The sequence below is a fragment of the Natrix helvetica genome (genome assembly GCF_964273705.1).
Source record: "Natrix helvetica genome assembly, chromosome: 4".
Lineage (NCBI taxonomy): Eukaryota > Metazoa > Chordata > Lepidosauria > Squamata > Natricidae > Natrix > Natrix helvetica.
The window spans coordinates 124028257-124100345 of NC_138550.1; positions in this window are offsets into that span (position 1 = coordinate 124028257).

A 72089-nucleotide genomic window follows, 5' to 3' on the forward strand; every position below is an offset into this window, starting at 1 on the left:
AGTATTGTACTGCTGTTCAACCTGACACAGAGACTTCTCCATTCCATTTATGCACATTTATCAAGGCATACATTTCCTTTGAGTCTTTTTTTTTAAAAAATGTATAATTTATTTTAATAATAACCCAAGTAGCACCTAGCATGAATATTATTGCCTTTTTTTTCATTTTGGGTTCTATTATGCCCTGTTTATGCCTTCTGCTCATCAAAGTTAGATTATTGGATGAAACTATATGACAGACGCTCTTGACAGTGTGATGAAATGTGCAATTATCTCATTGTAAATGTTCCAATATTATTACACAAATTCTCAAATTTCATGAGTTATGTAATCTATTCCAGATGAAATTTAATGGATCCTAATAAACAATACTTGGGGAATACATGATGACCAGCAAAGCAGTGGGAAATGACATAAACCTTCCAAATCTATAAGATTTCAAGTTTCTGGTTTACAGGTATAGGAAAAGGGAATTAGATTTGTGAATGAAAAGCCCCTTCTGGATAGGCATATTCTATCTCATTACATAACATTGGTGACTTATACTGAATTACTCTGAGAGCCATTTTATGTGGACAGTAGCCATTTAAACTGAAAAGGTCAAATATTTGGAGGGGAAATTTCCTGGCATACATGGACATGTGTGGAGATTTTAAATTATGTATAGCCATATATATGGATGAATAAAAATAAAGAATGATAAAAATAATAGCACAGATCCACTCAAGGGTATCATTTGGGAAAGGCATGTTGTCATTAGGAGCAGAATAATGCATTGATCTGTATTACCAATTGGCATAATGTGAACCTTAACAGATGGACTAGCCAGAGTCAGAGATATTTATAGCATAATTGATCAGTAGACATTTACAAAATCATGATGTGATAAAGCTTTTTATTCATCTCTGTTTTGTTTCTTTATGTGTTAAAATAGCAACTCTTATGAGAATGAACTTTGCAAACAAATAGAATTTTGATGGACTGCAGCAAATGCATTTTAAATGAATAGAGAAAGTATAAAACATGTAGATATATAAAGTACAAATTTGTATTTAGAATGGAATGTGGGGAAATTGGATATTTAATAATATAGGGTGTATCAGTGGACTAAAGATGTAGAACTTGAACTTTATTCAAATAAACAAAGTTTTTACGGTAGTTCCCAGAGACCTCCAAAGATTTTGTTATGGTTTCTAAATGGGAGGGAGAAAAAGTGTGCCTAATTTTTATTCCTAATGCTAGGGCATTTCTATCCCAATTCTAATTGCTCCCCACCCACTCCTGACCAGTGGCAGTTATCTAAAAAAGTCCAAGTTTTCATCTCCCCCCCCCCTCTTAGACTTGTGGTAGAGTAAACAAACCCAAAGCTATCCATTTGACCTGGGTCTTTTTTTTCTACTTTTTTTTCTTTTTCTACACTTTCTCTTTGATTTCTTCCTTTCTTTTCTTACTTCATATTAGTTTTAAATTTTAAAATATTTAATAAATGCATGTAAAGTAACTCTTAATATTTTTAAAAAAGAAATTTGAGGAATATTTTAGAGAAACTGAGTAATCCATGAAGTTTTAACCATGATTAATATGTAATTTTGGTCAAGCAGTCGCTAACAAAATATGAAAGTCATATCAGTTTATAGAGTTCATTTATTCCAACATTATCTCATGATTCAAGCTAGTTATAAATAAAACTATAAGACAAGATTTATTCAGAATAACATTAACTATCTCCTGAAAACATTTTATTTTACATCAGTCATTCGTTGTATTACCTTGGAATGTAATCAGACATGTTACTGCAGAAAGCTAGGATGATTATTAAATTTTAATCAAACTCTGTATATATGTGGCATATTAAAATCAGACATAGATCTATAAAGGAAACAGATATAAATGCAAACTCAGTAGTTATTGCTTAATCATTATTTTTTGTAGCTTGTATAATCCTAGAAATGACTATTAATTGTACATTCCCGCAAGAAGATGTGTGTGTGTTTGTGTGTGTGCGTGTGCACGTGTGTGTTTGTGTGTGTGTGTGTGTGTTTTGGTAGATTTTCACGGGTGTAGGTATTTTGGTCTTGTTGTATTCGGGTCTTTTCCCATCTAAGATTCACCAACCTAATCCAAAAGGAGACTCCCCCAAAAAACCAAGATACAGAACAGGACCATGGCATCGCCCTCCTCCCTTACATCAAAGGCACCACAGATAAAATCAGCAAAATTCTCCACAAGCACAATATAAGGACAGCCTTCACCACTGATCAAAAAATAGCCAACATCTTAAGAAACCCCAAAGACAAAATCCAGCTAGAAAACCAAGGAGTCTACAAAATACCATGCAAAATCTGCCCAGCAATATACATAGGACAAACAAACAGGAGAATAAATGCACGCATCACAGAACACAAAAATGCAGTAAGAAAAAAAGAAAAAACTTCTTCCCTTTTCCAGCACCTTAAAGCTACAGGACATGAAATCAACTTTGAAGGAGCCAGGTTAATCTCCAAAACAGAACACCTCCACAAGAGAATAATCATGGAAGCCATCGAAATAGAGAAACACCCCCACAGCATGAACAAACGTGATGATACCTCCCGCCTACCAAACATCTGGAAACCAGCCCTAGCCAACAAACGAACACCACCCACCACCCAAGCCGTTATAATACAAAACAACAATGCACACGCAGCCTGCACCAATCAGCACCAATCTACCAATCATGATACAACCAGACAACCAATCATTCCACTTACTGAAACAAAGCCAGCACCCCATCCACTCCCACCAAGACTTACAGAAAGACGGCAGCTCCGTTCCCATTTTAAGCCCACATTTTGAGCCCACGCTTGAAAATGGCAGGTGCGATCCTGCCGAAACGTTGCAAAGACAATCTCAACTTTACATGGGAAAAGACCCGAATACAACAAAACCAGCACACACACACACACACACACACACACACACACACACACACACACACACACATATATATATATATATATATATATATATATATATATATTGATTATATATATATATATATATATATATATATATATATATATATATATATATATATATATCTTGATTGTATATATGTGTGTGTGTGTGTGTGTGTATATGTGTGTGTGTGTGTATATATATATATATATGTGTGTGTGTGTGTGTGTGTGTGTGTGTGTATATATATATATATATATATATATATATATATATATATATATATATATATATATAGAGAGAGAGAGAGAGAGAGAGAGAGAGAGAGAGAGAGAGAGAGAGAGAGAGAATTTTAATCCATAGGTGTAAGCAAAAATGAAAAAAGAAGAAGAAAGGGTTAATCCATTCAGTTTAAAAAAATAGGGAGCCTTTGCAAAAGTTCCATCTGTGAAAAAAAAATTAGAAACAGGATAACACACTAAATTTAATGTAGATTAATTTCACCACTCACAGTCGTCTGTCTTCAATTTTAATTTTAACTTATTTTTTTTCTTTGAGTAGTCTCTTTTTCTAATAATAAAATTTCCTCACCAATTTGACACATCTATGTTTTTGTAGTTTTTCATGGATGTAGGTATGCTGGTCTTGTTGTATTCGGGTCTTTTCCTGTGTAAGATTGAGATTGTCTTGGCAATTTTTCGGCGAGGTCCCACTCGCCATCTTCAGGCTGGTGTTTTTGTGCAAGTAAGGCATGGTCGGAGCTGTCATCTTTCTATAAATCTTGATGGGGTGTGTTTGGAATGCTAGCTTTGTTGCTGTAAGTGGGTTGATTGGCTGTGTAGTTGCATCCTGATTGGTAGATGGAGTTGATGTTTGTAGATTGGTCAGCTGTTTTGTATTATCCTGTGTAGCTGAGGTGCTGGCTGTGTGTCCATTGTTCTTTTGTGTTGTAATGGCCTGGGTGATGGGTGGGGCTTGTTTGAGTTTGGTGAGTGTAGCTTTAACTGCTCATATGATGTCTTCAGTGGGGCTGTGTTTAGGGGTGACTGCAAAGTTGAATCCTTTGGAAAGGACATTGGTTTCAGCTGTGGTGAGGGTTCTGTCTGATAGGTTGTGTACTGTTTGTTTCATGAGTTGCTGTGGAGGGGGGTTGGGCTTCTGTTTTTTTTTCTAATCTGTGGAGTTTCTTGGTGTGTTTGTCTGTCTTGCAGGAGGTTTCTGTTCCGGCTCTCCAGAGGGCTAGTTGTTTGAATTTGTCCCAGAGTGCTGGATGGATTTTGTTGCTGAGTTTGAGGTGAAGACTGAGTAGGTCCCAGTTGGTTTGGTCTAGTAGGAATTTTAATAAATATAATAAATATTATTTTCCTGTGGAGTTTGTTTCTGATTAGGGCTAATTCAGTTCTTTTCAGGAGCCTTTCGGTGGCTGAGGTTTTAGAATGGAATTTTAGTTGGAAGCATGTGGGGATCAGGTTTTTGTCTTGGCAGTTGCGTAGGAATGTGAGGTCACATAAGATGGTGGCTCTTTGGACTTCAAGTTTCTCATAGGATCTGGTGAGCAAGAAGGTTTCCTCCCTGTAGAGGTAAGATATTTGTTTTCATAGATTTTCATGGGTATAGGTATGCTGGTCTTGTTTTATTCGGGTCTTTTCCTATGTAAGATTGAGATTGTCTTGGCAATGTTTCAGGGAGGTCTTACTCGCCATAGTCAGGCTGGTGTTTTGGGCTGAGAGCGTGATCGGAGCTGCCATCCCTCTACAAACCTTGGTGGGGGTGTGTGGAGTGCTGGCCCCGTTTCAGCAAATGGATTGATTAGATGTGTGGCTGTTTACCAGGGCTGGTTTCCAGATGTCTGGTAAGCGGGAGGTATCATCACATTTATTCATGTTGTGGGCGTGTTTCTCTATTTCAATAGCTTCCATAATTATTCTCTTTTTGGAGTGTTTAGTTTTGGAGATTAACCTGATTCCTTCAAAATTAATTTCATGTCCTGTAGCTTTAAGGTGCTTTAAGGAAGAAGTTTTTTTCCCCTTTTTTCTTACTGCGTTCTTGTGTTCTGTGATGTGTGCATTTATTCTCCTGTTTGTTTGTCCTATGTATGTTTCAGGGCAGATTTTGCATGGTTTTTCGTAGACTCCTTGGTTTTCTAGCTGGATTTTGTCTTTGGGGTTTCTTAAGATGTTGGCTATTTTTTGGTCAGTGTTGAAGGCTGTCTTGATATTGTGTCTGTGGAGAATTTTGCTGATTTTATCTGTGGTGCCTTTGATGTAAGGGAGGAGGGTGATGCTGTTGTCCTGTTCTGTGTCTCGGTTTTTTGGGGGATTCTCCCTTTGGATTAGGTTGGTAATTGTTTTTCTTTGGGATCCGTTGTAGATTAATACATTTATGAGACTGTGTTATTCAGTTTTCAGGTGGTCTTTATCGGCTAGGCGTTTGGTTCTGGAGATGAGGGTCTTGGCTACAGAGTTGATCTGTGCAGGGTGGTGATGGGATTGGGCATTTAAGTAGCAGTTAATGTGTGTGTTTTTTCCGGTAGATGGTGTGTCCTAGGAAGCCATTGGGTTTTTTGTAGATTAGGACATCCAGAAAGGGAAATTGGTTGTTAGCTTCTATTTCCACAGTGAATTGTATTTTGGGGTGTAGGCTGTTGAGATGTGGGAGGAAGTTGTCCAGTTTTTCTTTCCCATGTGGCCAAATCATGAAAGTGTCATCAACATATCTAAGCCAGAGTTTGGGTTTGTGTTCAGATTTATCTACGGTGTTAGTTTCAAAATATTCCATGTATAAGTTTACGATGACAGGCGAGAGGGGTGATCCCATGGGTGCTCCTTCTATCTGTTTGTATCTTTGTCTATTATGGATGAAGTATGTGTTGGTTAGGCAGTGGTTGGTCAGGTCCAGGATGTGTTTAGGGTGGTTGTGTTTGTTCTGGATAGCTGTCAAGGCTTCTTTTATAGGCATGTGGGTGAAGAGGGATATGACATTGAAGCTCACGAGTAGGTCACTGGGTTGTTTGTTTATTGTTTCTATGAAGTAGAATGAGTTTTGTACGTCTGAGGTGATGGATTCTGCGTAGGGTTGGAGTTGTTTAGCGAGGAATTTTGCAAGATTCTGTAGAGATGAACCTATGGAGCTGACCATAGGTCTGAGTTGTGTTCCTTCTTTGTGTATCTTGGGGAAGCATAGAGTTTGGGGCATCTGGAAGATTTCTCTCTGGGGATGATTCTTTGCTGGATCTCTTCACTGATGGGATAGGCTTTTATTTTGGATTTGGTGGTTTTTTCCAGGTAGGTGGTGGGGTCTGTGTTTAGAGGTTTGTAAGCAGGATCTTGGAGTAGGTTGAATAGTTTGGCTTAGTAGTCAGATGTGTTCATCACCACTGTGGTGTTACCTTTGTCTGCTGGGACATGTTGTTGTCTTTCCTCAGGTTGTTGAGTGCTTTTTCTTCTTGTTGTTGTAAATTGCTTCTGGGTGGATTGCTGAAGCAAAGGACATTGGTGACTGCAAGTCTGATTTTATTGGCTTCATCTGGCTAGATTTTGGTGAGTGTAGCTTCAACTCCGCATATAATGTCTTCAGTGGGGATGCGTTTAGGGGTGACTGTAAAGTTGAATCCTCTGGAAAGGACATTGGTTTCCTTTATATATAATATTTATTATATTTATTAAATATCGCAATAAAAGAAGCCAAAATCCTGTGAGGTAATTTAAACTGATTGAAAATGACTGGTTGAAGATTATTCATCCCTCATTCTCATTGAACTTTGTGGCTGAGCTTTGTTCATACAACATGTAAAAAGATCTAATTGCATTATACCAGCTTTCATCATTCTGTTGTTCTGTTTTAATTGGCTATATATTGTAATGTACTCTTACTCTGAAGAAAGCCCAAATTAAGCAATTGTATGCAGAAATACATCTGATTCCTACAGAGTTATTTTTTCCTACTCAGAATCTATCTCATTGAACGGCAAGATTTAAAAGACATACAAAGGATTGTTTTGCAGTTATATAAGTATAAAATATCATCTATCTGAAAAAAAAATGTTTTTCATGAAATGCATAGCATGAATACAGCATTTTTTGCCTGCAAAACCCCCGTCCCTTCACCAAAATGGCCATGCATAGCCTTTAGGAGCCTTGCGGAGTGCTCCTGGGGGCTGGGAAGGGCAGAAATGAGTGAAAAATGGGGTGTTTCTTGCTCAATTTCCCCCCCAGCCCTAGGAGCACTCTGCAAGGCTCCTAAAGGTTATGCATGGCCATTTTGGTGAAGGTGCGGGGTTTTTGTTATAAGCCTCCTAAAAGCTATGCATGCTGTTTGTTTTTTTTGAAAAAAAAAACAGGCCCATTTTGGCAAAAGACGGGACGTTGTTTTCTCATTCCCCCCCCCCCCGGCCCCCAAGAGCACTCTACAAGCCTCCTAAAGGCTATTCATGCCCTTTTTTTGAAAAACAAAATGGGCCTGTTTTTGCGAAAAAAGGGCTGTTTTTGGAAGGTCTGCAGAGTGCCAAAACTTTTTTAAAAAATTTGCCTCTTCAAAACCCTGGTAAGTCTTATACTCCAGTGCATCTTATACTCCAAAAAAATACAGTAATTTGCTTATTTGTATCTTATTCCTATAAAATATTTCAAGTCCATCATTATTAGTCAATTCTTCTTCTCATAAATATGAATTAACACCATTGTTATCTAACAGGTTAATAATTCAAATTCATTATTATTTTTCAACATTCATATGTAATAATATTTCATTGAAGAAAAAACAACTGTCAAGTAAGACTCCCAACAAAAGAAGACTCTGAGGCTTGAGTTTCCTCAAAGTTCCATTTTAATAGAGATGTCATATTGGTACATCTGGGAAAACCTGAATCTGAAAGTTTCTAGGTTTTCCCCACCCAAATGTAAGTTCACCCACATGTCCAGCAAATGATCCATTCAGGCACCATTATATCCCAGTCACACCATCACAGTTGCAGGGCAAGTTGTCCTTGACTCTCTGAGAAAAGAATGTTATTTTGACTATATATCTCCCGTGCTCCATATAATCCCCCCTCCCATTTTCCCACAGCAGAAAATGTAGCAAGCATGAAGGGTCAATGTAAAAGATGGCTTACAGCTCCAACTGTATTTAACTAATTAAATTTAGCCATCTTAAACCTCTTAAACCTCTCCACCTCAATAACAGCAAAGGGGTTTCATAATTCTTTGCATTTTTTACTCACAGAAATAAAGTGCCTTTAAATATATGATTTGTAAGATGTCCTCCTGACATCAATTAACATGAATAGCAATTGCATATCTAGTATTCTATATCCACAACAAGGTGCCAAAATTACTCCTAACTGGTAACAAATGGCAAATATTACTACTGAGAAGATTAAGCACATTGAGGGGAAAGACTGGTAAAAAAATAATAGTTAAAATGTACAAAACATTATTTTATTGTGCTGGGAATAGCAATTAAGCATCATTGGGATGATCTTTTCCCCGTAAAGTAGCCTAATTATCAGCTGAAAAAGACTTCAGGGAATAGTCTAGAATCTTCTGAATCAGAGAAAAAACTTAGGATCCTAATGAGAAGAAATGGGCTGAAGGAGCACAACTACGTAGGATTTCCCATTCTGTGAAATCTTTTCTACCTAAAAAGATTTCAAAATATCCGTAACAATTAGACAATTTTTAAGGTTCATTCATTACAGTACTATTAAGTATTACTATTCAGTATTAATATGTGTTTATATGAAGTAACATTAAAAAATTAAAAGATTTCCTATATCTTTAGGCAATTCTTTTATATAAAAGTTTAAACTTGATTTTTGAGTTTATATATCTTACTGTATGAAAATAGGTGAGCTGTAAAGTCAAGGCTGTTGTATGTATAAAATATGGCAAAACTGAACTTTGTCTTTGTGCCATGCAACAATCGTAAGCTTCAAAATGATAGGTGTTACAAAACAATCAAAGCCCTGCTTGTTTTTACATCTATTTTTAATGAGTCACATCCAATGCATGTGACATATACTAAAAGGTGGCTGAACTTCAATTACTTACTTGTGTCCACTGACTTGAAGCCTATAGATCTATTGTTGTGAAATGTTGTGCAGAGCCCCAGGAACTATAGCCAGTGATATCAGATCACCTCAGTGGATAGAACCAAAAAATTTCAGCCCATTTTTATATCGAAATAAGTGCTGTAACCTAAGGAAAATGGACCCAATTTTGCAGGTATTACATATTTAAATGATGCAATTTCGTCCCGTAACCTTAGCAACCTCAAATATACAGTACAGAAGGGTTCTAGAAGTCATACATGAGGTGATAGAATGGTCGTACATATACCCTGATCTAATGGATTAAATCAAGATTTGGGAACAATGGATCTGTTACAAATAGTCCATAATTTCTGTTGCTGAGCAAGACATTTGTTAAGTGAGTTTTGCCCCATTTTATGAGCCTCCTAGCCACAGTTGTTAAGATAATCACTGCAGTTGTTAACTTAGTAGCATGGTTGTTAAGTGAATTTCATTTCCCATGAAATCAGGACACTGCAACCATCATAAGTATGAGTCAGTTGCCAAACATCTGAATTTTGATCATATGACCTTGAGGATGCTACAATGGTCATAAGTGTGAAAAACAGTCATAAATCATTTTTTTCAATGCACGGTCACTAAATGAACTGTTGTAAGTTAAGGGCTACCTTTAAAATCATAACTAATACCTTAAGTCTTATTGACTTCTCAGTCTATATTCAAGCTATAGTAACTGAAATTGTTTGATTATATTGGAAATATTTTTCCCTAAACCGAAAAGAATAGACAAAATATTGCATACGCTACTTGACATAGTTTGTAATTAAAAGGTTGTATATAGATATTTAAGTATGTGTTTGTGTGCCCCATCTATAAACAACTATTTGTAATAATTGCATTATTCTTAAATAGATTATATAATCAATCTGAATCCTTCAACTGAAATTTATAGAAAATCCAAGTAGGCACGATCTTTACTTCTGATTAAGCAGGTATTCAAAAAAGAATTTCAAAAAACCTGTTTGTCTTATGATTTCATTAAAACCTATTTATAGCATTTTTGTTTTAAAGTTTGTCAGGTTGATTTATGCAGATAAGCTTACTTAATAACAACCTTCAACTTACAAAATGACCTTTCTTGATTGGCGATCATCTCTGCAACATCATTTAATCTTTGTTAATGATAAAGTTGATGTTATCCGATCCTTTTTTAATTTCAATAATTGCATACAGTTCTGGGTTAATTCTTAGTAAGAATAAATTGTTAAATTTAAAATTAAGTACTATGTTTTTTGAAACTCAAAAGGTAGCGGAATAATTCTGTCAGCAACATATGGCACCTCTGGCAGCAGAAACTCTGAAGAGTCTAAAGTATTGCCAACCTTGTGCTGCCTTGTGTTGCACTTGATTTGTAGTAACCAATCATCATTTCTTTGTTTTCAATCTCTGTATATTTGCTATAGATGAACAACTTTTCTTACTGTAGTAGCGGCTGGCCCTACTTGTTCAGTCAACAGTCCTGCATTCTCAAACCCATTTGCCACCAGATGTCTAAGAATTCCAATTCCTTCTTGTCCCAGGAAATGAGGGATCTAGTATGGATTTCTGTAAATTAAATCTTACTCTATTGCTTATGAGAGAGACGCTCTTCATTTGGATCTGATGAGACTGCCCAGTACAGTTAAGCCTCTGACATAGCTCTCATCTTTTTAGAGCACACAAACTCCACAACCACATCAAGGTAGTGACTATTATTAAAGGTAAAGTTTCCCCTTGTCCAGTATTCAATTCTCATCTCCGTTTCTTGGCTGAGGGAGCCAGTGTATTCCAAAGACTATATACCAAGATACATGGAATGCTGTCACCTTCCCACTGAAGTGGTACCTATTTGTCCATTTGTATTTATGTGCTTTCAAACTGCTAGGTGGGCAGGAGCTGAGCAAGTAACAGGAGTTCACTCCATCGTGTGGCACTTGGGTCTTGAACTTGGGCTGACCCTTGAACCTTGAGCCCCCTATGTAGTCAGGATCTGTCCCTCATAGTTACTTTCCTGGGCATAAATAAATGAGCCTTATTCAAAAAGAAAAAATAAACCCAGAGGAACATAAGAAGCAATACTATCTCATGAGCCTACAATTTATCACAACATCTTGTAAAACAGGAAAATAGACGAGAAACTTCTCATCTATATCTCTAACAACTCTACTATTATCATGGTGCTAAAGGCTGCTTAGAGTTGTTAATGCAGCTATCATCTACTGCTTGGAGATTCCTGATGTAGGGGGAAAATACACCTTTGATGTTTCATTTCTTCAATGTTTATTCAAAGAGATTTCTTCATGCTTGAAATATGGGGAAAAATACTTTTTAAAAATCTGAACAAACAAGAAATATTTATGGCTCCTGATAGGGAACCTGCTGGTTAATGCTTTCATCACAAGTTTCTTTTAAATGTCAGAAATCATGTTGTAATGTTTTCTGTCTAAAAGCATTAAAAAATCTGTCTTGTGACAACGGTAGTTACTTTTCAGTCTTGGTTTAGGATTATAGAATTATTACTTTAAGACATATAGTTACTTATCCTATACTATTCCATATAAACCAATTAATGTCACAACACCATATAGTACACATTTTAATTAATTGTGTCATTCAATAAGCAAGCTATGTATTCTTTAGGCTTTAGGGATGACAATGACACAAAGCAACAATACAGCCGGATCTGGATTTTCAACAATATTAACATTTCATCTTACAAATCAGGGATATCAAACTGGCAGCCTATGCACTGAGGCCACACCCACCCCAGCTCTGTGAATGGGAAAAACATCGTGAAATGTCATGTGAGAGTAACATCATGTAGTGAGTTTGACATCCGTGTGATACTGTATATATATATATCAAGTCACCTGATTCATCTTTATTAATACACTGTTGTTCCCAATTATGCAGACTTGTATACTTAACAGTCAACCACACAGAAATACAATGTCAATATGTGTTGTTTCATCTTTTCTAATCACAATAAAAGTTGCTAATACTAATTCTATATTAATACAGGTTATTCCTGGAGGTATCTGCTTCTGGCCTCATTGGGAATTACATCAAAGCATGAAGAAATGGACAATTTATGTATCAGAGACATCTACACATTTCTACAAATTTTGATTTCTTGGGATGGTGAATTTAAAATTGATAGTGATAACCAGTATTAATAAGTATAGATACAAATCTGGTAAGTCCTTGTTTATTTAATGAAAATATATAAATCGGAAGCTACAACAAGTATAGGATTTTAAAATTCTATGTGTACTTAGATGAAAGTCAATTGTCTTCATGTTAATGGGATATATACCTGTGTAGATACAGATGAAACTGAATTCATTATTGATAGTAAAATGAAAATACTGTATGCTATGATTTTCATTCCATACCCATTTTTCATAGCTGATAGATTAGAGTGATTTTCTGTAAAGGATTTTTTTATATATATCTGCTCTAGAAGTGCAAATCAATCACAGGCCATATTCTAACAAACATATAGATGATTTTTTAACTATCATCCCCGAATGATTAACAAGCAGTTCAGCAGTTCAAATCTCATTGGCTTAAGGTTGACTTAGCTTTCCATTCTTCCGGGGTGAGTAAAATGAGGACCCAGATTGTTGGGAGCAATATGCTGACTCTGTAAACTGCATAGAGAGGGCTGTAAAAGCACTATGTAGTGGTATATAAGTCTAAGTGAGCGGTGTATAAGTCTAATAGCTATTGCTATTGCTACTAAGCAGATCCAGGAATGAGAAAGACAGGCATGGTATGAATAGGTGCATCTTGTTATTGTGTCGACTGTAAATGCAACAACAACAATAAAAGTTGCTTTTTTACTTTCTTTTCCCCCCAGTTATGATAGTATCTCCCCATTCTATACTCCAATTCAAATATTGAAAACTTAAACCTGACTGGGCTTATTGCATAGCAACTACAAGCACTTAGGAAAAGATGTTCTCTCTCTCTCTCTCTCCTTCCCTCCCTCTGACCTGCATCCTTTCCTCCCATACTCTTTTTTACTGATTTCTGCGGCTATGGTCTCCAACTGCTTCTGTGCTAACAATCAAAGGATTAGATTAAAATTCTCATCTAATGCCTAAATGCCTTCTACATTGCTTCAGATTAGTAAACCAAGTTTTATGTATTGTATTGCTCATCTAAAATTCAAACTCAGAGCCTTCTTTCAAAGACTTGACTAATTAGCTAATGCCTTGTATTTTAATGAAGCAAATCTTTTATTAACCAGGGCTTCTGGAATCCTGCCAAACTGCTGAAGGGAAAGATTCCAGCTGGAAGAATCATCATCTGTAAATTGTGTTCTCATATAATGGTTGTCTGCATAACAACCCCAAATTCTCAAGTCCCATAAACAGAAATTCTTTGTAAGAAGAAATGGGTAGAGGAAATACTCAAAAAAATAGCTTTAAAGAAATAACCTGTAAACTTTGCAAATAAATTTCCCCAAAACATCCTTTAAAAAGGGCTCAATATTTGACTTTTTATAGAAAACATTTATTTTCAAAACAATTCTCTGAAGTATTAGAGGAGTTGGCTCATTATAAATATTATTTGTCATTCCATTTTCTCCAGACTTTCCTACTTCTAATTGCCTTTGTCCTGTTCTACAAACCTCTATTTGTGTTCTGTCAGTGATTCTGTTTATGGCTAACCTCACATCCCCAAGTTTTGCCCTGAGGTTGGGACAAAACAGGAGAAATGTTTTTTTTTTCAATAGGGATATGCAAAAGGCTCCATGGTGGACTTTTGTTTATCTTTTTCCTCAAAGCATTAGAAAGAAATTGTTGATGTGTTTTTATGATTGGAAGATGTTATTTACTCAGACTTTTACCCAAGGTTATTGTTTGAATTGTTGGGTTTTAATCTTTGTATGTAACCAAGTACAGCTGCTGTGCATAGGTAGCTCTATAAATAATTTAAATAATATAAATAAGGTTAATTAATCCTTTGCACTTTCTCTTAAAACTTTCCATCATTGTTCTTCCAACAATATATTTTACAGCCATAATATTTTTTTCTTATTTTGATGACCACAAAATTATAACTTGACTTTCTTCCTTTCCTGTCCATTTTTGCGTCTTTCAGCAGAAGTATACTACTGAGATAAGACAAATGGCAATACTGCAATATGTTAGTATAACATGCATGCCTCATAAATGTAAGAATAATGGATTAATTAACATTCATGTCTCCATCCAGTATTGTTAGAATGTTGCTAGTGTTAAAGATATGAAGAGACCCTTTCTAATCCTTCTAATCCTTACAAAGATTCTTCCTTCAATCCACTTAGTAACCTGTGCCTCCCCCCGATTGTGCTATAAAAGCAATGACAAACTGTCCTGAAAGCTTTAAACAATGACAGATTTTTATTTTACTGTAAGAACTATGTTCATGTATTTAGACAGTTGATACAAAACGGTTCAAAGAGCATATTCTAAGTTCATTTGTATTTTGTCACCTGTTCGTTCTTTCAGGTAATACTCACGAATACTCTGCATTTTTATGGCCTGTTCATGAAATGTGGGTGGAATATACAAGTTTTGCACAATTCTTGTATGCTGAATGTTGCTTGCTGTTCACATGGAATGTTCACAATTAAAAGGAGAAGGCATCAGATCAGGTCAGCATAACAAAACATCATGCAGAATCAAATCAAATAAAATTTTATTTGATTAGCCGCACCCTCTCCAGAAGGACTCGGGGCGGCGTACAATTAAAACACGTAAAAATATACAAATATAAAAAATACATAAACATATACATATGCATGTGCATGGAGGAGGTAAACAAACGAATAAAATAGCATTAAAATTCCAATTTAAAATCCCTCAATTACAATACAAAATACACAATTAAAAAACCCGTCAGGAGCGATATGATAAAGCTATGGTTGAGCCAGGCCAACTACTTGGAAGAGGTGGGTCTTGAGCTTTACGCAGAAGGAGCGGAGGTCAGAGGTGGTCCTGATATCAGGGGGGAGGTCATTCCACAGGGCTGGGCCCATCACAGAGAAGGCTCTGCTCCTAGGCGTCGCCCCCCGACACTGTCTGGTGGACGGCACCTGGAGAAGTCCCTCTCTGTGTGAGCGAATTGGTTGCAGGGATGTATGGGGCAAGATACGATCCCGCAAATAACTAGGTCCTGAGCCATGGAGCGCCTTGAAGATCATTATCAAAACCTTGAAACGCACCCGATAGACCACAGGAAGCCCGTGCAGCTCGCGCAGGAGAGGTGTCACATGGGAGTACCTTGTACTCCCCATAATCACCCGCGCGGTCGCATTCTGGACCAATTGAAGTCTCCAAGTGCATCAAATGACTTCAAGTGTAACAGTAGGAAGACACCCTATGACTTTCTTCATACCAAATATTGATACACATTTCTGAATCCCTTGTCCCTGTTTATTGAATTAGAAAGATGTGATTATTTGCTATCTTAGGACTAGCAATATGTTCAGAACTGGAAAAAGCAAATATTTGTACTCTGCTTCTGCTCTAGAAGCTCAAGGTTGCATGTATAAAAATTTTCCCCTTCCCCAACAGTTCTGTGAGGTAGTTGGGACTCATGATAAATAACTGGCCCAAAGTCTCCCTGTGATTTCTTGTGACTGGGGATAAACTTGAATTTAGGTTTCCAAGACCTAAGTCTTAACCATGGAACATATTGATTGTCATATTAGAGCTATATAATACTGAAATTCTCATGTCTGGTACTTTGTAAATTTCAACTGGGTGTAACAGTACAACAATTTTTAACAATTTTTAACCCTTTTGTATCAACTGTCTAAATACATGAACATAGTACTCATAGTAAAATTAAAATGTACCTCAAATAGAAATTGTACTCAAATAAAAATATACCACAAATAGGATAACTTACAGACTGCCTCCACAATCCAATACCGAACAGCCACATGGGGTTGAAATTTGGAAAAGATGAGGGAGGATGGAAATCGGCTATACCGCTGGTGATCAACAGGTGAACTCTTTTCCTGGAGAGAAGAGAATGGAATGGGTGAAGGAGGAGGAGGAGAAGAAGAGGTTTCACCAGGGTTCTCCTGGCAATCATGAGGAGAGGGGATATAATATTTCTTAAACAGTTGGGTCACATTAAATATGCCTATTTACTGACCCCAGATTGATTTAATCTAGTTAGGTGAGGTGGTTCAGTGTTCTATCAGTATATGGGTAGAACTATGCTGCCCATTCCACCCTTACGTTGTACACTCCAAATGTTCTTGTATCTATACATGTAGTGAGTGTATTTGAAGAGAGGCAATCATTGACTGCTCTGTTGTGTTTAAAGGAGTTCCATACGATCTGATGTCCTAAGAAATGTCACGTCAAGTACAATCTCTCCCCCCCCCCCACTTCTTGCAGTAGTAGGCATTGTACAGATGATTGTCTTGAAATACACAGGTCATGGTATCAATAGAAATGTATTGTACTGATGTCCTTATTTCCTTCTCATAAGAAAATATAGCATAAGGAAAGAACTTAACTGTCCAAATAAAGTTTCTGAGTATTAGGCAGAAGTAGAGTTGTATTATGGGATGACTTTATCATTGGCTCTGAATTCTTTCAGTAACTGAAATAACTTTCAGATTTCCTTCTGGAGAAGGAAAAATGAACCAAGGTCCATTTTCCTCTTTTCTTGATGGCCTTTCTATAATAACAAAGCAGTTAAGTCCCACTAAAAATAAATGCCTTTCTCCATGAATGTTTCTCTTCTTTGAAGATTTGTGCATTGTATATTTTGCCTTATTCCATTGTTAAGCAACTTGTGGGGCTCACAAAAGTGATTTTTCCCCAAATAAATAAATAAAGAGAATGTTATTATAGAAAGGCCATCAATAAATGGAAAATGGACCCTGGTCCATTTTTCCTTCCCCAGAAAGAAATCTGAAAGTTATAGAAATGCACCTAACCTATTTCAGTTACTAAAAGAATTCAGAGCCAATGATTAAGTCATCCCATAATACAACTCTACTTCTGCCTAATACTCAGAAACTCTATTTAAAGAGCCATCCTGAATGCACATAGTGTTTTAGGATATCATTTGTTTTTGGTTTTTGTAGGGTATATTAAGCCTCCTTTCTTTGCTCCTATTTCAGATCAAGTTGGTTTTATTATATGTTAAAAGTTTAATTCCTCACACAGACACCTTAAATCTACCTTATCAAATGTACTTAATGGTTCCTGGAAGTAAGTCAGGACCATATCTTTCACTGTTTTAAAAATGATGATAACTGCTCTAGCTAGATATAGCAGACAATTGGAAGTCTCTCCTTCCCCCAGGAGGATCCAGCTAAGTGAGCAGAAGAATGAGGATGCTAGTTGGAGAAATACGAACTTACTGATCCATATTGTGCAAGACAATTTAGCCAGCAACTGTCAAATTATAAAAGATTTGAAAGAAAATATTGATATTCTCTATCCAGAGAGTTGTCCCTCACACCCTGAGATAATTGCTTAGCCAGTTCTGATTGCAAAATACATAAATAAATAAATAAATAAAACCAGGTAGGTGATTGGAGGAATAATTGTGAAGGTGAAAGGACAAAGAATGTTTTTTATTGTTTTCAATATAGACCTATCAGCCTGACCTCAATACCAGGAAAGATTCTGGAAAAAATAATCAAGCAACGAATTAGCGAACACCTAGAAGCAAACAAAGTAATAGCCAAAAGCCAACATGGGTTTGTCAAAAACAGATCATGCCAGACTAATCTTATTGCATTATTTGATAATGTGACAAAATTAGTGGACCAGAGGAATGCCATCAATATAGTTTACTTGGACTTCAGTAAGGATTTGATAAAGTAGACCATAACCTACTACTAGAAAAAGTAGAAGAATGTGGGTTGGACAGCATCACCACCAGATGGATTCATAACTGGCTGACCAACCACACTCAACATGTAGTGTAGTCAATGGAACTGCATCCACATGGAGGGAAGTATGCAATGGAGTACCCAAAGGCTCTGTTTTAGGTCCAGTACTCTACAACATCTTCATCAATGATTTGGATGAGAGAATAAATGGGGAACTCATCAAATTTGCAGATGACACCAAACTGGCAGGAATATCCAACACTCCAGAAGGTAGGCTGAAGATACAGAAGGATCTTGACAAACTTGAACATTGGGCACTATATAATAAAATAAAATTCAGTGGTGAAAAGAGTAAGGTTCTACATTTAGGCAAGAAAAACGAAATGCACAGATACAGTATAGGTGGTACCTTGCTCAATAGTAGTAACTGTGAGAGGGATCTTGGAGTCCTAGTGGGCAATCAGTTAAATATGAGCCAACAGTGTGCAGCAGCTGCCAAAAAAAGCCAACACAGTTCTCGGCTAGATAAACAGAGGGATAGAATCAAGATCACGTAAAGTGTTAGTACCACTTTATAATGCCTTGGTAAGGCCACACTTGAAATACTGCATTCAGTTCTGGTCGCCACGATGTAAAAAAGATGTGGAGACTCTAGAAAGAGTGCAGAGAAGAGCAACAAAGATGATTGGGGAACTGGAGACTAAAACATATGAAGAACGGTTGTAAGAACTGGGTATGTCTAGTTTAATAGAAAGAAGGACTAGGGGAGACATGATAGCAGTGTTCCAATATGTCAGGGGTTGCCACAAAGAAGAGGGAGTCAAACTATTTTTGAAGGCACCTGAGGGTAGAACAAGAAGCAATGGGTGGAAACTAATCAAGGAGAGAAGCAACTTAGAACTGAGGAGAAATTTCCTGACAGTTAGAACAAATAACGAGTGGAAGAACTTGCCTCCAGAAGTTGTGAATGCCCCAACACTGGAAGTCTTTAAGAAGATGTTGGATAGCCATTTGTCTGAAACAGTATAGGGTTTCCTGCCTAGGCAGGGGGTTGGACTAGAAGGCCACCAAGGTCCCTTCCAACTCTGCTATTGTATTGTATTGTATAAACCTTAGAATTAGGTGAGGCCATAACTCTCTAAAAGATTTCAGCTGCTTTCCAGCCTAAAGGAAAATATTCCCCTAAAGGGAATCCCATGAACTGTTGTGTGCACATAGTCTCCTAATAAATTCTCTGCCTACTTATCCATCACTGTGCAATATTTATTGTTTCAGGAACTGCTGTTCTTTGTGTTATTTGTAGATGGTTGATCAAAACCAGTGGGAAAAGTTTAAACATGTGCTAAAAGAAGAGAGAAAAAGGTAGATTCTTACAAAACATTTGGGACAAATTATGGAGCTAGCTAGAAATTGTGTAACAGTGTCTGATCTGATGCTTCACTCTGTCAGGATAATAATGTGGTAACAGAAATGAAAAGGGAAGAAAAGAAAATGTTACCCTGTGATTGTTACCCTGTGCAACTGTCCTAAGAAAAAGAAAGAACTCCAAAATGAGGATGGCCACGTTTAAAGTAAAATTTGCTTTTGAAGAAATATAAAAAAACTAAGCTAGCTTCCTCTTACAAGAGTTTCTGCTTATTTCCTTTTTAACAAATATTTTATTGGAAGTTTTAAAATAAAAGGTGTGACAAACTAAAGTTAGAACAGAATGAGAACAAACAAAAAGGGGAAAAAATAGAAATTGCAACGAAAGAAAGGAGAGAAAGCTAGAGAGATTTTTTTAAAAAGAGAGAAATAGTTCAATTACTTCCAAACTTCATCACAAATATAGATAATGTTTCTTCTGCAAGACATATCTATGTCTCGTCCTCCCTTATCCATTTGTAAGTCCATAAATTATTAACATCCGGTCCAGTTGTCAAAAAAAAAAACCTCCATAAAGGAGTTCTAGTTTACTTTACCAAATTATATCTTGTTTTAAACAAATCAGGTTGAAATTCATTGCTTTTCCTTCTAATAATCTTAGGCTTTGATCCATTTAGAGGCTGTCATAGGTTTTGATCTTCCTTCCTTTCTCCTATGTCTGAAGTTGCTTCGAGGCTTTAGCAACATTCTTTTGCAAATCTATCAAGAAGTTGTTATCCAGGTCATTATCTTGGCTTGTCGCTTATATTTCCGCTTTAGCTGCTGTCTCTATTTGGAATTCACATTTTTTTAAAAAAATCTAGTAAATGTGCATAAACTTGTTTACTTCTTCCTCTTGTAAGTTTTTCAAAGTATTTTCTTTTATAACTTTCCTTTCTTATGTATGAATAATTCTGGGAGTTGAAGTCCACAAGTCTTAAAGTTGCCACGTTGGGACACCCCTGATATAAGTAAACATCATTTCTGCTATTGCAGCTACAAGTCTGCATGTATCTTGAAACTACTGACATTTCACAGCATTACCTGTCCTTTTATCCAATTGAATGCTTACTCTACAATTAAAAACAAGGCATTATCTTTATCTTATTTAAGATGTTGTTTAAACATAAATTTTTTAAAGTGGCCTTTTTATATCTTGGTCAGTTCTAATATGAATGAAATCATTAGGTTTATTTATAAGAAGTACAAATATTTATTCTATCATTTTAGAGAGATTAGAAACTACTTTTGTGGGAAATGTCTTTCTTTCCTAACAATAATGTGTCTTTGCAGAAATTGAGGGAAACAATATTTGACCCTTTTTTCTATGCATCCAGTCATCTTTTACTATGGGAAACTGTTTGCCTTTCTGTAAAATTATTTTCCTTTTAAAAAATGGGAACAAACTTAATGGTTAAACAGTTTTTTAAACTGAAATGATGGAACACCAAAATATTTATGAAGGGGAATAAAATTGCATATTTTAATGAAAATTAAACATGCCCTCCCTAATAACAAGGAATGGAAATCACAAAAAATAATGTCAACTGAATTTGTTATCCTGATTTAATAATATAAAACTGGCAGAATGCCATATTTATGAAAATGTAAAATAATTCCTTTACAATGATAAAATTGCAGCATTTGGAATCCATGAAGTCTATCCATTCTATTTTCAATCTTTATTTCCTTTTTTTATGTTTGCCTTGGAACTAGTCCATTTACACTGCTACACTGCTCAAACTTGTTTACATTGTTTGTTTATTTACATTGCTCACACTCGGACTATATTGTATCCCACAAGTATAACCAATATCATCAATAATGTTTGAGAATTTGAAAGCAAAGTAAGAGCTTTTGTTTCAGCCTTCAATTGAATGTATCAGAGACCACTTTTACCATACCCAGAAGAACCATCACAATTTAAACTTCAGAATAAATAAGCATTTTCTTTCTCTTTTAACAAATGTGTTCTTCAAAGCCTTTGTGCCCACATTTTCTAACTTTCTTACTTTTGTTCTGTTTGTTTGTCTTTTAGAAATATCCGTGTAATAGCAATTATGCTAGAAATTTATAAATTCAAACTGGATGTTTGACCAGTATCAACTTATGTTTTACCACTTCCTTCATTAAATACTAGGATTAAATTTCTAAATCTCTTAAATATCAAAATCCTATGAGCAAGGAAACTAGAGAGAAGGATATACATATAATAAATTGCAATAGAGACAGATTATAAATTTTCAAAGTGTAGCATAAGGCTACCTTATATTGAATGTCATTTCTTCCTTGCAAGTGTAACTAGGTATAATTATTATAATTATTAAAGCTCTCTGGAGTCATCAGAAGGCAATTTTATGATAGTCATCTTGGATTTATTCCGTGTTATGAAGTTAAGCAGCTCTTTAACAAACCACTTTTTTTAAAAAAAAAATCTACTTATTTTGTAAAGCCTTTCTCAAAGATTGCATATATATTTGCCCTTTGACACTAATCAATGAATAATTCAACTGATTAAATTTCAAAGCAGAGATTACTGACAAAGAGTTCATTTTAGAAATATTTTCTGCGTTGTGGTTGTGACTTCCAAAAAGTAATAGATGCAGCTTTTCTTAATTTAAAGTCATAGCAATTTTTCATGAGGCTGATTTTTGAGTTGGTTATATTAATGACATAAATGGAATGAAGTTGAAAGGGTCATTCATGCATTAGGCATCATCTTCAGTTACAAAAATATAATAATGTGACATAGGTGTATCCTGATAGGAAAACAGCAGAAGTTATATAGATGAGAAGCTTATAATCTACACGTGGTTTCAATTCCATTTTTACACTCTACACAAATACGGTTAGTTTCATTTTTTTGCTTTCTAAATGAATTCTTCATCTTCTTTTCCACCCCAAGTATTATGCCTCCTATAATTGCCTTTCAAATTATTAAAAAACATAAATGTTAGGCCATGTGTTGTGATAAAGAGATCACAATTGTGCAAGCATTTCTTATTTCTATAAATTATCAGAATCAACAGATGTATTAGTTCTTTCCATATGTCTCCTAGATTTCATTCCGTGACAGGAAGTAGGAGGATACATTTCCATATTAACAATAAAATACTGCAAAGATGCACTACAAAGAGAACTGATAATTGCAACAATTTATCTTCTTCCGCATGAAAATTGTTTTCTGCAGCCGTATCCAAATCTTTTCTATTCTAAAATCAGTGGCAATTCCAGAGAAGAACTGGTTGGCTAAACAGTCATATGATACAAAAGAAAAAGAACAGGTATAACACAAGCAAACTCACTTTCCCATGCTACCTGTTATCTCTTGTAAATGTGTATCTTACCTGCAATACGTTACAATAGGAAACAAACACACAGATTGGAACACCCTAGGCAGAGGTGGGTTTCTGCTGGTTTGCCCCGGATTGGGTGAGCTGGTAGTGGCGGCAGCAGGAGGCTCCACCCACCTGTCCAGATGCTTCTGCACATGCACAGAAGCATCACACGTGTGAGCACACTTGCACACACGAGCGAACTGGTAGTAAAATAAATTGAAACCCACCATTAACCCTAGACCATGGCAGAGTTAAATATATCAGAAGTGGCTGTGAGAGGGATCTTGGAGTCCTAGTGGAAAAACATTTAAATATGAGCCAGCAGTGTGCAGCAGCTGCCAAAAAAAGCCAACACAGTTCTAGGCTGCATCAACAGAGGGATAGAATCAAGATCACCTGAAGTGTTAATACCACTTTATAATGCCTTGGGAAGGCCACACTTGGAATACTGCATTCAGTTTTGGTCACCACGATGTAGAAAAGATGTGGAGACTCTAGAAAGAGTGCAGAGAAGAGCAACAAAGATGATTAGGGGACTGGAGAGTAAAACATATGAAGAACGGTTGCAGGAACTGTGTATGTCTAGTTTAATGAAAAGAAGGACTAGGGGAGACATGATAGCAGTGTTCCAATATCTCAGGGGTTGCCACAAAGAAGAGGGAGTCAAACTATTCTCCAAGGCACTTGAGGGTAGAACAAGAAGCAATGGATGAAAACTAATCAAGGAGAGAAGCAACTTAGAACTGAGGAGAAATTTCCTGACAGTTAGGATAATTAATCAGTGGAACAGCTTGCCTCCAGAAGTTGTGAATGCCCCAACAATGGAAGTCTTTAAGAAGATGTTGGATAGCCATTTGTCTGAAACGGTATATGATTTCCTGCCTAGGCAGGGGGTTGGACTCCAAGGTCCCTTCCAACTCTGCTATTGTATTGTATTGTATCTGTTTTGCTTTCTATACTGAGTTTTTCCTCAAAGTAGAAACTTACTTCACCCAGTTGCATTTTACAGTTTTTAAAAGAACATACTATCTTTGCAGGTGACTGTCTGTGTGTTAATATGTGTGAACATTTGAATGCATTTATGCATGTTTTTCCCTCAAACATGCTTGTTTTAAGATTTATTTTTTCCCCAAGCAATGTTCTATTTATATTAACAAATATTTCTAATATTGCATATTTTGCTTGAGCAGAAACTTCATTTCAAAATAGATTTTTTTTAAATGCAGTGAGAAGAAAATTCTATTGAAGGTGTGGATTCTCACCACTGAAGTAATTGAGTGGAGAGCAGATATTTAAACTCTTTAAATTATCGTGGGGGTGAGAGAGTCTGCTAGGATTATTCACAATGTTTTGAAAATAACATTGAATCTTTTTGAATTACTTGAAGTTAAGCGTGTCTTGTCAGTTATGTAGATTAATAGCACTGAATTTATAAGATCTATGTGTTGTGTTTGAATGCTATGTACAAATCAAGAAATATTGCATACCCTACTTTCCATTGAAAACCCTGCCCTTAAATACCTGGCTGAAAACAACAGCTATATTCTACTGTGATTCATATCTTGTATGCACTCCTTGATTTTAATGGAATAACATTATATACAATGGGTTATAAATTGGGACTACAGATTAAAATTCATTGGGGAATTTTGATTAAAACAATTCAACAATGTAATATTATTCATATTGCCTGAGTCAATGGATAATTGGCATATCATTTTCATTAGTACTTGGGATGGGAAAGCCTTTTTAAACAGAGGGTTGCATTTAAAAGAGAACAATGCACTAGATACAACTATTCTGTGCTTTTGTAAAAGCTATAGTTGAGATAGAACAATGCCATCTGATCTTTGCTTCTAAGGTTTGATACTGCCTGTTTCTGACCTTTTATAAGATGTGGAGAGTGTTCTAACATAAAACTGAACATTTAATTCATAGAACTGAATAGAAGCAAACAAAGCTACATAAACTACAGGGAAGGGAGTCCTTTCCAGTTTTATCATTATAGTGAGTCATAGAATCTGCCACATGTTCAGATTGTATTCGGTGTTTTTATTCACTTATCAAGTCCTGAGGACCTGAGGCAGGCAGATATTGTTGTTTCATAATATTAAAAATATTGTCACAAGATGAAAATTGTTCCAAGTAAACTTATCTTTTGCAATAGACTGATAATGAGTTTGTCAAGGCCAATGGTGTTCTTATAGTGCTTCAGCTGTTTGGGTTGCATCTAAGACAACTATTACTATTGGTATTACACTTGCTTTTTTCGCCATAGTTGTTCTACTTCTGTTTGCAGGTCTTTATATATATTTTGTCTATATCTTCAGTTCTTTCTCACCTATTCTGCTATCTCCATGTACCAGCACATTCACTATCTGGACAACAATACTTTTATAAAATAACAAAATAAATTATTTATTGTTGTTTTTGTTATTCTGTTTAATGTGAATGAAGATGCTCATTTATGCACTGGAAAACATGTTAATTATTAAAGAAGTAATAAAAGCATTAAGTGAGAAAAACTTTCTTTGAGCCCTGTGCTAGGAATACTGAACTCCTGGATTTATTTATTTTTTAAGGTTTGGGGCAACTATGTAAAAGCTCTTCGACAACATCTGACCATGCATGCCGATGCAAAGATGATAATTCTGCCAAAACTCCCTTTTAATTGAAGCAGTCACCAACTAGTCACCATGCTGAAGCTTTGAGACAAGTGTTTGGGCAGGTACTTGATGGACTATTCTCCAAAATTCTGTTGTCAGCCTTGCTAGATATTCATTCATTTGCTCATCCATATATTCATTCACGGGTGCTTTGGTCTACTACAATCATGATATTTATTAGAATGAAAAAAGCAATTGTAGCTTTTTATTAAGTTGTTGTAAACTCTTCCAAATGACTCTGGGTAGAGAAATTTTAATTGCAAGTACCCCTTGACTTATGGCCACAATTGGGGCCAGAATTTTGGTTGTCATTAAGGGAGTCATCAGATGACTGGGCTTTACAGTATACCTGTGTGTTGTGGCCCAGCAGGAGCCGTTGCCGCTGCCACCAGACTCCGAGAGTGAGGGTCCCTATGAGTCGGCTCAGGAGGATGTGGAGGTCCCTGGACAGGGTTCCGACTCTGAGCAGGGATCGGAGAGTCTGGTCAGCCACCAGGAGGCGCCTGAGGCATGGAGCAGCGGTGAGAGCCAGAGGAGGAGGGCTCCTATTGTCATGCCTTGGAGCAGTGGGGAGGAGTCACGAGACAGTGAATCAGAGATTAACAGGGAGTTCCTGGACGCCACGCCCATAGACGCAAGGAGCGAGGGCATAATTATCGGCGGTAAGGGCTCTCAGCTGTTGATCAGGAGACTCCTCTTTAGACTATAAAAGGGTTGACTGTGCATATGCCCTTGCAGCAGTCAACAATGAACTCCTGCAAGAAGTTTAGGTCTTGAAACGTAGCAGGCTGGATAGCTGCTTTCGTGTCTTGTATTTGTGAGCTTTGTCGTGGTGGTTTACTACCACGGAACTTTCTGTCTGTCTGTAAAATAAACCCTGTTCATTTGTATTGTTCCGGAGCGTGTTCTGTGTGGGCAACGGAGGAGGAAGGGGTGGTCAGAACACCTGTGTATAGTTATTTGGCATGAAATCCAATATCAGATTTTCTTCTGCTCCTCAAAAAAAACCTGTGATTCTCTGGAGCAAATGTTGAAAACATAGAGAGTTTGCTGCAGGAGTTCATCTGGCAGTCCCCATAATGAAAATAATGTTCTCAATAGAAAGTTGATATTAGATTCTATCTTTAAGAATTTTCCCTATATATTTTCACCTGAAGATTTCCAAGGCATTGTACAAAAGCATGATTTGGATGATAAATACATCAAATTCTGCATATGAAATAAAGAAACCAATTCAAGAAAGATTCATGAATATATCAACTGTAGGTTGCCCATTGCCAATACAGACTGCTGGTTAGATGAAGTGTCCTTCCATTTGTGTTCTCCCAAGTCTGCTCCAGAAGGATTTCTCAATCCTTTTACAACCCATTACAGACTCTAAATTATGGACAAGCAAGAAGTTTACTATAAACATCTAAGCATACTTATAATATAGGTTATTCACACCCATAATCTCTCACTCATATATGTACACTAAATTAAAATCTATGTATAGTGAATTACTGGGTTTTATCTCTATCTAGTGTTCATACATCTAAATTCCACTCTTCAGTCTATTTAGTAAAGGCATATTTTTTATGATTAAAGATAACTCTGCTTCCTCTCATACTAAATAGTTGGTAATAAATATTGGCTTGTCTTGGTTCCTTTCAGAAATGGATACTTCTACAAACAATGTTTTAGAATCATGCAAACACTAACATTTTAAGTCAAGGGATTATAGAACAACTACAATAGGTTCTTGCTGTATACCGAGAGTCCCATCGGGATTTCTGGTACATAATTACTTGAATAATAAATTCAGTTGCCAAAGTAGATCAGTTACTTATAATTCCAAATGTTCACAACAAATATTCAAGGCTATTGGTTGACACATATAAATTGCCAATTATGAATGTCCTGGCTCACAGTAGTAAAGCCTCAGGAGATATTTAAAAGCCAATCAGATTGGCAAAAGCACACATACACACTCCTGCAGACTTGAAAATGTTTGGAGAGCTGGAGAATTTCCTTTCAGCTACATCTACAATCAGAAGCATATAAAACTTTTTTTTTGTTTAAAAAGGATAGTTACTCACCCCTGAAATCTCTTCAATGTTTTGAGAATATTGTCATCAGAGTCACCCTGTTGAAATATATGAGCTCAGCAACATACAACCCCCAGGAGGATGGATTTATTTTGTACCTAATACAGATATCTTTAATCCACAGATCATAATTCCTTTAACGAACAAAAAAAAAAAATACTCTTCAGGGCTGAAGCTACCTGGCATGTTAGTAAGATATGTGTAATTGCTTCATGACATACATCCGCTTATTCATCACAAAAGAGCCTCCAGCAGTAGGCTCTGGGCCTAACCACCTCTTGTTTTGGCTTAACTGTAGGACCTTAATCCCTGAAGAGAAAATGGCAAGATGTTCTCCAAGTTTTTTTTTTAAAGAAGATGACAAACAACTGTAAAGAGCCTGTGGCAGAGTGGAAATGCAAAGAGCATTTGTTCCTATGGCAAAGGCTTGATTAAAAAAAATATCATTGAACATTGACAGATACCCAGAAAATGTGTGCTGAAGTACTTTAGAGGCTAACCATATAGTGATGTCTAGGTCATTTCCCACTACTGTGCCAATAGTCCTTTTCCTGAACCAGATTCATATCTTAACAGTTTGTTTTGTTTGTTTTTATTGGATTTATATGCCGCCCTTCTCCCAAAGGACTCAGGGCGGCATACAACAATAAAAAACACACATCCCAAAAGTTAAAAAGAAATTAAATATATATCCAAAAAAAGAAATCAAATTTATGGAACAATACATTTTAAAAATGAGTTAAAATTAACAGGCCAGGCCGGCTTGCTGGAGAAGCCAACTTTTTAGGGCGCATCAGAAGGACCGGAGGTCAGGGATTATGCGAAGCTCCAGGGGCAGCTCATTCCAGAGGGAAGGCGCTTCCACAAAGAAGGCTCTCCCCCTGGGGGTCACCAGCCGACACTGTCTGGCTGATGGCACCCTGAGGAGGCCAACTCTGTGGGATCATACTGGACGGTGGGAGGCTACTGGTGGCAGTAGGTGGTCTAGCAGGTACCCTGGGCCTAAGCCATGGAGTGCTTTAAAGGTCATAATTAATAACTTGAATCGCACCCAGAAAACAACCGGCAACCAGTGCAGGCCGCCTAAAAGGGGTGTAACATGGGAGCACCTAGGTACCCCCATGACAACCCACGCGGCCGCATTCTGGACCAGCTGAAGCCTCCGGGTGCTCTTCAAGGGCAGCCCCATGTAGAGAGCATTGCAGTAGTCCAGGCGAGAAAGGACGAAGGCATGAGTGACTGTGCACAGAGCATCCCGATCCAGGAAGGGGCGCAACTGACGTACCAGGCGAACCTGGTAAAAGGCCCTCCTGGTCACGGCTGTCAGGTGTTCTTCTAAACTAAGCCGTGTATCCAGGAGGACTCCCAGATTGCGAGACTTCTCTGAGGGGGCTAAAATTTCTCCCTCTATCACCAAAGATGGAATAAGGTGCAGTTAATTTGATCTGATTAAGGCATGAACAATTGTTGGACGTGATTCATGTTTGAATTACTGCAATGCACTCTATATGGGGCTACCCTTGACAATTGCCTGGAAACTGTAAGTGATCTAGAGTGCAATTGTATCGGTAGTTATGTGCATGTCTCAGTATATCAGTTTGTGTGTGAGTTGCCCTGACTTTTGATGATCTTCTGAGTGCAATTCAAGATGCTGATGGTCACATATTACTCCCTTCCTGATGTGAGGTCTGGTTACCCACAGGGCCACCCTTCTCCCATATCTCTGTATATCTGTAATATTTGGCAGAATTGAAATGTCGCTGATCCCCTCCTTGCAACAATGTGATCTAATTGGTTCCAGGAAGTATGGCTCCCTGTCTTCAGTATAAAATGCATCCTGACATTCACATTGTTCTGACATTGTTGTCTTTTAAATGAGCTTTGAAGACCTGTCTCTTTCCTCATGCCCCGGAATGAGGCATTGTGCTTGCTGGATATTTTACAAGATATTCTTATTCTCCATTATTTTAGCTCTGGTTGTCTCTCTTATGGGAGATGTTTGTTCTTCCAGACTTGTCCAGAGTTGGTCAAGATGAAAATCTATACACTTGATAAATAATAATAAGTAGAAATTATCATCATTCCATAAGAAATATATCCCACAAAAATAAAAACAGAAAAAAGCCATTTAACTGTTATATAAATAACTATAATCCTGCCATAGGTTTTTGCTGCTACAGCCTGCTTAAGCTACATTTTCTGAGATTGTGTTTTCTTAGTAAAGTATCTTTTGTTTTTGTTTTGTTTGTTTTTTATTGGATTTATATGTCGCCCTTCTCCCAAAGGACTCAGGGCGGCGCACAACATTAAAAAACACACATCCCAAAAGTTAAAAAGAAATTAAATACATATAAAAAAAATGAATTTATAGGACAATACATTTAAAAATGAGTTAATTTTTTTTAAAAAGTATCTATAGCCCTCTCTCACTTTATTTCATAATATAGTTGGTAGAAAGGTGGATTGTTAGATTGTAGAAGATTTGGACCAGAATGATCCTTTCTCCTAAACAATTTTTATTGAAAAGTAAAATTAAACCACATTTTTTTTCAGATGTCAGTGCAATAGACTTTACATCTAATGGACCAATTTTCTGCATAGATTAATTTCATCTGCATAATATATTATTATGTAACTGACACAAATTGCTGCTATGACAGACTGTCATATTTAACAGACTTTCATGAACAACAGATCTTCTTCCTTTTTAGTTAATCTGTTAAAATAAGAATTCACTTTATATGTACACTGAACTAGTAGCAACTCTGCTATTCTATAGTCTAATGTATATTAGCAATCATATTTATGACTGGTGCTATTGTGAAAAATTCAGATTCATGTGTTTCAAACATTATATGTACACAAAATTTATCTGCATTTACTAATTTAGTTTGCTTTGTGAAGAATAAAATAACTCAAATGATTAAAAAAGTAGTTCATAAACAGCTTATAGATAGCTAATATTTGTTTTTGTTATCTGCCATTATTATGATCAAGATCATTTTTAGCAGACAGAATAATGCCTTCATTCTTCGTCTCTTGATCAGTGAGCTCTTTTAACTATAGAAAAGCATGTTCACCAATACTAATTAAATTGGCTTTGTATCTTCAGCACTGATAACTATGCATATTGATTATTCATTGAAAATTTGAGACACTGTCTGGGTGACTTTCAATACTGTTAACCCACCTTGTTTCTTATTACCATGTTAATTGTACACTTTTCCTCTTTGAATGTGGGTTTTTAGACAGCATTTGCTTGGGCAGATAATTACCAAAGGTCAGGCTACTTATTGGCTAGGAAGATATTGTTGATCAATATCATGTATCTTTACACTAGAAAATCCTTTGGTGCTGCAACCAATATTATTTTGAACGTTGGTCATCTCTGTTGTCAGAGTTAAGAAGAAGGTACTTCTACTAGAGAAAACTCTTGTGATTTTTTGACCGTACTCATATAGATACCACGGGCCAGATCCTACATTTTAAATTATAATCATGCTATAATATATATTTATTTCTTAACAAATTGCTGACTATGTAGAGGACTGGAACTGTTGTGTCCCATCTCTTTCAAGCTTTTCCGTTTCATTTGGTGGACTGGCCACAAGATCTTTTGAAGTCCCACATAGTTAGAAATGTTGGTATTCAATGAATGAAGGATTATATCATTGGAAATGGAACTGAAGATTTAGAGGAGAGATGATGCTGATGATTGTCTGTGGCATACTAAATAATAACAGGAGGATTGTGGAAGAAACATTGCTCAAGTAAGTTTTTGGCAACAATTTGTCACCATTTACTGCCTTTTTCTGTATATATTTGTAATATATTGATGTGCAATTAAATTAACCTACCAGCATGCCCATAACATTGTCTCACTCCATCTCTAGTCCTAATTAGGAGAAAAGCTTTCACTGTATAGCTAAGATACATTACAGGAAAAAAACTAACATTGCATGTCAGGAAGAAATATGGTTAAAATACTATATTAAGAGTTTATTAACCAAATATAACAAATTAACAAATATTTAATTTGCAAAGATTCGTAGTTTCCAAATTTCAAAGTTTTTAAATACTTTAGTGTTTATTTACTTAATAGGAAACTATTTCAAAGAAGGATAAAAGGAAAAATGAGCACTGAATTATTATGAAATAGCAGGTAGTATAAATGGGATAAATGTTTGGTAACATCTACTTCATTTAAGGCTTTGGAGATTCTCAATGATCTGGATAATGTTTTTTTTTCCCCTTGAAAACTTTTTGCTTCTTATACAAGAAGCTTCTTAAGTTCTGTTCAGTTCTTCAGTCCAGTTTTTAGAATTAAAAAGTTTTTTGCATGAGAAGCAAAACATTTTCAAGGAAAAAACCAAGAAAGTTCAGTTGTCTTTCATAAAAGCACCTTAGGGACAATCATGACCTGGATGATTGAGAATCTCCATAGGCATAAATGGGGTAGTTATTACCACAGAATAGCCAGAGGAGAAAGGGGCTTCGAGTTTGTTATTAATTTCTCATCCAATTTCTCACCTCATTATTCAGAAAGCTTTTCATGTTCTTTTGGAACAATTTCCAAATTACTTTCAAATGTTGTCCAACCTTTTCTGAAACAGGTTCAGAACCCAAGATTTGAAACTGCAGATGATTGTTTGCCAACCAAACATCTACAATTAAGGAGAATGCTGTGGCACAGGGAATCTTGACCTCAGCAAAGCTTTTAACCAAATCTGTTGTGATATTTTCATTAATAAAATAGTAAGATGTTGAGCAGATCATAGAAAAATTAGAGGGGATTCATAATTGATCCTACCCAAGAGTAGATAAAAGCCCTGCCTCATATTGGAAACTAGCATTGAGTAGAGTGTCATAGGGCACTCCCTTGGCTCATGTGCTTTTCAACATATTTATAAATGCCCCGATGAAGGAACTGAGAGGATGACTATCAAATCTGCAGACAACCGAAAACTAGATGTGACCAACTAAAAGAAGCGAAAGTGGATTCAAGAATATCTATGAATAGAGGCACAGAACAAATAAGAAGACATTCAATGGGGAGAAGTGCAGCACTGCAAGCAGTGATGAGTAATCCTGAATATAACCAATTAATAACTTTTGTATGCAAGATCCACTAGTTGTCAATTCTACTGCAACTCTAAAGATCTACATGGAATGTAGCAGTGATGGCTAACCTTTTTGGCATCGTGTGCAACAGCTACACCCTGGCACATTTACAACAGAGACCCGAAGACCAACTGGCTGGCAGGAGGTACCTGCATGGTGGAGTTGGTCTGGGATGACGGCTGGCAGACTTCAGAGAGGGCTCTGCATGCCACCTGTAGCACATGTGACATGGGTTCGCCATCATGGGAATAGAACATGGATATTTGCAGGGTATTTAGTTACTAAATAAATAGATGTAAAAACCAGGAAAAGGGCACAAGTATGGGATATGGTAAGTCCTGTCTTGGCAGTAATGGAAGAGTTCTGCATTTTTTAGTGATGATACTAATAAAACAACTCCTATTTTGATATAAGCATCACACCCAGGGAAAGTTATTCCTCCACAAAACAGTAGAAAAAATTCCCTATGCAATCTGTTTTCCTGAGCTTGGAAAAAATGATCAATGTGGTATAGTGGTTGAAGCTAGAAACCAGGAATTCCACTTGGGGCATAAAACCACCTGAATGAATTAGCCAGTCACTCTGTCTCAGCCCCAGGAAAGAGGCAATGGCAAACCACTTCTGAAATATTGCCAAGAAAACTGCAAGAACCTGTCCAGGCAGATACCAGGAGTAAAAAAAAAACTAACTTGAAGACACATTTTTTAAAAATGGAAGTGAAAAATAATTATTAAAATTCTAGACCCAGTATATGCCTTGGTATATGTAGATGAATTGCACCTAGGCCTGGATACTCCTTAGTCCATGCTGTTTTTCAGATCATTCTTACTTGACCAATGTTGGTCAAGCCAAAACCAGGCATAACTCATCAAGATATCAGCATAAAAGCAATCCTGCCTGGATACCTTTCTAAAAGTCTAATTCACTATAAAATGTTAAGCATCATTTTCTTGGACTTCTTCCCACCTTCTGTTTTGTTCAGAATGCTCCCATGGATGATGTGAACATATGCTAAGAAATGACATTTCTACTGAACAAGTATTTTGCATACCTCAATTATATTTGCCTTTGCTGCATTTCCTGTATCTAGTTTCAAACTGTGCTCTCTCATTTCATTCACAGCACATCACAATATTTCTGGATGTTATCCTAGGTTGTCTAGTTATTTTTTATATTCCCAGTGAAAGTGGTGTATGTGTCAAAATGGTAAACTTTGTTCGATGAAGAAAACAGCATGGTAATTTCTTTTACATGTCTTAGCTCTGAAAGAATAGACAGCATGTGGCTGGCTGGGGACCATACTTCTCATTGGGGAGGATGGCTAACTCTGTTGTGAACAGGTGATGAAACAAAATACAATGCAATACAATAGCAGAGTTGGAAGGGACCTTGGAGGTCTTCTACTCCAACCCTCTAGGCAGGAAACTCTATAACGTTCCAGACAAATGGCTATCCCACATCTTCTTAAAGGCTTCCAGTGTTGGGGCATTCACAACTTCTGGAGGCAAGCTGTTCCACTGATTAATTGTTCTAACTGTCAGGAAGTTTCTCCTCAGTTCTAAGTTGCTTCTCTCCTTGATTAGTTCCCACCCATTGCTTCTTGTTCTACCCTCAGCTGCCTTGGAGAATAGTTTGACTCCCTCTTCTTTGTGGCAACCCCTGAGATATTGGAACACTGCTGTCATGTCTCCCCTAGTCCTACTTTTCATTAAACTAGACATACCCAGTTCCTGCAACCGTTCTTCATATGTTTAGTCTCTAGTCCCCTAATCATCTTTGTTGCTCTTTTCTGCACTCTTTCTAGAGTCTCCACATCTTTTCTACATCGTGACGACCAAAGCTGAATGCAATATTCCACGTGTGGCCTTACCAAGGCATTATAAAATGGTATTAACACTTCACGTGATCTTGATTCAATCCCTCTGTTTATAAATGAGAGCTCATATATAGTGGTGACATGAGGATTTTTTCCTTTTTTTAAGGATTTTTTAGGAAGAACTTTGGTGTATAATATAATAATGTAAAACTATTTTTATAATTTCAATATGTTTCCTCTCTTAAAAGTAATTGAAAATGATGAGACCAATTTTCAGCAACCTCAAACAGAAGGTGTACCTGGCTCTTCCTATAAAAAGGGGGTTTAGCAGTCACAGTTGTTTACTTTTCCAAAATGTTTCATTTTGGACATGATTGATGTGTACAGATATTATTGCATACAGGTAGTCATTGTTTTAAAGGGATGTTGTCGCTCAGTTCTAAGATGCTGAGCTCGTTGATCAGAAAGGTTGGCAGTTTGGTGGTTCGAATCCCTAGTGAGCTCCCGTTACTTGTCCCAGCTTCTGCCAACCTACCAGTTCGAAAGCATGTAAAAATGCAAGTAAGGAACCACCTTTGTTGGGAAGGTAACAGTGTTCCATGTGCCTTCGGCGTTTAGTCATGCCGGTCACATGACCATGGAGACATCTTTGGACAACTCTGGCTCTTCGGCTTTGAAACTGAGATAAGGTCCGCCCCCTAGAGTTGGGAACAACTAGCATATATGTGTGATGGGAACCTTTACCTTAGTTCTTGTTTAGTGAATATCTCATTTGGAGATCATTCAGTTACAACAGTGAAAAAGAGTAACCTGACCACCAATCCACACATTTACAACCTTTGTAGTAAAATCACAAACACACTCATAATTTCATTTAGGGAACACTTTGCTTAAGGGTCTCCATTGTGTTCTAAATGAAGGCTATTTATATTGTACAAACAAGAATTTATTTTAAAAAATAGTGATATTATTTAGTAAAAGGAAAGAGCTTGAGTTATATCAAGGTACAGCAATGTTTCTTATCAGAGATTACCTGTGTAGGCTACTATCCATCAACTGCTGGGGCGGGATAGAAGTAAATAGATGCTTTCAGTTGTATGTCTTACTTATTGAAAATGTCATCTAGACAGAAGTATTTCATTAAATGGCTTGTCCTTCACACTATCTCTGAAAAATAAGCAACATTTATTGATAGACAGACCCTTTAAGCGATACTTGAGAAATTCAGTCATTTCAGTATAAGGTCACCTGATCTGCATCTCACGGATTTATGTGTAGATTGGAAATTCAGTGTTCCAACACAATCTCTACTTCAGACAATACATATGTCACATGTCTTTAAAAGGATTCTCAATATAATTGAAAATGCATGGATAAGTGACAATTTTGAGGAAATAATGTCATCTCTGTAGGCAATTTTTCCTGCAGCATTTTTAAAAGAAAAATCATATATATGATTTTTAAGGAAAACCATATATTCAGAAATGATACTTAATAGATTTAAGGTTTCTGTGTACCTTTGTTTGTTTGTTTGTTTGTGTGTGTGTGTGTGTATTCCTAAACATAAGACAAAAAGCTTTGGGTTTAGTTCCAATGTACTATGTAACAACTATTTTTTAGGATCAGAGGCTGAAATGAGACTACATATCCACATTTTTTCCTGAAAAAAATACAAGTTGGAATACAAATGTGAGATGTTATGGTTAACCTCTTCTATATTTTCCATATTTATGATGAAAGCAAGCAAACATGCCTTGGAGATCTCAGCTGAAGACCTCAGTATTGCACTTGGGTGAGAAGGTGAGTTTTTCTTATTGTCTGTCACTGGGGGAATGTCTTGATAGAAATGCCTTTGAACTTGACCCCCCCCCCACACACCCACAACATGGAACACAGCACCAACTTTAAAAGGAACTGGAGATTGCTTCATACATCCACTGGGCTCTGCAAAATAGACCAGGCAATGTACCAACACCAGCTATTCTATAAATCACCACAATGTGGAGATATAAGAAGCAAACAATATGGCTTCTAATGTGTTCTTCCCACAGCTTTGAAGGACAAGAAGTGCTGTCTTTATTTCTCCTTTTCTTTGTACTGTACCTTCGCTGATTTCCTGCATTCTGTTTATGGATGTTTATAAAATTAAGCAAGTTGGCATGATGCAAACCAACATATTTAATGGAAAGTGGGGGGGGGGAGATCTAAAATGTGACTCCTAGAATTTTTAGTTGTTTACAGTAGTAAGGTAGCATTTAATATAACAATAAGCTGCAGGAGCAAATCCAATCAGTGTTTATTTATGTCTTTTCAGTGGTACACAAAATGTAACACGGGCCACTGCCTAAACATCAGCAAGCATTTTTGTTTATGTGTTACCTATTACCTGTTGCATGGTTGGTTGTTTTGAAGCAGTTCTAAAACAAAAACAAAAGAATGCTGAAGTTTAATACAGAAGAAGACAATGAAAGCTTCAAAATTGTTGTTCATATTTCAGAATGCAGAATTTGAAAAATGATGTTATGTTTCTGACAAGAGAAATACAGCATTTGTATGATGAGTCCGCTTTGTAGTTATATAGAAATGATGGATGAAGCCAAGTGACAAATGCTTTAGATATACAAAAGAGCACTAGATTTTTTTTTAATTTGGTAAAATTATAATAATGACAGTAAAATTAATGCAAACTGAAAATGATTGAACAAAAAGAAAGAGGAGAAGGTACCAAAAGGAAAGAAAAAAGAACTGCATTTAGTGACCAATTGCAGTTAAAAATAACTTTAGAACAAATCCTCACATTTACAATCTCTGCATATCAGTAAAGTGATGGAAAGCTGATTCAGGATCATAAACACAGTCACAGTTTCACTTAGTGACCTCTTTACTGAACAGCAGAATTGCCAGTATTGTGGTCACTAAGCTAGGACCACTTGTATCTATATATCCTATTATCAGAGATGTAGAATTATAAACCAGTTCATTTGCCTGCACGTGCAATGAAAGTTGTGAAAAGAGCCCATTTCATACCCTTCTGTATATGAATAGAAACTGGGAGAGAAGGCCAGGAGTTGCAACCCAACTATTTATCAGCAGAGTCTACACATGGGACTGAAAGTATGATAAGAGCCATGATCTATTGCTTCTTTCCAACTCCACTGGAACTTGATGTTCCACAATACCAACACCAATAAATCATCCCAACAGAACAGAAGACATTTTGGTTAGAGTAAAGGCAGGCACTTGCACATTATGAATACAGACGTTTCTCCATCTGTCTTGTACCAGATAATATTGGTTTGGGAATGGTAGTGCAGAATTATCTTATTACTCTTCACAATACAGAGAAATTCTGGTTAGATTATACATTGTAGTACAATTTTCATATTCTTGCAAGGAACAAATCATTTTAACAGAATGAGACTCAGCTGTGTGTAGTTGCAATCTTGCATGTGCATGTGTGTTTCAAACTTTATTTTTCTTCTCAAACACTGTGTATCTATAGATAGAAAGCAATTTTCTTATGGAATGTAGTCTGGGAAATAATATCAGCTTTGTGACTGAGATACAAAAATAATTCCCACACCAGGATTTCTTAGCCTGTTTTGCTACAAGAAGGAAAGAACACTAACCAATATCCTATCAGGAAATGCAACAGGAGTTGTTGTTTGTGACTAATTCAGCCAGTGTAGTATTATGCTGGGGAGGGCTATGGTACCACAGTGTTAGCAGAGATGTTTAAGTACTTTGAAGCTGAAAGAAGGTAGGTAATTTGTCTTTATCAGTCTGCAGCTAAAGTAATTGTATCTGAGGAGAAGTCAGGAAGGTTATCAGGTTCTAAACCTACTCTTGCATTCTATTGGGTTCTGGGGAGGAGACTTAGACATCTGTAAAGTTAAAACTAATTTATTTTTTGTAACATAGACAAAATTAGATTCTGCAATTTCAGAAGTGTTTAGATCTCACCAGCTAGTTGTCAAAATATAGGAAACTGTTTCTTGTTTAATACTTTGGAAAGATCCCCACTTCACCGGGATAAATGCGAAGAGACTGGTTCTATGATCTGTTGAAAAAATGGGCCCTTGGCAGTTTGGCTTGAAAACTGACGTTGATTTTGCCTAATGATGGAAATCTTTGATCCACTTAATTATATTTAATTCTTTGGGAAATCCTTGGCAAAAAGAAATAATTCTCAATTTCTTCATAATTTGATCCAAAATGCTTCTTCATTCCTGCTATACGATGGCTTATATGAATTCCCCTCTCAGTCAAATTTCATGAAAAAGGGCTGTTTAATGAGGAATCTTTCCTTGAGAAAGAAGGAGAAGAGAGAAAGAAAAATAAAGAGAGAGGTTACTGCTTTATAGGCATTGGGCTTATGGAAAAACATCTACGAAGTGAGGCAAACCAGTCTTAAATGCTAGCATACCATAGCCCTGTTTAGTCTTTTATTTAACACGATGAAAAGTAAATAAAGAAGCTGCTACTCTTTCAAACAAATTCAATAACAACATAAAAGACTCGTAGTTTGTTCTACCAATGGAATAAACAAATTAATCAACAATTTAATGCAAATAGCATGATCTTTCCCCAAAAAACCATTAGTAATCTGCATATTAGAATGAAAACTATGTTTTCAGTGAATGCTAATATATATACATACATATTGTATTTATGAAGGGGCACAGTGGCTCAATAGCTAAGACGCTGAGCTTGTCAACCAGAAAGGTCAGCAGTTTGGCAGTTCAAATCCCTAGCACCGCATAACAGAGTGAGCTCCCATTACTTGTCCCAGCTTCTGCTAACCTAGCAGTTCAAAAGCATGTAAAAATGCAAATAGGAAAACAGGAACCACCTTTGGTGAGAAGGTAACAGAGTTCTGTGTGCCTTCAGCATTTAGTCATGCCGGCCACATGACCATGGAGACATCTTCAGACAGCACTGGGTTTTTGGCGTTGAAACAGAGATGAGCACCACCCCATAGAGTCAGGAACGAATAGCACATATGTGCAAGGGGAACCTTTACCTTTACCTTATTGTATTTATACATATTAAAAGCTTTTTTAAAAAAAAATACAGTGAATATATCTTGTTTTTAGGGCAACTTGGCTTGGAGGGGAATAGAAGTCAACATCATATAAATATTTATTTTAATATACACCAGGCTTAAGAGTATTAAAAGATGTTCACTTATTCAAAATTCAATATTGTAGATAAATATTAGGGTTATTTCCTATTTCCCAACTCTCAATTTCTCAGAGTCAGGCCCACTTTTTTTATGGAAGAGACCTCAATCTTTCATGCCACATTTTTTTTTGTTTACACAAAAAAATTCTGAATTAATCTTCATCTAATTTGCCACAGATATACCTCACTACTAGTTCCATTTTTGCTGCAATATTTATTGCATACTGTCTTAAACTAAGATAAAAGTCATGGCCACCCCCACCCCCTTTAATGTAATTTAAAGAAGCATTTAAAACTATGACTAAATTTAGCCCACTTAATTCTTACGTCTTGCAAATTTTGTTATGTTGTGGTGAAAAAGAGGATGGAAACTTTATAAAGTAGATATTGAAGGAATTAAGTGCCATCTATGAAATTTGGCTGTTATAATGTGATAACGTTCCTCCATGTATATGCCTGATTTTTAAAAAGTTTTGGCTTTATTTTCTTTTTTTTACACTGGATAACAAGAGGGCAGGATACTGTTTTTTTTTCTAATTTACAAGTTAAGTGGGTAGCCCCATGGATGGTGTAAAGCAAATTGTCCTTCATTTATTGCTGACGAATGAGTTACCTTCATTGAGTGTGGACAGCAAAGAACCCAAAAGCCAAAATCAAGTAAACTTCTCTTTCTTTAGAACTGAACTGAAGGGGAGGAAGCCAGAGAAGGACTATTGCTAATTTGGATAATGAAAAAAAAGGACATTTCATGATCCCTTATGACCTTATAACTAAGTAATTACAAGAAGGCCTCTCTATATTAATGAGAATTTTGCTGAAACTTTGTTTTCCTTTGAAAAGAAATTGGAGAACAAATGTTTCTTTCATAAAATTATATAAAATGTAATTAAAAATGCACGCTGGTGATTGCATTGATAAATCTAACATGCTGGATTTGGCTTTTGCAAACTGACACCATGCTAAGTTCTGGATGGTTCCCCCCCCCGCTCCTTTTTGATTGTTAAAAACGGTGCTTCTTTTTCTCATCCTGTTTAAGATTCTGTGATTCAATAGCTACCCTTTAAAAAAAAGGATAAAAATATATCAATTATTAATTCTCCCTTCAGGCTTTACAATCATTTAATCTAATCATCCTTGATATCATCCGGCAGAAAGATAGCTAAGTGAATTGCAGGAAGCAATCATTTAGATAAACTGCTCCACCGTTCTCATCAAGCCGTTGTGACAATTTCTCCTTTAGTCTCAGTTTATTTCCATTTGGTGGCACATTTGTGATGCAATGAGCAACTGAAAAATTCATCGTACTGATATCACTTTTGTGTGCAATTTTTTTGAAATGATAGGCAAGGAGTCTGTCTTATTAATTCTCCAATACTGGCATAAATCAATCAGACTTGCTTTGTAAATTTCAAAACTCTATTGTTATAATATTGCAACTTTTAATTTTATTGCTTTTCTTCTCATGTTTTATATTTGTATTGTTTACATTGTTTTGCACTGTTCCTTAAGGCTACCATAAGGAATTAGCCAGTTTTGCATAATGGTTAAAGCATCGGGCTAGAATTTGGGAGACCAGGAATTGTAATTCTGCATTAGGCACAAAACCAACTGGATAACCTTGGACCATTCACTCTCTCTCAGTTTTAGGAAGCAGGCAGTGGCAAGCCAGTTCCAAAATATAGCTAAGAAATTTGCAAGGATTAGTTCAGGCAGTTGCAAGGAGTCAACATGACACAAAGATATCTACACAGAGAGACACATAGACACACCGAGAGCTGTCTTAAGTACTTACACAGTAAAAAGATTGAGTGTATGCTGGGTATATGCAAGGCAAGGTAGCCAGCACATCTCTAGAGACAGTATGCATTTAAAATATTTGTGTGGCTGTCTATCTTAAAACACAGCTCTGGGCAGCTCACAACAACAATAATATCCACAAACTATAAAAAAAAACTTAAAACCGTAAAGCTGTTCACCAGAGTGTTGCCTTCACAGTGCATGTAAACAGCCAGAAGCCTTTGTCTAATTGCATAATTATAATGTACCAAAATCCTTGCTTTACAAGGGTTTGGAATCTCTTCTTTTTTTCTTTTTTTCTCTTTTAGGCTAGGGAGAATATTGACAGATGATAGCAGCCAAGTTTTTTTAACATCCTTAAAAGCTTTCCGAACGTACAAGTAATGGCATGCTATTGTTGAAGTGGGACCATTATATATATATAATAATATATAAAAGTTATTTGTTTTGCAGGATATTAATGATTAAATACTATTAATAATAATTATGAAAATATGTATGCATGAAAATATTTATATATATGACATATATACATATATATATATATATACTATATATGTTGTATTTGTGCTGATAAAATAAAGGGAGACTAGTATAGATCCATTTCGAGCTATTTAGCTCTCATCAGCTAGCCATACCCTTACTGGGATTCGAACCTGGGCTGTATTATACACTAGGCAAGAGTTTTAGCCACTATGCCACACAAACACAATGTAACACAAACACATATACTATATATATATATATATATATTTATATATATATACTATATATATATATATATATGTGTGTGTGTGTGTGTGTGTGTGTGTGTGTTTCATACATATGTTTTTCATGCATACATATTTTCATAATAATTATTAATAGTATTTAATCATTAATATCCTGCAAAACAAATAACTTTTTAATAAGCCAAAGCTATCATTTGGCAGAGGGTTGCGGTGGCTCAGTGGCTGCTGAGCTTGTCGATCAGAAAGGTCGGCAGTTTGAGGGTTCAAATCCTTAGTGCCGTGTAACAGAGTGAGCTCCCATTACTTGTCCCAGCTTCTGCCAACCTAGCAGTTCGAAAGCATGTAAAAATGCAAGTACAAAAATAGGAACACCTTTGCTGGGAAGGTAACAGTGTTACATGCGCCTTCAGTGTTTAATCATGCTGGCCACATGATCACAGAGACGTCTTTGGACTTTTTGGCTTTGAAATGGAGATGAGCACCGCCCCTAAAGTCGGGAATGACTAACACATATGTGCGAGGAGAACCTTTACCTTTACCCTTATAAGTTAGCAAACCATACAAACTTCACTTAAAAAAATTACCACACATGTACCGATTTTTAAAATTCTCTTTCACCATGATGGGAGAAATATGTAAAACAAAATGTCAATCTATAAGCCTTTTAAAACTTGATTGTAGTTTTTTTAATGCATTTTTCATGCATACATATTGGCAAATACGAAAATATAATCTTCTGTCAAAGTATGAAAACAAAAGATGCTTCCCATATTAATCTTTTGTTCTTTCTGTAAATGGATTATGCCTGTGATTGATTTTGGGATGGTTCTGTTGGGTGATGATGTCTCTATGTGTTTATTTTGTACATGAGAGAGTTTTGGTGGTGAGTGCTGATGGTGTCTGCATGTTAATTCTAATGCTGATTATGATAACAAATGGAAGAGTAAAATGTAGGTGGCTTCTCTTCCCCTCATTAAAAAAAATAGAGATTGTGTTAAAGAAAAAAAACTTGCATGATTTGTCAGCATTTCTTTGAGAATTTCAAGAACAAAGGAATAATTAACTGCAGTCTGGATTTTTCAATTAAATCTGTCTTCCTCATTTCTGCTGAAAACATGGCCCCCATTGATATAGAAAAGGAGTGGGAGACTAATTTTCAAAATGGGTGTAATGTGCAATTTTATTTGTCATGTTGATAGGGATTGCATTTATCGTACATCCTTTTTGCATAATAATGCACTTAATTAAGTCTAATAAATGGCCAGAGCTCTGCTGTACGTATTCATTATTTTTTTTAACAAAAAAAATCATAGCATGTTTTCAAAAAGCAAGAAGAAATAATTGGCAAGAAGCAGAGGGATGTTTGGACTAATACTTGACCCTGATCTATTATTTAAAGTTTCCATAGCACTTAATATGCTTTATAATTCATATCTCATTAATCTTCATGATAAAACTGATGGATAATTCATTAATATTCCCTGTTCTATAGGTAAAGAGTAGCTGCTTAGAAATAATGTCTTATAAATGTAGGACACAAAATTGCAGTGAAACAGCATTAATACAGATTTAAAGAAGACAAGACATCCTTTATAAATTTAATAAGAAATATTATATAGCCGTATTTTACATGTTAAAACATTTGAATCCCTTTCAATTGCCCCAAGGGAGTTATTTATTGCTAAGAGAACAAAAGAGCTGAATGTTTTGCCCTTGTATTTATTTATTAGCTGTATATCCTGTCTTTCAACTGAGAGCTTAGGGTAACATATACTGCATATTATTGCCAACTTTCCTTTTCTTCCCAGCAAGAAAAAGGAAAAGCAACAGCAACTGGTACAAGTTGATAGAAAAGGTCTGTAGTAATGTACCAATATACACTAAGTCCTAGCCCAGATTTTAAACCTATCTATAAAGAGCCAGGGAGAAGCAAATATTTAGGAAAAAAGTATATTAACAAAAGGGAGGGAAGCATTCCTTAAGGCCTGCCTAAGGGAGATGTTGTTAAGGAAAAATTCAGACTTGCTTTCCCCGATTCAGTTTGGTATAAGAAGGGAAAGTAAAGTGCCACCAGACTTACAAGCTTTTCACCACTTTATATTACTTTATACTACACCTTATAGTACTTATATTACATGGGACTCAGTGGCTAAGATGCTGAGCTTGTCAATCAGAAAGGTCAGCAGTTTGGCAGTTCGGATCCCTAGTGCTGCCTAACGGCATCAGCTCCCATTACTTGTCCCAGCTTCTGTCAACCCAGCAGTTCGAAAGCATGTGAAAATGCAAGTAGAAAAAAATAGGCACCACCTTGGTGGGAAGGTAACAGCATTCTGTGTGCCTTTGGCATTTAGTCATACTGGCCACATGACCATGGAGACATCTTTGGACAGCACTGGCTCATCGGCTTTGAAACGGAGATGAGCACTGCTCTCTAGAATCGGGAACGACTAGCACATATGTGCGAGGGGAACCTTTACCTTTACAGTGTCCCAATAAAAGATAATTGTACTTGTACTGTGGAGTTGGCTCACCTTGTGGGGCAAAGAACATCATACTGAGTCCTGAGCTTTCTATGTTTTTATCATCCATACGGTTAATATTTATATTATTTGTGGAAAAAAATCTTGAAGAATAGATATCAGGATGTCTTCTAATATTTCCATTTGCGTTAAATAACCACTCAGTTGAATTTAGATAGCTGTATATACAGCCCCCTATATGTAAGTATCATCTATATAGAAATAATAGTAACCAGAAATATTTGTAAGTATAGATGTGTGTGTGTGTTTGTGCCAAAAAGTTAACATCAGATCTTTTTTTACATTCATTGTGTGTGCAATGCATATGAAAAATGGGCCATGCATTGATCACAAGATGGTGAGTATTGTCTTGATTTGTGTGACTCCCTTAAAAGATCCCTCTACTCTCATGGCTCCTTTAAGTTGTCCAGAAGCCTCACTAACTGCTTAGTTGTTATCCACAATAAAAAGGAGTTGATAGTGTTACACAGTATAATTCCTCTTATGGTGCATTTTGCTGTTTTTTCCAATACTTTTGAGAGATGCAGTGAGGCTTTCAGACAGCAGAATTCTTTGCCAACTAAACATCATGCTTGAAAAGGATAAAAATAGTGAAAGCATGGTTCCAAGTTTCACAGCTGCAAATCCAATTGCCCTTGTTTCATCGAGACCATTCATCCTCTTTCAAAAGAACCATCTGGGAGAATTTAGAGTGCAGACCTGTAAACAAGCAAGGATTACCAGATATTTCATTTTAGAACTATTATCTTAAATCAATAGGTTCTCTTTTTCAGATCTGATCAGACCACACTCAAGTTTCATTTGTTTGCATATTATGGCTTTGAGTATGTGAATTTGCAAAGCATCTTAGGAGTCAATATTACAACACAATACTCAGCACAATCAGAAAAACAGTTGGAAAGAAAAGGAAGACATTCAAGGTTTAAAAGAAGTTAATTCTCATTCTTTCTTCCTTTTTCTTCCTAAAAGTCCATTTTTGTGTAGTTTACAATTTTTATGATGGAGGTGGCAACAATTCAAAAAGTAAGGCGTAAAGGAAGGTGTTCTATATACAGCTATTCAGATGAAATACATTTTAGAGAGAAATTAATAACTTTTGGCCAGGGGTGGGATTCTACCGGTTCAGACTGGTTTGGACTGGTTCGGGTGAACCAGTAGCTCCAACTATCAGCTGGGCCTGCCCAAACGCCCACCCCTGTGCTATATTCACCTATATTCCCTTTTCTGAAGCCCAGCTGATAGGCCCAGCAGAGTGGATTGCTGCGCCACAGCTGTTTTCCAGAAGTAGCGTAGAAGGCGATTTCTCTATAAACTGTGCTTTGTGCGCAGTGTTCATGTGAAGCATGAGCAAAGCATGCGCTCAGCGAACCAGTTGTTCAACCGATAGGATTCCACCTCTGCTTATGGCCAACTAAACAAAACTAAATAAAACACCATTCTGCTTATGGGCCATGGTGGGAAAATGCTCTATCTTTACTTAAACTGGAAGCAAATGGATAAATAAATTTGGTTTTTTTTTTCTGTTTTTCCTGTTGGCATATTGCTTATTTATTGTAACTTTTATTTATTCATTTATTTTTATTCTGCCTTTATTATTTTTTATAAATAACTCAATGAAGCAACCATATGTAATTCTCCTTCATTTCCTAATTTTCCCACCACAACCACCCTGTGATGTGGGTTTGGCTGAAAAAGAGTGACTGGCCCAAAGTCATACAGATGGCTTTTATGCCTAATGCAGGACTAGAATTCTCAGTCTCCTGGTTTCTAGCTTTGTGCCAATTATGTGCATTAGTTCTATCGCTGTGTGATTACATTGCAACTAGCTGATCAATTCAGTTATGCGTACTCAAATTAGAAGTTAAATCTGATTCAATGTGATTCTTTAGGAAATGTGTTACATAACTGTTTAGGTGTGTGTGTGTGTGTGTGTGTGTGTGTGTGTGTATATGTATACATGTATACATGTATATATGTATATATGTATATATGTATATATGTATATATGTATATATGTGTATGTATGTATGTATGTATGTATGTATGTATGTATGTATATGTGTGTGTGTGTCTGTGTGTGTGTTGTATTTGTACTGATAAATAAATAAAGGGAGACTAGTATACATCTATTTCGAGATAATTAGCTCTCATCAGCTAGCCATACCCTTATTGGGATTTGAACCTGGGCTGTATTATATCTTAGGCAGGTGGCTTAGTGGCTAAGACACTAAGACACTGAAATATCTCTTACTGCTTGAGGGACCTTTTAATATCTAAAGTTCCCAAAGGCTTTTTACAATGTTTCAATCATTTATTCATAATAACAAAGCAGGAATAAATGCTAAAATTGTTCGGCAAATAAAGTATGGTGGAAAGAGAGAAATATATGTTAATCTCTGGTCCCAGAACCACAGTTAAATGACAACCCACTTTATTTTAATTCCAAAAATCCAAACCATACAAATTAAGATGATGAGTAGTTAAATTTTAGTTGCACTTCTTATCAAGTGGTGCAACACATATCTTCTTACTGCTGGAGATTTATTTATTTATTTATTTATTTATTTATTTATTTATTTATTTATTTATTTATTTATTTATTTATTTATTTATATTTGGTGCTTCTAGACCGCCCCCTCTCCCAGAAGGGACTCGGGGCGGTGTACAGTCCATAGAGAATATCACAAAATACAATAAAAAATTAAATATGTACAGTTTGGAGGAGGTTAAAATGCAATTAAAAGAACTGTACAAAGCTAAATAAATATAATTTTTTTAAAATCCCTAAAACAGACACAACAGATTAAAAAACCCTAAGATAACCAGATAATAATACATTTGCCAGGAGGGACAGTTGTAATTATGCCAGGCCTGCTAATCGGAACAGGTGAGTCTTCAATTTTTGCCGGAAGGAGCGGAGGTCAGAAGTGGTTCTAATGTCGGGGGGGAGGTCATTCCAGAGGGTTGGGCCCATCACAGAGAAGGCCCTACTCCTTGGTGTCGCCCGTTGGCATTGCCTAGTGGACGGCACCAGGAGAAGTCCCTCCCTGTGTGAGCGAATTGGCCGCAGGGATGTATGTGGGAGGATGCGATCCCGCAAGTAACTAGGTCCCGTGCCATGGAGCGCTTTAAAGATGGTAATCAGCACCTTGAAACGCACCCGAAAAACCACAGGTAGCCAGTGCAGCTCGCGCAGGAGAGGTGTTACGTGGGAGTACCTCGTACTCCCCATCACAGCCCGCGCGGCTGCGTTCTGAACCAACTGCAGTCTCCGGGCGCGTCCCAAGGGCAGCCCCATGTAGAGAGCATTGCAGTAATCCAGGCGGGACGTCACCAGCGCATGAGTGACCGTGCGTAGGGCATCCCGGTCCAGTAGGGGCCGCAATTGGCGCACCAGGAGAACCTGGTGGAACGCCCCCCTCGCCACGGCTGCCACATGGTCATCCATTGACAGCCGGGCATCAAGGAGGACGCCCAAATTGCGCGCCCGTTCCACAGGGGGCAATTGTTCGCCCCCTATGGCCAGCGATGGAATCAGCTGGCTGAACCGAGGTGCCGGTAGCCACAGCCACTCGGTCTTGGAGGGGTTGAGTTTAAGTCTGTTGTCCCCCATCCAGACCCCGACGGCTTCCAAGCACCGGGACATCACTTCAACAGCCTCGTTGGGGTGGTTTGGGGTTGAAATATACAGCTGAGTATCATCAGCGTAGAGGTGATACTCAACCCCAAAACCACGGATGATCTCACCCAGCGGCTTCACATATGTGTTGAACAGGAGAGGCGAGAGGACCGACCCCTGTGGCACTCCACAAGTGAGTGGCCTCGAGGTCGACCTCTGTCCCCCTGTCAACACACATTGCCTCCGGTCGGAGAGGTAGGAGCTGAACCACCGCAAAACGGTACCTCCGACTCCTATCCCCTCCAACCAGCGCAATAGGATACCATGGTCGATGGTATCAAAAGCCGCCGAGAGGTCTAATAGGACCAGGATAGAGGAACAACCTCTATCTCTGGCCCTCCAGAGATCATCGACCAACGCGACCAAGGCTGTCTCTGTGCTGTGCCCGGGTCGGAAGCCAGACTGGCGTGAGTCTAGATACTCGGATTCATCAAGGTGTTGTGGAAACTGCTGCGCCACCACATTCTCGACAACCTTCGCTAAAAACGGAAGGTTGGAGACTGGACGATAGTTAGCTAGCTCCATTGGGTCGAGTGCAGGCCTCTTAAGTAAGGGCCTCACCACCGCCTCCTTCAAGGCGGCTGGTAAGGATCCCTCACCCAATGAGGCATTCACCAGGCCCAGAAGCCAGCCTCGGGTCACCTCCCAAGATGCCAGTACCAACCAGGAGGGACACGGGTCCATTAAACATGTGGTGGGTCGCAGCCGTCCACGCAACCTATCCAAATGCAAATCCAATCAGTTACTCTTCAGTATCTTATGATTTTGTAGGGGCACAATTGGATGTAGAGACAGAAAGATGACTGGTCTTCTCGCTCTGTTTACTCTTTGTCTATAAAACAACCTCCTTTTTGTCATAGCTGTTCAACTCCTTTCATTAATCATTGTGGGCATCATATTTCTGCTGTAAGGAACTTTCACATACAGATACAGAACACCTCAGCCTCTAACAGTTACTTTGTGGGTTCATAACAATCCCACTTGCTTCTGAAATAAGATCCAAAGTAAACCATTGTCTAATTCTTGAGAGCCAATATTGTCTTAAGCAAAGTTTACATAAACATCAAAATTTAAACCAAACTATATGTGAATGCTGATTCCATAGATCTGTGATCTTGTTCTCTGTCTATTGGCTAACCTACTTTACGTATGGATCAGTGGTGGGACTCAAAAATGTTTACTACTGGTTCTGTGGGCATGGCTTGGTGAGTGTGGCTTGGTGGGCATGGCAGGAAAGGATACCATAAATTCTCCATTTCTTCCCCACTCCAGGGGAAGGTTATTGCAAAATCTCCATTCCCCCCAATCAGCTGGGACTCAAGAGGTAGAGAATAAATGGGGTGGGGCCAGTCAGAGGTTATATTTACTGGTTCTCTGAAAATGTACATTCTGAGTTTAAAGTCATAGAATCATTTTTAGAAAGAAGGAAGAACCATAGATGTTTATCCTTTAATCATACTGACATATTCAATCCTGCCTTTTCTGTACAATCACCTTATTGAACATCTTGTAACATTCTTGTCAGAAGTTTCAACTTGAAGATCAGCATCAATTTCTTGTACAGGTGTACAGATTTTGGTCAGCATTGGTACAATTGGCATTGTATTCTGCATATCCAGCTGCACTCGAACTTACTTGAATAGTGCTCTGCTTGAATTCAGCTGGAGGCTGAGCATAACGTGTGGAATTTTAATCAGAGATATAGACTTGATTATTCTGAAATCACATGCAGCTGTAAAGTGGAGTAATAGCATCAAACTGAACAATTATGTATATGATAAAATACTATTATTGTACTAAATGAACATCAAAAGAATAATGATATAGCAAAAAAATAGTAAAATCTGTATTTGTCTATCTCATAAATATAATTCAGAAGGAATTAATATTTCAATGCAGATGTGTCTTTCAAATGCAAATCAGCAGCCATTCCTACCCCTCCCCCAATCCATATCTATAAAAAGGTATATGGTCTGAAGAAATATTTTTCCCCCTGGGTCTGTTATTTTTTTCATTCTCAGTGTTATTTATCTAAAACATTTCAATACAAACTCTTACATTTCAGCATCTTACCAGTTCGTTTTTTTCAATCTATTTTAGTATTATGAACTATAAATGTAATTGGAGCATTGCCAAAGCAGCTAAGGCAGCATTTAGTAGTGAATAAAAATTAAATTGAAATATAAACTTTCTTATTCGTAAAATGTGTATATACCTAGGAGATACCTACAGGCTGCAGTGATAGAGATACATTTTACTTCATTTTCTTCTTTTCACATGTCACTGAATCCAATGTGAGGTCTTGAACTTTTTTATCTGAGATAACTCTAACCAACTACTATCTTCAAGTCAGGCTCAAGTAGCAATGAAAAGGCAATGAGGCAATTGGGTTCAAAATATTTGAAGTCTGTTGCATGGCCAACCCTCTCTAGATGCATTGAGTCTTTAAGGATAGACCAGGAAACCATACACATTACATTCTTGACTTCTGATGTCTGAAAAGAATGATTTCAGCTGCAGTAATTCATAACAGTACCAAACATTGATCAGATCTGAATATGAATAAAGGAACAGACTATTATAATTGAAACTCAACATGAAGTAACCTTCTTTCCAATTACATATTATACCAATAGCAGAAGCACTTAGATTTATAAACTGCTTCATAGTGCTTTACTCTCAGTTTACAGTGGTTTACAGTGATTTACAGAGCCAGCATGTTGCCCTCAACAATCTGGGTCCTTTTTTACCTCAAAAGAATGGAAGACTGAGTCAACCTTGAGCCGGTCAGTATCAAACTCCTGGCAGTAGGCAGCATCAGCCTACACTACTGCATTCTAAACACTGCGCCACCATGGCTCAGTATTTCTCAATATTTAGTGGCAACTGCTTCAAATTACAATCTCAGAGGGCACTCTGATTCTATAACAACTTCTAAGATATGAAATTATATTTCTGGAAAATATTTCCCCTCTGGAAAGAAGTGGGGCAATGAAAAAGGACAGAAAATTTTCAAGAAAAGAAATGTTTACTATGGTTCTAGCCAAGGGTGAGAATTTAGTCTCTTGAACAGAACAAAAAATGAAACAGAATGGCATGAAGATTTGAGATGAAGATAAATGTAGGAAGAGGCATCTCAATGTCAAGTGAACATATTACATCTATTTTGTAGAAAGATAGGAGGACACGAAAAGATTCAGGACTCTGATGCAGTCAATTTGTACCCTGTGTGGAAAACTTTGCATAAATATGCACTAGATAAGCATATTTGCCCTAGATCTTGGCAGAAGTGCAAGTAAATGTGGAATGCACCCAGATACTATTCAGATTTGTTTTCCTTGTGAGGGATGATCATTGTTAATTGTCCTTCATATCATTCTCAATGGTTGATTCTTCCAATTTTAGCAAATCATGATTATGCAAATTATGTGATGATTATCAATCTTTTATTCTGATCTAGCTACAATGTGAATAGGGAGTCTGCATTTTCTTTCTTTCCTTCCTTCCTTCCTTCCTTCCTTCTTTCTTTCTTTCTTTCTTTCTTTCTTTCTTTCTTTCTTTCTTTCTTTCTTTCATTATACTTTCTTATAGCTGGAGGAAATGGGACTATCAGTTTACAACAGAATGGGAAAAAAAAGATCATTTCACTTGTAATCCCTACTTAAAACAGTGATGAACAGCACCTTAAATTCAGTGGTGGGTTGCAGGCAATACCCCCAGTCTGGGCATACCGGAGCATGCCCAGAGCACCGGGTACCATTCCGGTACAGTGCTCTGGAGGGCCCACCCGCCTACCTGAGCTCCTTACCAGTCTTTTAAGTCTTTGGCGCTTCCGCGCACGTGCACAGCGCATACAGCACCTGCGCAATGCTCCACTGAGCAGCTGGAGTGTTGTGGAAGCTCGCGGAGGTGCTGCGCGTGTGTGCGCATGCGCTGTGTGTGTGCGCATGCACTGCACGCATCCATGTGGACGCCGCCGGGCCAGTTCCAACCATATCAGTTGGAATGGGATCCGGAACCCACCACTGCTTAAATTGCACTTTATAACAAACCAACATCATTTTAGATGTCGCAATGCACAGCACTGATTAAGATTTTAGCAAAGCCATTTTGTAATTAGTGTAGACATGCAGGCTGCTGGAACAAAATTTCAGGCACCTGTGCTGCCTTCTTTCCTTCCCACTTGAGCCTTCTCCCCAGTATCAGCATGGCAGAGTTGCCAATAAAGCTACAACCCTTGACAGGTGTGTGGGGAGGAGATGCATGTTTTGGAGCTCTGCCACTATCAACAAACTGAGAACAGCCACTAAATGAAAGAAGGTGTTGTTGTTTTTTTTACTTTGGGAGGTATGATGGTCCAAAGGAGAAAAAGAAATATAGCAGCTCAGGAAGACAAAGCACAAGGTAAAGAAAAAAAAAGATGTGAGATCTCCATTTGCTGTATACTAATAAAAAAAAAAGAAGAAATCTCAAAAGGAAGTTAAAATAAAAAGGCTTAAGAAATATTGATGCATATTGGCAATAGTATAGAGCCATGATGGTGAACCTATGGCACACCTGCCAGAGGTGGCATGCAGTGTTCTCTCTGTGGGCACATGAGCCATTGCCCCAGTTCAGCTCTGTCACACATGCATGTGCACCTCCCATTGGCCAGCTGGTCTTCAGGTCTCTGCTCTGCATTCATGTGCATGGGATGGTGCATGCGTGGGGCCACACATACATTGCATTTTGGGGGTTTGGGCACATGCATCCTTTGGGCACTTGGTCCAGAAAAACTTAGCCATCACTGGTGTAGAGCATCATATATAATATAGTAATATTGTAATATAGTACACTTTTACCTTGGTACTCAACTGCTTTGAAGCTCATTGAATCTAGTATTCAGTGCATTTTGATGCAAAAAGTTTGTCCCAGTATTCATTGTTTGTTTGGTACCAACAATACACAAGCTAGAATCTGTTGGTGTCAGCTGCCCTGTGACTCACGACATTATTCCTTGTGGGAAAAATGTTTGGTACTTGTTGTTACCATTGTTTTTGGTTTCATCACACCTCCCACAAAAATTAATGGTGAAGACCAAGGCATAGGTAATAGTAACTGAATAGTAATAGGATAGAATACAGAATATTGAGTAGTAGTAGTAGTAGTAGTAGTAGTAGTAGTAGTATACATATAAATTTTTATCATAGTAATGGTAATTGAATAGCATATTGTGATAATTCATCTTAGTAATAGTATAAAAATAGAAACAGGCATATAGAAATATGGACTATAGGAAGCACTCACGTATCACTTTTACATGTTTATTCTTACAAATTAAACATCTCCATGATGTTTATATCTACTTATAGGTAGGTATAAAGAAGATACCTGTCCAGGGTCCAGTGTTTTCTAGTCTGGGTCAATCTAATTGGGTACAGTTTTAAAAAAAATAACCTATCACAATCATTTAAAATATGTCAGTAATGTAACCAAGATACATATACATACATGCATAGATACACACACATACACACACACACACACACACACACACAATAATGGTCAAGTCTTTACATAGTAACAGGCAGTTAGCACACCTAGGTATCACCTTAAGCTGTGCCAAATCATTCTTTGGCACTCCAACTTGAACTTAACATTACTTATTTCCAAGACAAATGAGTCCATTTTCTAACTTTAAGGACCATAATGAGGACTCATTCAGGCTGATTTCATCTCATTTAATTATATAGGACAGGTATAATAGCCTCAATTCTACTATGAATCATTAGAAGAAAGGTATGAAAATGAGTCTGAATAGATTAAGTAAACTTCAGAACTGTCCAAGAATTTCGTTTCCTAATTTGGAGAAAGAATTCCTTGTTTCCTGTACAAAATGGGAAAGTTTTATCATGGTATCAATGTCTTTTTCTTGAGAAGACTTTGAAGGGGATTTTTTGCTATTGCATTCGTAATGCATTAGATTGACTTTCAGGAAGGAATGTTCTACAGGTCAGATTTTTATGTGCTTTTCTTCACTTTGTCACTGTAGTTGATTGAATGTCTTGAAAAAAAATGATGTGTATTCTAGCTTTCAAAGGTATTTAAATTAACAATGAAGAATTATAAAGTATACTCCAAGAAATAATCAGTAAATAGGAAGAAACCAGCCTGTCTTCACATCTCAGTCATGCAGGAGTAGGCTTCAAACTTTTTAGCAAAGGGTTCTCTGCCTGGTTGCTGGGTGGGCGTGGCCATGGTGGGCGTGACCTGGTCAGCCTCCTGCACCATGGTGGTGGTGGGCATTTTTGCCCTCCCCGGGCTCGAAAGACTTTCCTTGACTCTCTGGGAGGACGGAAATGGTGTCTCAGGTCCTGGAGTTCCTCTGGAGACCAGAAATGGGCCCATTTCTAGCCTTCCTGAACTTCTGGTAGGCCTGTTTCTTGCCCTCCCCAAGCCTCTGTGTGCGCCCTGCATTTACCTGCATACAAAAAGGGACGTGTGGGGACTCCTGGGAGGGAAGGGCAGGTGGGCAGGGCCAGCCAGGAGTGGGATTTGGGAGTTCTGCAAACTGCACAGAATCCTAGCCAGAGGTTCTCCTAAACCGCTGCAAAGCCTCAGCAGTCCAACTTTGCAGTGATGGTGCATATTTTTAAGTACTATTGAATACTAGGCCTCCAAGAAATAATTTCTGCTAGCATATCATATTTTTTTTAATGATTTCTTCTTTACAAAAAAAATGATATCAAAAGATGATATCATCATACTTTCAACATTGTTGTGAAGGTAATATTTCTTCTTTGTGAAGAATGTGAAGTTGCTATTTTATATTATTCTGAAAACTACAACTTTTTTTTCCCTTAACCGCATACCTAAAAGAATTGTTCAGATAAAGCTACAGGGGAACATTTTATTTCCCTTTCAATGATGTGTTGGGAGAGTGAAAGTTTAACTTTGAGGATCCTAAGGATCAAGCATGGCTTTGAATGGCAGGTTGTGAGTTAATTTTCAGAAGGTATCCTTGATTGCTTTGAAAGAAAAAAGACTACATCCATAATAATCCTTCTTAAAGGACATGCATACTCCAGGAACTATTGAATTTCACATAAACTATGCCCATCACATCATCCTGATTGCTCTAAAAACCCTTGCTGGTGGTTTTTAGAAGATGACAAGGAGGAAAATAGTTGAGAACTTGTTGTTGGCTGTCTAATTAGATATTATTTTTAAAGAATTATTAAATATTATATTGGCCTAAACAACAGGATCAGACTTGGCTAATTATACCCTTCTAATGAATCATGCTTAACTTCAAGAATCTACTTTCCTGTCTACTAACACTGAAACATGGTCTTTTGTATTAAGTGATCAATACTCAATTAATCCTTAGGACTTGTTTTCAATATGGTTTAGTAATCAGATCCCAAATTAAATTTGTGCAAAAATAGTACTCATGCCTCATTAATGTTTCCTTTTTCATTAGGGCTATAATTCCATTATATGCATAGCTGATTAATTATATCAGTTGTAACTATTTGAATAATTGATTAGATTTCAATGCAATATAACTTTTAATGCTGTGTGAATCTCAAAAGGCATCATCTTAGAATTTCTGTTCACTACATATGTTCGCCAACATATTGCTGCTCAGTTAAATGAGGATTGTATTTTAAGACTTTCATATGTTGTTGATTCATTAATGTAGCTTATTAATTGTCTATTTTTTTTTGTTTTTTTCACTTTTTTCTAATGTATTTTTTTTGTCCTTCTGTATCCTGCCCCTCATTTGTATTTAGAATTAAAACTTTATTTGATCAAGTATGATTAGACATACAAATAATTTGTATCTGGTGAAAAAACTCAGTGCAAAACATGCAAAACAAAATAATAATAATAATAATAATAATAATAATAATAATAATAATAATAAAAAACAACAACACCAGTAAGAAGGGAAAGTAGAGGAGATGAGAAGGATAATAATAATACTACAATTATACTACATGGATAAATATACTTAGATATAAGACGGTACCTATGTTGTTGGTTTGAGCTCCATGCTCAAACTGCAAATGTTTCATCCCCATTCAAGGAGACATCTTCTGTGCACTTTGGATTGAGCTTCTCTGAAAAAGCACTGGCCTTTAAATACCTTTCTGAGTCCTGGTCTGATTTCAGGTTGTGGGATTGGCTGACTGTAGTTGCTGAGTCATAGTCCTTGGTTTTAAGTATCATCTGTGTGATGTAAATTAGTGCTGGTGTTGTCGTTCAGATGTCTTCTGATGATGTCATGGTCTGGTTTTGGGTTGATTAAAACCAAGGACTATGACTCAGAAACTACATCCAGCCAATCACACAACCCAGACGAGAACTCAGAAAAGTATTTAAAGGCCAGTGTTCCCCCACTGGCACAATCCAAAGTGGACACTGAAGACGAGCACAATCCAAAGTGCACTGAAGATGTCTCCTAGTATGCAGATGAAACAACTGCAACCAAATTGCCAAGCTCAGAGCTCAAACCAACAACATAACTACTGACCCAAGCTACTAATATTAAAAGACATTTCAATAAGACAGTACTGTTAGAATTAGGTGTTCAGCAGAGTGATGGTATGAGGGGAAAAACTGTCTCTGTTTCTAGTTCTTTTGATGTGCAATATTTTGTTGCGGCATCATGAGGGGAGTCGAAACAGTTTATGTCCAGGATGTGAGGGCTCTGTAGATATTTTTTTCAACTTACTTTCTGACCTGTCTAGTATACAGACCTCAGTTGAAGGCAGACTGATTGCAATTGTTTTTTCTGCAATCCTAACTGTCCTTTGAAGTCTGTACCTGTTCTGCTTGGTTGCTGTACCAAATCAGACATAGACTAAAAACATATAGAGCAGGGGTGTCCAAACTTGGCAACTTTAAGACTTGTGGACTTTAACCTCTAGCAGAGCTGGCTGGGGAATTCTGGAAGTCGAAGTCCACAAGTCTTAAAGTTGCCAAGTTTGGACACCCCTGATATAGAGAGAAAGAGAAAGAACCTTTCTACTTTGTTCTTTTCTGTTTCGAAATATTAATTTTATAAATATTTCTCTTCTTTCTTACTCTCATCATCTTCATTTTGGGAGTGTGTCAGATCTCTTTGAATTATTACTTTGTTTATAATGTTGCATTGCCTATCTTATAGTCTGTTATTGCCCAAAGAATAGATTGTGGAGAATAATGAAATCATTATCCTGTGGTGACACAAATAATTAAAGTCTCTATTGGAATGACCTAGAATGAACAATACCCGATTCTACCCATAGCTGTTCATATTACTTCCAGTATAAGTCAAGGAGGTTCTGCTTCTTGCTCTTATTAATAAGTGAGGAGATTATGTTATCTGACTTGATAGTGCAAGTTGGTTTATAACATGATAAGTCACTGCAGGGAATAAAAATTCATAAGAAGGGCTGGCTTTTGTTCATAACTGTGAGTTACTGGGAATTATTTTTAGAGATAAAGGAGAATAAAATGAAACTGGGCTAATCCTTAAGGGCATCTACCATTTGAGTCCGTATTAAAAATCTGCAGATAACTTCTTTTGTTTTAGTTCTTTCAGGGCATTTGAAAATATTGGCTCAGAAATACGTTTTTAAAAATCCACATACAAGATTTTTAAGAGCATAGAAAGTAGATCAGAAACTAAGAAGTGAATGAGTTTAGAAGCCCAGAAGTTTCAACCCAAAAGTAAATAAAACACAAAACAGAAAGAGAAAATAGCTGACAAAAACTGACAAAGTAAGCAACAAAATAATTTAGTTTTCAAGGGAATCATTTTTAAATGGTTACTATATTATAAATGTAAAAATTCATAAAATATTAAACCTGAAATGTGAGAGACTGAGACTGCCACACACAAAAACCTATTTTGTATGCTGTTTCTTGGATAAATCTAGATATATTCTTATACGAGAAAACAGATTGATTTTCTAAACAAGTTTCAAATGTTACCTATTGAAAACTGCCACCTGTGATGACAGAAATTCCAACTTGACAGTAATAGGAATATCTTTTTTCTGTATCTTTATCTTTTAGATTAGCCTATGGAGCGATTGATTAAAGATGTCATTTTTATTTATTTTTCTGAAAAATATGCTGTTTTTATGAAGTAATAAAATAGTAAGTGGAAATTTCTCATGTAAATCCTATGCTTATTTATTTGACACATGGTCAAGATCAGAAAAATTGCATATAAAGTTTCAAACTTCATGACCAACATACATAGCAGCAACCACAATAAAAACAGATATAATTCTGTCAGACACTTCTAGAAATACTGTCAACTATTGTTAATCTTAGAATAAAAGGTTACTACATTTTACATTTGTATTTATCAGAAAGAAAGTTTGAAGTTATTCCTTTTATTTTATCCCTTTTTTGCACTCCTAAACTTGTTTTTTTTTCCTGACTTCCTCTTTTCTATTTCTCTAGTTTTCTTATGTTTTATTTTTTGCTTAAACTTGATAAACTTTCTGTCAAAAAAAAGGGTTTCTGTCAGATCTGTGGATCTACTATGGATCTACTGTGGATGTACAAGATAAAACACAATGCCACATAGAGGCAATAGACAAAAATGAAGGTAAAATTGTACATCTTTGTAAACAAAGATGCAAAATTTAAATCATTGAGAAATTAATTAAGTGGCTTCCAATGATGGCAACAGGTAGGAATTTGAGGACATTGCTGGAGATTTTCATGGATTGATATATAAATAATTGACCCATAACTGTTTTGAAAATTTGCAGGAATATGGTATCATCAAGGTATTAGATGAGATATAGTATCATATGAATTACAAACTCAGCATCAGTTTTTGAGCAGATACAAACACATTATTGAAAATGAATACTAATGGTATGGAATGGTAGGGTAGGGTATGCAATGCTATGCTATGCTACACTATGCTATGCTATGCTATGCTATACCTTATCATTGGCTTCTAACTAAAGGATATCTTTTATAACCTCCTCTCTTTTTTTAATGATAAGTACTGTGTTTTCTCCAAAATACGACAGGGTCTTATTTTCTTTTGACCCCTGAAATAAGCACCTGACCTTATTTTCAGGGAAGTCTTATTATTTTTGAGGTGCAGGAGGCAACAAGAGTGGTCACCTCATGGCTGCTGCTATGTTGCAATATTTTCCGGGAAGGCTTATTTTCAGTGGAGGGCTTATTTTAGTGCATGGACTCAAAAGCCTGATTGGGCTTATTATCTGGGGAGGTCTTATTTTCAGGGAAACAGGGTAGTAGCTGAAGCCTCCTTATTTTTCCACTACTTTTTTTAGCTCATTCACATTCACACTGATAACTTCTTTTTACATAGTCAAATCATCTATATAAATCAGAATAAATGTCCACCTATCATCCTTGAGTCTTAAATACAGACAAGGATCAGACTGTTTTTGTGAGAACATATTCAGGTTCAGATTCTGGTGCCAAGCTTGTTGTCTTGATGTGACTACACAATACCTTATTTTCCAGATTCTTCAACCTGTGATTTTTTTTTTCCTGTAAAAATTCCTCCCTTATTTTTTTTCCCAAACAAGAAGGAAATTTCACATCCAACTGATGAAGGCTGTTGTACACAGCCTTCCTGCTATGATAATGAAAAGTATCCTTGTGAGTGTTATTCATGCAGTGTATACCTTGTCACAATCCTCACTACATTCTGTGGAATTTCCCTTTGGTAGTTAGTTGCTCTTGTAATACTGGTTGAACCGTTAAAAATATAAAATGTTTCAATTCATTTTGTCTCTCTCAACTTCTTTCTCAAACAGAAATATACATACAAACATTATTTGTACTCAAACAGTACAGGCTGAGAATTTGCCCAAGCTACATCTTGTTTTCTCTTACTGAAGCACAGCAACAGCAAAGAAATAGGTAGCAAATCTATTGGTGGATCATGAAAATGCTCAGCCAGTGCATTTTTTTTTTCAGATGCCTTCCTCCAGTGCCCATATTAATAATCTATTAACACTGAGACCAAATTTAGCTGAAGATCGGAATGGATATGGATCAAATTTAGCTTAAGATAGGAATGATAATACTTTGATAGCTGAAATCTTTGTAGAGCTCACTGTCAGTGATCATTGATTTTATATTTGCAGATATTACTGAGAAAGATAGGAGTATGTTTAATCTGAAAAAGAATATTCATGAGACAATTAATATTCATGAGACAGGTTAGTACTGATCCAATTTCTATATTCAAATAGGTGCAACAAAGCGTAGTTTTGTTGTTATTGTTATAGCTGGGTTGTAGATAGAATTTATGAGAAAAAGTTCTCATACTATTTTCATGAAAAATAAGCTCTAATAATAGACGTTTCATAACCAACATGCTGCACTGTTGGTTTTACAACAATGCATAGCTTTTTATAGCTGGAAGCAGACATATGAAGGTTATTTTCCACTTTTTATATTATTATATGAATTCTACATCAATATGACTCATAATTGTATATGCATTATGGAAATGCATACACAGAATTATCTTACCTCTCTTTCCTTTCCTCTCCTTCTCTCCTTCTCTCTCTCTCTCTCTCTCTCTCACACACACACACACACACACACACACACACACAAACACACACAAACAATATGAAAGAGACACAGACAGACAGAGACAGATTTTCTCTAAACATAAATCAGATCTCCACACTAATCTGTATAATTCAGATTTAATTTGATTGGCTTTTCCTTTCCCCAGTTTTTCTTGGTTGCAATTTAAAAAAAAAATCTCAGTATAAATATGCATTTGTTTGGGTAGAATTCTACTCATATATCTTTTTGTATATGCACACCCTTCCTTAACTTTTTAAAAACAAATTTATTACTTTATCATAGAAAATGAAATATGAAACAGTAAAACAAACAAAATTAAACAAAAAGCATACATTCAATCCTAACAACAACAAAGAAAAAAAATGTGTACAAAACAGGACGAAAAAGTGGTCAATTAAATGTAACATTTAACACGTAGGATGCACTCAAGCTGGGTGCTGAAAGAAAAGAAAAGGCAATAAATTTTCTTTCCCTTTTACCAATACATATTACACACACACACACTCACACACACACACACATTTTGTTTCATTTTGTTTGCTTGTTTTACTGTACAAAGAAACAGTCAACAGGTTGAGCTAAACATTACACTAATCTTCAAATCCCTCTGTTAACCATCTGTTATTACATTTAGCACATAAAAAGTCCACAAATGGTTTCCATTCTCTTATATAGCTGCCTAGAAAGAAAACTTTTTCAAATTATGTATCATTGGTACACCAGATAGACAAGGAAAATGTATGAAGGGATTTCTAATAAGTGCTGGAAATGTAATCAAAATCCAAAATCATTTTATCATATGTGGTAGTCTTGTAAATATGTAAAAACAAATTGCATAAACATAACAATGACAATGCAAAAATATTTAAGATACAAATATTAATGAAACCCTAAGGCTTTCCTTTAGGTATGACGGACAAGCCAATTGAAAAACAATTTGGGATGTTATCCTTCAAGTGATGACTGCTCCAAAGATTGTACTTGCCAAACACTGGAAAGAAAAATAGATGCTGACTATTGAAGAATGGAGTTTAAAATTGACTGAATTAGCAGAGATGGCAAAATTTACTGCTTTGATTAGAGATAATCAACTAGACAGTCTTATGGGAATGTTCTTATGATGTGTATGTTTTACATGTATACAGAGTTGTCTTGAACTGCAATATTGTCAGCAAATAAATTTGATAAATAAAAAAATATTTTAAATTATTAAATAACCCTTGACAACACTTCATATTCTGAATATTTCATTTCAGAAATATTTCCTTATCTAAACAGAAAAATGAAATGACCATAGGTGGGCAGAAAATCCTTGGGAGCAAGACCAACATATGACTTCCCACCAGCTTCTCAATGACTTTGTTGTGGGAAACGTCAGGAAATGTTGGAAACCTTCTTCCCTTCCTCCCTTTTTCTCTTTCGTTCCCTCCCTTCTGTCCTGTTGAAGGGTGACTAGATGGGGGAGAAAACTCATAACAGGTTCTCTATTGATTTTTTTTCCCCTTCAAGCTTCCCACAAGCAAAGGTTTGCTATTGGCAAGGTAGCATGGAGCATTAGCAATCATATCAGTTCCTTTCAGCTTGTCCATCAATTTGTTTGAAGCTGTGAAAATAATGATCACATGATCATGATTGGCTGGCAGCATGATGGTGAAGCTGAACAGCAGCAGTGCAGAAATAATAGCTGCCCTACATCTTCCAATTATATCCAATTGGAAGATTGCAAATAGAAGAAGAATTTTGGTAGTGTATAGATAAATGCAGGGGTGGGTTTCTGCCAGTTCTAACCTCTTCTATAGAAGAGGTTCCACAAATCTACAGTGCCGTTTAGAACCGGTTCCAGCTCCCCTGCCCTTCCGCACATCATCAAGATGAAGAGCAAGAGGAGGAATTCTGGGAGTTGAAGTCCACAAATCTTAAAGCTGTCAAGTTTGAACACCCCTGGGGGTTTTTTTCTAAAGGGTTAGGGGTGCAAGGATCTTGTAACTTGACATCTTTAAGACTTGCACACTTTAATGCCAGAGTTCCTGAGCCAACATGACTGGAGGAGGAATCTGGGAGTTGAAGTTCACAAGTCTTAAAGCTGTCAAGTTTGAACACCCCTGGTTTTTTTTCTAAAGGGTTAGGGGTGCAAGGGTCTTGTAACTTGACAGCTTTAAGATTTGTGTGCTTCAAATGCCAGAGTTTCTGAGCCAACACCTTGGTTGCTAAGCAAGAGCGTTGTTAAGTGAGTTTCACCACATTTTACAAGTTGGCCACACCCATCCGATCACATGGTCGGCCAGCCACTCCCATCCAGTCACATGGCTGGCAAGCCACTCCCACCCGGTCACATGGCTGGCAAGCCACTCCCACAAAGCAGGCCACACCTACAGAAGAGGTTCTAAAAAAAATTGAAACCCACCACTGGATAAATGGAAATGCAAACTTCAAGAAAAACATGGATATCAGAGTGTAACTGTATTCTACTTTGCACCTAGTTTTCAGAAGTGAAAATTGGCACGTCTGTCTTGAATGAAAATTTGCTCATCTCTATATAAAGCATTCAGGGTGGGGTAGGGAAGAGGCGGAAAGAATGCAAGACTAACCTTGCATCAACCATTTCTAGATTACTTTTGGAAATTTCAAACATATGGTGATTAGCATTCATTGCAGATGTTTATACCTGCAGGTAAATTGGGCTTCAAAAATGGAACATGGCAGGTGATGATTGTCATTATACAAAATCATAAGTAACCCGATTCTACATTTCCTGTTTTTCAGTGCTGTTCTATTTTGCACAGGGGGAAAAGTCATGATTATTGATCATAAGGCTACATTTTAAAATAGAGATGTACGGTGCTATTGCTCCAGGAGCATTGCTCTTGGAGTTGTTAAGAAGCAAGTAAAACAGCCTGAAAATGACTAATTTTGTTGATGCATTGTAATGTCTGGGGGAATAACTTCTTCTTATTGGTTTTTCTGATGACAGCTGGTATTTACTATGTCACCTAAAAGGCTTGAAAGTTTAATAAGTGCCTTGACATAATAAACATAAGCTGACAGCCAATGGGGGGTTATTCTTTTTAAAAAATCAGTTCTGTTAAATTGTTGAGCTAAAAAAAATCATCTGAGGATCACAGCTACCATAACTAAATAAGCCCGTTGAGTGCAAAAATAAAGTATTTCCCATTTAATAATTATTATTTTCTTGGCAGGGTTTCAAAACAATACTCTTTTTTTTTTTTTGTAATAAAATTTTATTGGTTTTTCAAAATTTATAGGGAAAAGGGTAAATGGACAGGTATACAAATTTTGGCAGTTGCAAAGTGTGTGAGGCCCCCCTCCCTCCATACCCATAGCGTACATTTATATATAATGCATTAGTATATAATTGATTATAATCAGCATATTAGTTCTATTATTAAATTCAATCAAATTAAACATTACAATATAAAATCCAAATATAATTCCATTTTCACTTTCGGTCAATTTATAATAATATGATTTTCATATTTATTTCTGTGATCTGAGTCTTCTTGCTATTGCCCCATCTCCCTCCACTGGCAGAGCTCTGGCCCCTCCCGTGTCCTGCGTGTCCGTTGTAGTGTCTGGTGGTTTCTCTAGGAGTGTTTTATTTTTTTCCATAAAGGCCTGCGCCTCTATGGGTGAATTAATTCTGATTCTTGTCTCCTCCCAGAATATCAGCATACCTTCAGGCATCAACCATCTAAACCACACCCCTTTCTGGTATAATTTATTCGCTAATTGCGAATAATTTTTTCTTTTTTCTCTAATCTTCTTAGGGATCTGCTTCAGAATGGTTATCTCCATATCATGATATGTCAATGCTTGCCCCCTTTGTACACCCAGAATTTCATCTCTTGTGGTTTTTCTAAGGAATTTAATGTGAACCTCCCTGGGTAAATTGTGTGTTCTAGCATAAGCTGAGTTCACTCTATAAACCAGATCTATATCCCACCCCATCTGTTGTTTTTCTTTGTGTGTATAGTCAGCCAGAATGTTTGTCATGATGTCCCTTATATTTTCCCCATCTTCTTCTATAACATTTTGAAATCTAAGATAATAGGACATTCTCTCAAATTCTAATTTCATCTGTTGGATGTCAAGATCTTTGTTCCCTTTCTGCACGGCTTCCACCACCCCCCTCACCTCCTCCACCCCCCCTTCCACAAGATTCAGTCTTTGTGAGTTCTTATATATTTGGGCTTGATTTTCTTTAATTTCATCTTTCATTTCCCTTAACTGTTTCTTGATTTCCTCCTGGCCCTGTAGAATTTGTTGAAGCATTTGTTGAAAGTCCATCTCTGTAGTCTTATGGTGCATCAGTTCTGTTATCTTTGACTGTGTGGCTGGACTGGATGTTGCGGATGTTGGAGCAGAAGTGGCAAAGCCAGGTTTTCCAGGAGGGGGTCTTTTAGATGCCATCCTTTATAACGTTAAAAGTTCAGTCCAAATATGAAGTAAGCAATTAGAAAAGAAGGGTAGCCAGGTGAATCCGGGAGCAGAATAACCAGGCAGAAGAGAATCTCTCCAATAAGTCTGGCAATAGATAGAAAATTTCCCCTAGAAGGTTAAAAAAATACCAATCCACAAGAGGTTCCTCTGGGAGACACGGAGACAAAGACCGGAAGCCTGAATTTTAAAGGTGGAGTCAGGTTTCAGAGTTCATAAAGACAACGGAAGTGTGCCATCTTGCCCTGCCAGTTTTGGGCACAGAGGCGTAACAAAGTTTTAGAAAGTTCCAAAAGTCCTCAAATCATTGTAATATGTAAAATTAAATTGAAAAGAAAATCATCTCAGCCTAAGTGAGGCTTCATTCGTTGGCTCTCCCCCCTCCTCCTTCCCCGGGGGCTGAGAGCAAAATTGTTTCTTGCCGCTTGTCCAAGGGGGGGGGGGGAAACCCCCCTCCCTCCAGCCGCACCTCCAAAATGCTCCGAAAGTTGTTTTAAAGTTTTAAAAGCTGAATCAAATCTTCATGCAAAGTAAGGGATGAAGAGAGAGGCAACCTCACCGCACCGCAGCTGCTTCCTTCAATTGTAGCATTCTCCAGTCGGCTTGTAGCGAGGCGCGAGGCGTGGAAACGCGATGCGCCCTCCGAGCTTGCTCCCCGGTGCCTTGGGCGCGCGAGAGAGCCCCCGCCGGCTGCCGCCGCTGCAGGAGACCTCCGCGATGCCGCCCCTCCGGCAGGACCCCTCTGCGGGGTGTCCTGTGCCCCCCAAGGAGTGGGGAAGCCCACCGGGGAGCCGGAGCGGGCAAAGAGCTGCCCGTCGCCGCCGCCGCCGGAACCGGAACTCCAAAACAATACTCTTTTTGAGTGGGAAAAAGAGAGAAATCATGCTATACATCATACACACAGTTATCCATTCCAAGCATCCAGTTTCATTGGGGCTGCAGTGCTTTTTTAACACTGCTATACTTTGCAATGAATTTAATTTTCATATAAAGTGTAAAACTGACAGCTGTGAACATTTCAGTGTGTTGTTCATTGTGGAACCAATATACCAGCTGCAGGTATAGCAATTCAAAGCCAAACAAAATGATTTCATGCAAGTGACTACTTATCCAAAATTGGAGAATTATTAGTGCTGAAAGAATATTTATTTGCTTACCTAAAAAGTCAGTGCTTGAGAGAAAAGAAAGGAAATTTTAGAACACTGTAACTTGGTTAAAAATAATGTACACTTGTAGTTAAAGCTAACTTCTCAAATGGTAAAGCTAAAGGTTAAAACTGTAGTTAAACTTAGCTCCTCAAAGTGATGGCTCAAAGCTTGTCAAAGATGTTGAACAGGTTTGAGATTCATGCTAAAGATGTTGAGCTAGTCAGATGGAAAGATAGTAGCCTGGGTTCAAGACCTGAGTGCCCTACAATGGGGTGAGCTCCCATTCCTGCCCAGCTCCTGCCCATCTAACAGTTCAAAAGCATGCAAATGTAGATATATAAATAGGCACCACTTGGTGGGACGGTAACAGTGTTCGAGAAACCTCTGTCATATAGCAAGGGTGTCAAACTTTCTGCATCATGTTGTCATCACGTGACGTTTTGTACATTTTCCCATTTGTAGACCTGGGATGAGCAAGGCCTGCATATGACGCATCTGGCCCATTGGCTGCCAGATTGACATCCCTGTTGGTACCGCCATGTTGGCCACATGCCCACAGAAGTGTCTTTGGACAATACTGGTTCCCTTGGCCATGAAACGGAGATGAATATCATAGTCAGACATGACAGGACAGGGAAATCTTTACCTTACCTCAAACATATTAGAAGAATGGAGAAAAGCTAAGAGGTCAATAGAGTGTTAACAATTTAACTTTCAGTTTTCTTTACACTTTTTAAAACTGTGTTCTCTTTTAATAGAAACTATTCCAATGATAATGAACAAAATTAGAATGATTGAAACAGATCATCTGATGTAACTGAAACTGAAATGAGATATTTCAAATTGAATGCTTCCACTGACTTGGTTAACCTTCACAACACTGGCATACAAAGCTTTTTCTATTCATAGGAAAAGAGATTCTGCATGTTAAGCACACAACTAATGCAATCAAGTTGAACTTTTATATGACTTTCCTGACAGATTTTTTTTCACATAATTCTCTGGACAGCAAAGGTTTAATCAGGTTTAAACTGAAGGCAACATGCTGTGTTTCATAGGACTGCAACAAATATACAGTTTACATTGAGGTAAATCTGCTAATTGGTACTGATAAAAACACATGGCTGCACATATGTAAGGTACATAAATCACATGTTATCCGAAATGATGCCATGTGGTTGTCAATAGGACTGAATTTTAAAATTCTGAGAGTAAATGGCTTATATAACTTAAATGAGCTGCCATGTTGGTCGGGGGAAAAGGAGGGGGTGTGTAAAAGTAAAGAAGTATTTGAAACAGTTTCTAAGTTAATATTAATCCCCCCCCCCCAAATCACCATTCTTGAATGAATTACATTTTTCTCATCCTTTTTGTTTCATAGACACATAATTCTTCCCCCTTCCTGTATTCAGAGTCTCAATATTACACATGCTGTGATCATATCCATGTGTCTGCACAGATATTGGATTCCATCAGCTATCATAATATTTCACATAATATAGAGATGGTGTAGTCTAGGTTATCAGCCTTAGCTGTATATCCGCTACATGCTGTTAATGTTAAAGACAAGATTGGTCAATTTTAGCTTATTTTAGCCAATTAATTGTAATTAAAGGCCAATTGGACCAATACATACATCTATCAATCCATGCAAAGTATGTTTCATAGGAAAATATTTCAAAAGTCCTGATGCAACTTTTTAAAAAGAAATTCTTCCCTTGGTCTAACTTTTTACAATATATAAATGTCATACTGATCTGATTTCAACGATCATCCCCCCCTCTCTTTTCTAACTTTATCTTTATCTTTCTGTCTTCTATCTTCTCAATTAAGAATCCAGGCAAGTACAAGCTGAGCTCTCCTTTAAAATAACACAATAGACTTCTACTATTTTAGTCTCAACATTTAATATTATTTTAAAATAAAGGAATGCATTTAATGAATTAAAACAATAAGCAAAATTCTTCCTTCAAAGAAATTTATCAGGCTTAAGAATATCCTATAAAAAGAGCTGATGTCTGAATGAGAATCTAAGCTAGGGTTAAACTAGGAAGTGTTGATGACACCCTGGCTATACACAGCACTATTGTTTCCAATATATCATTATTAAGGAAGACACCGATATTATTTCTACTAGAAGAATTCAGTTTGGTAATAAAAATTATCTAATTTAAATTGTGAACTTTGTTATTTTACAGGTTTTCAATATAAACAGAAATTGCAGTGCTTGAGGGAAATCTTGTCAAACACGAAATGCTGAGTTTCTGGATTTGAAACAATATTAATAATATTTACAACATTTTAATGTGCTTTTATACAGCACATTTCTGAATGAAAAATAAGCTCTTTTGAGTTCATTCCACTTGTTTGCAACTCTGTTGGGACAGAAGCATCATTTAATAGGGCAGTATTTATGCCCAAATTGCTATGTAAAATTGCAGCATAGAATCAATGCATTTAAATGGGACTCTTCTAAGGTTTGTACCAGTTCTGGCTGAAAATATTTTGCAGTTTATGGGGAAGGTAGAGATAGTATGGACAAGTAAATAATTCAGAGGGATGCTTCAATTATAACACGGGAAGTACCACTCTCTGAAGCATTAGAGAGTCCATGTTCAAAATCCATTTCCATCACTTTTCATTTTGCTATTCTCTGCCTGCCTTGATTCTGCCAAGGGGTTGTGGGAAACCAGCATCCCCTTTATGGCCTTTAAGGTATCCATCACATAGGACAAGGGTGCATCAGATGTCTGTAAAATTGGGTTTAATAGCATAGCAATAGCATTTAGATTTATATACTGCTTCACAGTGCTTTACAGCCATCTCTAAGTGATTTACAGAGTCAGCATATTGCCCCAACAATTTGAGTCTTCATGTTACCCTCCTCAAAAGAATGGAAGGCTGAGTCAAACTTCTGTGTTACTGCCAGCTTCCACACTGAATTCCCTCCCTCCCTCCCTCCCTCCCTCCCTCCCTCCCTCCCTCCCTCCTTCCTTCCTTCCTTCCTTCCTTCCTTCCTTCCTTCCTTCCTTCCTTCCTTCCTTCTCCTTTTATTTTGCATGCAGGAAGATTTCATGGAGAAAATCAGCAGGGAAACCAGAAGGAAGTTGCAAATCAAATGCAGGTAGGCAGGGTGTGCGAGAGAGTGTTCCATGAGTTTGGAAAGGTATGCAGGCATGCCATGTGGGTTGGAAAGAGTCATAGAGATATGCAAGAGGTGCTATGGGGATGGGGGAGGGCCAGGAGTGTGTTCCAGCAGTCTCTACTGCTGGTTCGTTCGTGGATGCGCCTTGCACAGAGCAATAAAAATGCTCTGGGCATGTGCAGAAACAAAAAACAAGATGGCGGCACCTACAGCGCTGCCTGGAGAACCGGTTCAGGGGCATGGAAGGCCTGGGTCGCTGCCGGTTCCAGTGACCCAGGCCACCAAATTACTACTGGTTTGCCCAAACTGGTCCAAACCAGTGGGAGCCCACCACTGAGGAGGGTACATGGTGGCACAGGGCAAGTTGAGAAGAGTGTACAAGATGAACTACATAGGCCACGGAGGCTTTGTGGGTCTGAAGTGTGGGTTTGGAAAGGCATGTGATCAAGTGGCTGCAGCACAAATACAGAAGAGCTGGGGAGGATTTGCAAGTAGGGGAGACATGCATTAGCCATTTGTAACCTTCCCTGCCAGATTTCCCATTGACATTTGCTGGAAATGACAACCATGTGACCACAGCTGAAATGTCCATAAACTTTCCCAAATTTAATTGTCGCTGGAATAATGGGGCCAGGATTCTATAAATTAGCCTCTTTGAGGTACCTAAGTTCAATCATTGTTGCCCTATAATGCACTGTTTCAGCCAGATGAATGTGTCAAACAGACAAATGCAAGATTTTAGTAGTAGATACACTTTATTCCTTTAGGCGATCGTGTGTGCAGGGCTGATGTATCTTGCTAATTATTTTCTAATTTCTGTCAAATATCTAAGAACAGCACTACATTTACTTTACAAAAAAAGAGTTTTCTTTTCAAAACCAGATTCTAGCTTCCTTATAGATAGAAGAAAAAATGTTCCTTTTTCAAATTCCACCACCACCAGGAAGGCATCCATGTTGCTATTATAAATATTTGTTTCGGCTTGTAGTGCAAAATTTGAGCTGAGATTTTTATTCAACCCAAGTTGATTTGAAATGTTGGATTGTTTCAGTCTGAAATGTAAAATCAGGCTTCTTTGATCTAAAAAAATCAGGGAAAACTGGGGTTTGCACATGGACACAAGGCCTTCTGAGTTCTTGTTGTTTGTTTCTTGCAAAGGCAGCTCCAGATCAAATGGTAGGTGGTATATTGAAATTATTATTTTTGTTAAAGTCAGAAGTACATGTTCCAAGTTAACTGATATCTGAGAACACAAAGATTCACACAAAGGGTGTCAAATAGTTAGAATTAAATTTGGGAAAGATTATTTCCTGTTTTAAACTCAGTGTCAAAACGACTTCAGTTTTAGTTATATATAAGGGCTGAAAATACACTACATGCTACAATTTGTACCCTATTCATCATACCATCTGGGCTTCACACCTGGTAATACCCCAAGGGAACCAAAATGTTTTGTAACAAAATTGTTCTCTGTTCTGTATGATTTGGCATTCTTGCTATATAATAGGCAACATTATTTAACCAAAAAATATCTGAAGTAGAAACTGGACTAGTCCACTTTAAGCATAAATAATCTGCAAAGAAAAGGATCCTATCTCTAACCTTTGTTTGCTAGGCCTTTGGCTCCTTGAAGATAGCAAGAGACATTACATTGGATACTCTTCATAAGGAATAAGAAATTTGAAGAAAAATAGTTACTTTTAAATATACATGTTAATGTTAAATCATGGAAATAATTATCATATAGAATTCTGTATTTCTTCTCATATGCAATTTCCAATCTTTTCCAATGATTTATTTGTACAAAATCACATTCCTGAATTGGTTTTCCTGCTGATAGCTAAAATTTAGGAGATTTATAGGTTTAAACTACTCAGTACTGAATATTAATACATTGGTTACAGCAAGAAAAATCATGAGGAAACCAATACTGTGTGTCCCTGAAAATCAGACAGGATCTTATTTTCTTTTGATCCCCGAAATAATCTCTTGGTCTTATTTTTAGGGAGGTCTTATTATTTTTGAGGTGCAGGAGGTCACCTCATGTCTGCTGCAGTGTTGCAATATTTTCGGGGTGGGCTTATTTTATTTATTATTTATTTATTAATTTATTAGCGTTTATATACCGCCCCCTCTCCCGAAAGGGACTCGGGGCGGTGTACAGTCCGTATCAAAATACAACAGATTAAAACATAGAAATGACTACATAAATACATGTGTGAGAGGAGGATAAAATATGCCAAACTGTACAGCTAAATAAATAAATTGATACAAAAGTTTAAAATATCAGGTTAAATTTAAAACACTATCCCTCTAAAAACCAGTGAGAATGTGTATGCCAGGAGGTAGACGTTATAAATTATGCCAAACCAGCCAGTCGGAACAGGTGTGTCTTCAGTTTCTGTCGGAAGGAGCGGAGGTCAGTAGTGGTTCTAATGTCGGGGGGGAGGTCATTCCAGAGGGTTGGGCCCATCACAGAGAAGGCCCTACTCCTCGGTGTCGCCCGTTGGCATTGCCTCGTGGACGGCACCAGGA